General features: G+C 42.7%; 15 protein-coding genes across 19 annotated transcripts; 8 read left to right on the top strand and 7 right to left on the bottom strand.

The window, feature by feature from the left end:
• The first annotated feature begins 1,024 nt into the window (after positions 1-1,024).
• Positions 1,025-2,976, top strand: BCIN_07g02240 (hypothetical protein). The gene is made up of 3 exons (XM_024693914.1): positions 1,025-1,079; positions 1,136-1,949; positions 2,004-2,976. The coding sequence occupies exons 1-3, from the start codon at positions 1,037-1,039 to the stop codon at positions 2,773-2,775; spliced, it is 1,629 nt and encodes a 542-aa protein (XP_024549703.1). The 5' UTR covers positions 1,025-1,036; the 3' UTR covers positions 2,776-2,976.
• Positions 2,977-3,570: 594 nt separating this feature from the next.
• Positions 3,571-5,863, top strand: BCIN_07g02230 (hypothetical protein). 2 transcript variants are annotated; one of them, XM_024693912.1, is made up of 2 exons: positions 3,571-3,975; positions 4,128-5,863. In XM_024693912.1, the coding sequence occupies exon 2, from the start codon at positions 4,599-4,601 to the stop codon at positions 4,917-4,919; it is 321 nt and encodes a 106-aa protein (XP_024549701.1). In that variant the 5' UTR covers positions 3,571-3,975; positions 4,128-4,598; the 3' UTR covers positions 4,920-5,863. Both variants share the same exon structure in this region, with proteins under 2 accessions (XP_024549701.1, XP_024549702.1).
• A 442-nt stretch (positions 5,864-6,305) lies between these two features.
• On the bottom strand, positions 6,306-12,039 carry Bmr3. The gene is made up of 8 exons (XM_024693911.1): positions 11,083-12,039; positions 10,702-11,027; positions 10,283-10,650; positions 10,038-10,228; positions 9,268-9,973; positions 7,767-9,214; positions 6,972-7,717; positions 6,306-6,917 (listed from the first exon to the last, which is right to left on the bottom strand). The coding sequence occupies exons 1-8, from the start codon at positions 11,484-11,486 to the stop codon at positions 6,529-6,531; spliced, it is 4,578 nt and encodes a 1,525-aa protein (XP_024549700.1). The 5' UTR covers positions 11,487-12,039; the 3' UTR covers positions 6,306-6,528.
• Positions 12,040-13,972: 1,933 nt separating this feature from the next.
• Positions 13,973-15,955, top strand: BCIN_07g02210 (hypothetical protein). The gene is made up of 4 exons (XM_024693910.1): positions 13,973-14,741; positions 14,792-14,893; positions 14,970-15,108; positions 15,170-15,955. The coding sequence occupies exons 1-4, from the start codon at positions 14,202-14,204 to the stop codon at positions 15,835-15,837; spliced, it is 1,449 nt and encodes a 482-aa protein (XP_024549699.1). The 5' UTR covers positions 13,973-14,201; the 3' UTR covers positions 15,838-15,955.
• A 1,361-nt stretch (positions 15,956-17,316) lies between these two features.
• On the bottom strand, positions 17,317-17,994 carry BCIN_07g02200 (hypothetical protein). The gene has a single exon (XM_001558681.2). It carries the CDS (start codon positions 17,970-17,972, stop codon positions 17,373-17,375), a length of 600 nt encoding a protein of 199 aa, XP_001558731.1. The 5' UTR covers positions 17,973-17,994; the 3' UTR covers positions 17,317-17,372.
• A 2,902-nt stretch (positions 17,995-20,896) lies between these two features.
• BCIN_07g02190 (hypothetical protein) lies at positions 20,897-22,129 on the top strand. 2 transcript variants are annotated; one of them, XM_024693909.1, is made up of 2 exons: positions 20,897-21,108; positions 21,160-22,129. In XM_024693909.1, the coding sequence occupies exon 2, from the start codon at positions 21,205-21,207 to the stop codon at positions 21,730-21,732; it is 528 nt and encodes a 175-aa protein (XP_024549698.1). In that variant the 5' UTR covers positions 20,897-21,108; positions 21,160-21,204; the 3' UTR covers positions 21,733-22,129. The 2 variants fall into 2 exon arrangements, with proteins under 2 accessions (XP_024549698.1, XP_024549697.1); XM_024693908.1 differs by having other exon boundaries at positions 20,897-22,129.
• A 549-nt stretch (positions 22,130-22,678) lies between these two features.
• On the top strand, positions 22,679-24,830 carry Bctpo1. The gene is made up of 2 exons (XM_001558684.2): positions 22,679-23,272; positions 23,330-24,830. Exons 1-2 carry the CDS (start codon positions 22,933-22,935, stop codon positions 24,601-24,603), a joined length of 1,614 nt encoding a protein of 537 aa, XP_001558734.2. The 5' UTR covers positions 22,679-22,932; the 3' UTR covers positions 24,604-24,830.
• A 360-nt stretch (positions 24,831-25,190) lies between these two features.
• BCIN_07g02170 (hypothetical protein) lies at positions 25,191-27,231 on the top strand. Its single transcript, XM_024693907.1, has 6 exons — positions 25,191-25,451; positions 25,505-25,701; positions 25,759-26,117; positions 26,164-26,289; positions 26,348-26,843; positions 26,891-27,231. Exons 1-6 carry the CDS (start codon positions 25,223-25,225, stop codon positions 27,008-27,010), a joined length of 1,527 nt encoding a protein of 508 aa, XP_024549696.1. The 5' UTR covers positions 25,191-25,222; the 3' UTR covers positions 27,011-27,231.
• Positions 27,232-27,423: 192 nt separating this feature from the next.
• BCIN_07g02160 (hypothetical protein) lies at positions 27,424-28,888 on the top strand. The gene has a single exon (XM_024693906.1). It carries the CDS (start codon positions 27,627-27,629, stop codon positions 28,770-28,772), a length of 1,146 nt encoding a protein of 381 aa, XP_024549695.1. The 5' UTR covers positions 27,424-27,626; the 3' UTR covers positions 28,773-28,888.
• An 835-nt stretch (positions 28,889-29,723) lies between these two features.
• On the top strand, positions 29,724-31,590 carry Bchtz1. Of its 2 annotated transcripts, XM_024693905.1 has the most exons (4): positions 29,724-29,821; positions 29,999-30,409; positions 30,812-30,943; positions 31,000-31,590. In XM_024693905.1, exons 2-4 carry the CDS (start codon positions 30,299-30,301, stop codon positions 31,186-31,188), a joined length of 432 nt encoding a protein of 143 aa, XP_024549694.1. In that variant the 5' UTR covers positions 29,724-29,821; positions 29,999-30,298; the 3' UTR covers positions 31,189-31,590. The 2 variants fall into 2 exon arrangements, with proteins under 2 accessions (XP_024549694.1, XP_001558737.1); XM_001558687.2 differs by having other exon boundaries at positions 29,724-30,409.
• A 20-nt stretch (positions 31,591-31,610) lies between these two features.
• On the bottom strand, positions 31,611-33,583 carry BCIN_07g02140 (hypothetical protein). Its single transcript, XM_024693904.1, has 2 exons — positions 32,824-33,583; positions 31,611-32,767 (listed from the first exon to the last, which is right to left on the bottom strand). Exons 1-2 carry the CDS (start codon positions 33,068-33,070, stop codon positions 31,653-31,655), a joined length of 1,362 nt encoding a protein of 453 aa, XP_024549693.1. The 5' UTR covers positions 33,071-33,583; the 3' UTR covers positions 31,611-31,652.
• Positions 33,584-35,728: 2,145 nt separating this feature from the next.
• On the bottom strand, positions 35,729-38,432 carry BCIN_07g02130 (hypothetical protein). The gene is made up of 3 exons (XM_024693903.1): positions 37,993-38,432; positions 37,244-37,796; positions 35,729-37,175 (listed from the first exon to the last, which is right to left on the bottom strand). The coding sequence occupies exons 1-3, from the start codon at positions 38,088-38,090 to the stop codon at positions 36,018-36,020; spliced, it is 1,809 nt and encodes a 602-aa protein (XP_024549692.1). The 5' UTR covers positions 38,091-38,432; the 3' UTR covers positions 35,729-36,017.
• Positions 38,433-42,936: 4,504 nt separating this feature from the next.
• On the bottom strand, positions 42,937-47,411 carry BCIN_07g02120 (hypothetical protein). The gene is made up of 2 exons (XM_001558698.2): positions 45,697-47,411; positions 42,937-45,632 (listed from the first exon to the last, which is right to left on the bottom strand). The coding sequence occupies exons 1-2, from the start codon at positions 46,206-46,208 to the stop codon at positions 43,889-43,891; spliced, it is 2,256 nt and encodes a 751-aa protein (XP_001558748.2). The 5' UTR covers positions 46,209-47,411; the 3' UTR covers positions 42,937-43,888.
• A 629-nt stretch (positions 47,412-48,040) lies between these two features.
• Positions 48,041-50,313, bottom strand: BCIN_07g02110 (hypothetical protein). The gene has a single exon (XM_024693902.1). It carries the CDS (start codon positions 50,203-50,205, stop codon positions 48,571-48,573), a length of 1,635 nt encoding a protein of 544 aa, XP_024549691.1. The 5' UTR covers positions 50,206-50,313; the 3' UTR covers positions 48,041-48,570.
• Positions 50,314-50,749: 436 nt separating this feature from the next.
• On the bottom strand, positions 50,750-54,931 carry Bcpin4. 2 transcript variants are annotated; one of them, XM_024693900.1, is made up of 5 exons: positions 54,614-54,931; positions 53,507-54,546; positions 52,833-53,433; positions 51,888-52,784; positions 50,750-51,838 (listed from the first exon to the last, which is right to left on the bottom strand). In XM_024693900.1, exons 2-5 carry the CDS (start codon positions 53,852-53,854, stop codon positions 51,792-51,794), a joined length of 1,893 nt encoding a protein of 630 aa, XP_024549690.1. In that variant the 5' UTR covers positions 53,855-54,546; positions 54,614-54,931; the 3' UTR covers positions 50,750-51,791. The 2 variants fall into 2 exon arrangements, with proteins under 2 accessions (XP_024549690.1, XP_024549689.1); XM_024693901.1 differs by having other exon boundaries at positions 53,507-54,931.
• Between the last annotated feature and the right edge of the window lie 5,771 nt (positions 54,932-60,702).

Genomic DNA, 60,702 nt, shown 5'->3' with positions numbered 1-60,702 from the left:
AATAATGCAGGCTTTCATGCATAAAATCAACATTAGATAGTATTGATCCGATTCTCTAGATTTCTCAATTAGATCTTCTATCAGGTGAATGTATAGTTCTTATTCAACATATAGACATGCATGTTTGTTGATTGCTTCTTGGTTTAAGTGCTTGTTTCCCAATGAACACAGCTGATTGAACGTCTAAGCATCTGAGCATTTGAGTGATTGACTAAAAGTTTACCATGAACTCATCGAGATTTAATTGTACGTATCACAATTGGTATGAAGGTCTTCCCAATCTTTTCAGTTCGCTTACCTATAGCTAGACATTAGACGATAGCACAGCATTTTGTTTTTTAACCGAAGATATAGTGTATCACGTGATTATTACATATAAATCGCGGACACCAAGACGGAGACTTAATTCAACATGAACTAATGGACATTCTGCATGTCTCATTACGGCATACGAACCGTTTCTGGTGGCTTTGATTAGATCTTACGGCTCGTATACCTAGTGTTCGTCCATATTCATGTATCATTTCTTGGCAGAGAACTACGGTCACAGCTATCTCTTTCGAGAATTAGAAGAACCGTACTGAATTTGCTTTTGCTTTGTTGATGCAACTGAATCATTGCACTAGAATTAATCACTAGGATATTTTCTAAGATCGTTATCTTGTGATAAGCCATGAACGATGATGTAATCAACTTCGGGCAATATGTGACTGCTGTTGTCGTACTAGAGACTTTGGGACGTGACCGTACAAGTTGGTGCGGTCTATGGAAACTTTGAGGTCATTAGAGTTCTTATGATGATTACCAACTTCATTACGGTGTACGGCAACTTCTGTGAGCATGGCATCCACAACACAACTAATATATAAGTCTTTTCCTCGACTGAACTCTCCCTCCCTTTCTAATTCACAGAAATAACATTAAAAGTAAACTCTTCTCATTCTCAAATAGAGAATAAACATTCAAAATCAACTTCAAAGTCACTCATACACAAACAAGTACACTTCCTATTCAAGAATTTCGAGGAAATTTCAAAATGACTTCTTCGGACTCAGAGATTGAAATGATTGGCATCAATGGTAAGATATCAGATTCTTTCCAATATCACCCTATTTACATACTAACTATATCTTAGAAAACCAAACAAAATCTCGACGAGGCACACGCTGGATTTCTCGAAGACAACCGAAAATCAAGACTGAATCCAGAAAATCTGCACTCGACAAGCTCCCGCTTGAAATTAGACGTATGATCTACAAGGAGCTCTTGACAAACCCAGTTTTAGGAACCATCGAAGCCATTGAAGCAGGCACAGAGTCTGGAGCCGAAGCCATCTATGGACTCAATCCCGCCATATTGCGCACATGCCGCCGTTTCTACGAAGAAGCTTCGGAGGTCTTGTACGACCAGACATTTATCATCAAGTGCGACTACAACTATCGTGGAGGAAGTTTGTTCCAAAGACTTGTTACGTCATGCCCTTGTCCCATATTGAGATACAGATATAACCTCGAACCTCCAATTACTCGACTTGAGATTCCTATCAAGTCTTCTGCTATGACACAAGCCCGTTCCTGGAAAGTTTTAGTCGATTCGTATACCGTGAAGATTAATCACCACCAACAGTTTTACGAATTCTGTAGAGCAGTTTGCGACGCTCGTCCTAAGAAGATTGAAATCGTCATGTTGAAGACAGGAACCGGTCCTTCTAGTATAATTGAAGGTAGGCGATTGGGATCATGCCGCTTGTGGAAACCATGGCAAACACTAGCACCACTCACCATGTTACGAAATGTCGGCAAGTTGACCATCAGAAACGAACACGCGCCCTATCTTCATGAAACTGACGGCGACATTCCGGATACAGTTGTTTGGAATTCACATGAGCCTGGGAAAGTATTGACTCGTATGCTGAAGAATCTAGCACAAAGCGATAGACCAGTCGAGAGGTAAGAGTTCTCAATCCTTGTTTGACGTAAATCATTGGCTAACCAAGTAAACAGAATATTCCCGATGAGAGCCAAGCTTGTGAAACTCGCGCAGAGCTTTGAGCGATATCTTCCATTTAAGATTGACATGAATTTCCGCACTCCATTAATTACGAATTCGAACGATGGTCTCCGTGCTCATTCAGAGGACACGCATGATCTTATTAAGCGCGGCTACAAGAGATGCCTAGAGTATGATGTCCTAAACCCAAATCGCAACAAAGACTTCAACAACGACCTAGAACAATCTCTAGCTATAGCCAGAGACAACGATTTGACCATGCAAAATTTGGAATTCAAGAAGAATAGGGAAGACGTCGTCAATGAATTGCAACTCCAGTACAAGAGATTGGTGATTGCTTCCAATGATCTAAAATCCTTCAAATCTGGACGAGAGGAACTTTTGGAAAGACGAGACTCCGCATTCGCTTACTGGTTAGTATTAATCGAAGCATATGCCGCAGAGTTTGAGCGCCAGAAGAACCTTCAAACAAAAGCAGAATTCCGAAGACAGAAGCGTAGATTTGATAACCTCCGCGCAACCTGGCCGAGAGAGATCATGCTCGCTAAGCTGGATCGAATGGTGGAGGATCAGGAATTTGGTGAATTTGCCAAGGTTGCCCAGGAAGTCGAGAATGATATGGACAAACAACTTGCAGGAATTACAGCTGCATGGAGAGATCTGTTCAAAGCAGACGTGTACCATGAGAGATTTTGTCAGTACAAATTCGATGTTGGAGCACTCAAGAGAAAGAGAGATTTTCGGGATGAGGACGAGGAACAATGAGAGCGGCTGCGGTAAAAGGGAATGTCTCGGGTTTATATCACTTCCCTTATGATTTCTTTGGTGAGGATAGACGAAGTCTGTATGGCTGGTTGATCAGGTCAACAGTATCATATCTTGACCTAACGGTCCTATCTTAGTTATATTCTAGCGACTAAGATGCTATTAAAAGAGATCACACATCACCAAATAAATGTGATACCAAGTGACTTTTACAATGTGATTGCTAACTATTTGAATGCCTGAGCAATATGAATAATCTAGTAGATACACGAACTAAATATCTACATTTGACATGCGACAATTGCTCTGACTTTCGTTTCCCATAGGTTCCGCTCTAAATCATGGACAGAAGCTATGAATCGCATGATGACCATAAAGCTTTCGGCTTGAGCAACCTAGTTCAGAAACACAGAATAATATCAGCTTCCTAGTTCAACATAGAAGTATACAAAAAGACATATGTATGCCAGCTTCATGTGATCTCAGTAATACACTCAAGCTATTTAAGTCAATGATCAGACATAGTGCACTGCTACAATTTGTGAGACCCATAGAAAAGATGTACTTCAGTAAACAATGGCTAAAAACATTGCTTTCACGCTTGAAGCTCTAGATTCACACCATAAAATATCTGTATTCTTGCTTTTTAATGGGACATTTAAAAGGGAAGCTACGGACAACTCAATTGATAAAAGGTCATGAATCGGTGGTTGCCTATTGAAACATATGGTCTTTCCTATTTTGATAATTGAATGAATTTGATGAATCGCATTGGTAGCTAGCTAATTCACTATCGAAATTAACCCCTAATTTGATCGAAATCGACGTCTGACTCATTTCTCGATAGACATTTTCAGCGTCCAGATTACCAGCCCAAAGTATTCCTGATAAGTCTACGGGGTTCAATACAAGTTCACAATCCTATTGTCTGATTTCTTGTCATCCACGTAAATAGTGATCCAAAGATCTAGTAATATCTTTCTCATTCTCAAATATTTCAGATATTCACTGATATTCGTCATTTTCTATTATATTTGTACCTGCCTTTCCTGGCATCTTCCTCAGATATCCGAATATTATCCCCGCCATGGCTCTCGGCAGTATCCCTTGCGACTGCTGGTCCAAGTCGTTCAAATACTCGTCTGCGGACCTGATAAGAATTAGCATTTGTTAGATGGAGTTTGCGTGCTGGATATATATGTAAGCTCTCACCTCATCATTTCCCCCCACAGGTGCAGGGTCTTTGATTCCGGATCTCTGTACATGGAACTTCTTTCTAGGAATATATTTCTTAGATAATTCATCCTCTTCAATATCTTCGTCATATAAACTATTCTAATCATTTAGCTCAGGATAGCTCTCTTCTCGACGAGTCTTCGAATGGTCGGATAGTTTTGTGCAAGGAATAAGTTCCGGTTGATATTCAGTACTTCCCTCTGTTCTTTTTGTACTGCGCAGAAAAAGCCAGAGGCTCGAATCGATAATCAGAATTCTCATCTCGTCTGTTCGGACTTGGAAAAGAACTCATTGGCGGGAATTGAGATCCAAAATTTGCTTCATGTCTACGGTCCGGGTAGGAATTCAAAGGTTCAAATTGATAACCAGAATTTTCATATCGTCCGCTCCAATTTAGAAAAGAGCCTGGGGACTGGAATTCATATTCAGCATCTACCTGTCCTCTGTTTTGTGATAGAGAACTCATTGTCTCAAGTCGGTATCCAGGATTTGCTTTTCTTCTGCGTTATGCCGAATCTTTAATCATTTTTTCAGGCTCATTATTCCTATCTTCTGTTTCAGAATCTTCCCATCCTGTTCGGCATTGTATGGAATATGAAGATAATTTGGTTCGGAATGAAGCTTCTCTTCTTTGTTATCGGCTGTGGAATCAGACAATCGAGTACGGGTTATGGGAGAGGTTGGAAGTTGGTCTCCTTCAAGTCCAGAGTTTCCCTCTCTTTGACTTTCCGGGAAAAGTGCAATTCCATTATCAGTTGTTGAGTCAGCTTCAGATTCAATTTTTAGTCTCCTTTGTGGGGAATTTTCAGATGACAGGTCTCCAGTTGTTTGAGGCCGGCTCTTCTCTGTTTTCTGCCCTACTCTATCTCTTCGGTTTTGTGTGGGATTTTCATCGTCAGAGGAGGTAACAATCACTTCGGGAAAGTCAGGATGAATCTGCTTAGATTATAGAAGGCCACTACAGAACCCGTTATGCGGACAAGGCTTTATCGTCCTGTTCCGTGCTTCGGGCTTATGCCGATCTCGTCTTTGGCGTACCGATAAATTATCAGAAGCCTTGTTCAGAGTTGCGGAGTTGGGTTTGTGACTAAGATCTTGATTCTCGATTTGATGATATGCCGACTGTTTAGATGAATGCTGTCGAGCTATAGAATCCGGCTAGTGTTCAGAGCTTCCTTTGTCTCTCTTTCGTTGGTGCTTTGTTGAACGATTGTAGGGTCCATTCCGAGATTTGGACTTGGGTTGATACTCAGGCTAGAGTAATGAATCGAACAGTTTTCAAGCCTGATGAGGGAGTTCTTGCCGCAGGAGAAATCGGATCAGAAGGAGCGTGTTCCGATGGAGGATATCAGGCTATAGAAGATGATAGCAAAGATCTAGGAGATCAGGGCAAAGAAGAAAAGAATATGGATAAAGGAATCCATATTGAAGGAGTGGTCTCTGCGGAAGGAGGGAGTATCTCGGCTGAAGAAGAGGTCTTTGTAGAAGGAGAATTATCTGCGGAAAGACTGGTAAATTCCGAAGAGAGAGAGGGGTAGAAGAAGACACTAGCGACGAAGAAGAGGGCGGAGTTTATCTGATCAAGCCTGGGCAAAAAGCTCCGACTGAGATGATCCAGGATCAAGGAACCATGACTGGCAGCGAAGAGAGTGAGAGTTGAAGGAGAAAATGTATTGAGCGTTAATACCAAGAAGGAGGTTGAAATTCTAAAAAGAGACACGGAATCTCTGCCCAGAAAATTGAATTTATTAGAAGAGCAGAAGAGAGAAGTCGACAGAACTTTGTTGGTTGCGAAAGAATTGAGGGATTACAAGATGAATCAACTAGAGAAGATTAGTTTAATGGGGGAGCACTAAGAATTACTTTTTTTTTAAAAAAAAAAGGAACAGATGTTCACAACTACTTGAATATTCTGCGAGACATGTCTTTTTATGAATATTTCTCTTTTTTGTGTGGTTAGGAGAAAAAAAGTCAAAAAACTTCTTCAATTGACTCGAGTAAAATCATTTAGTAAACCCAACTCTAATATTGCTCCTTGGTGAAATCGAAGACGTGTAGTAGTAGAATTTGTTCCTCAAATCGTGTTAAGATAAGATGATGATTATCTGTGTGCTTATTATTGGGTAATTACCGTCCGTCAATGGATCGGTCATATACCGAGACTCAAATTGGCACGGTTCAGCTATTCATATCCTCCCTTTCCTTGGGAGATATCTAGAAAGTTTTAGCTGACTGTACTGAAACTTCGATCTAATCTTTCAAGATTGGCAGGCTATGTGAATATAATAGGTAGTTCAAATCAAGTATATACCATTAAGTTTATCAAGAATGTACAAAATATTGCAACAGCAATGACAAGAAAGGAAAACCTCGACCATCTGGGGGCAAGCCCCCTTTCAATAAACCACAATCCGCCATCTATAAATAATTACATATTAGCTGCCCACACCCCAATTACTAATGGCCATTGGCTTGCGGGGCCTCCATCTTCTATTTGGTCGTCTTTGTATTATCACCCTAATTCTTCTTAAAAAGTGCTCCCAAAGCTCCAAACTTTTCCTTGAGACTCTTCCCACTGCTCTTCCTAACTCTAATCAAATAGTACAACAAAACCGCCATAAAAATATTGAAAAAAATGTATACGAAAACAATGCCATAATCCCTCCATCGAGTAGTGTAGCTAATAGCTACAGAAGAGAGGAATTGATCTGCATTGGATGAGGAACAATATTGACAATCTGCCATAGCTTCAGGGTTATAGATCGAGCCTCCAGCTGCTGTGGCATATGACTGGAGGTAGCTACCACAAGTATCGCCAGCGGGTGGTTGCATAACTGCGAGTTCGTTATCGGAACAGATTACTTGACGACCGGAGAGACCAGTAGATGCGATAGCTGAAACAAGATCTGAATTTGTGTTAGAATTTATATTCAACGATAAGGGCCAGAAAAAGAACTTACAAGTTAAAGGCGAAACACGATACATGAAGATCCAAAATCCAGGAAGAGCTTGTGGGGGTTGAAAGACTCCATTGAAGGTAAGGGTAAGTGAGAACATCAGTGTTGCAATGTTACCAGCAGTTTCAGCATCCGGGAGAGCGGAAATAAGCATATGTGCGAATGTGCTAGCAAAGACAAAGAATTGAATAAGGAGGAGGAGAATAAGTCCTTGGCGACCCGAGGGTGGAATACCATTTTTGGTATAAATCGGATAAAAGTAGGACGCAAATACCATGATACCAAGGATAATTTGATATGGAATTTCAACGGCGATATTAGCGATAATGAAAGCTTTCCAACTGTATGCTTTTGATGGTCTTTCTCGAACCTCATAAAGATCTCTTTGTAGAATGAATCTTGGCATGATCTGTTGTACGAGGGTGGTAAAGATAGTTGTTATCATGAATATGGAAAAGATAACATCTTGAAGACCTTGTTGAGATGCATCGGCGTGGAAGAAAGAAAATCCAATGAAGAGAGCGGATGCCACACCAAGAACAAGTTTTGAGTATACATAACCCGGAGTACGCCAGTATTGTTGGAATACACGCTTCATGACCTCAAGAAGTTGAACGGTGAACGGCATAGCGAACTCGCCATGGGAATTACTATCATCTTGAGATGGCTGATGGCCCATTTCTTGTTGAATGCGTGAAATTTCTGTTTGGATACCTTTGGCTTCATCACTTGCTTTCCATACTTCATGCCTATATTGAATTAGTCTCAATGATATAATGGAACGAGGTTTAGTCTTACCAATCTTGAGTAGATTTTCCTTGTGCACCAGCACCAACCATTGTCAGCATATATTCTGCTGGATTCTCATCCTCCCCACATTTGGCAGCACCATGAGATTCAAAATAATTGAGTAAAGTCTCCGAGTTATGACCGATATCTCCAAAATAAACAGTTCTTCCTCCTTTTGCTAAGAATAGTAATCGATCGAATTCTTGAAATAGAATAGCACTAGGTTGATGGATAGTAGCCAAGACCGCCTGACCATTGTCGGCTAACTTTCTCAAAAAAGAAACAATTGCCCATGAAGATTGTGAATCCAGACCGGAAGTAGGCTCGTCCAAGAAGAGCAAGAGTGCAGGTTTAGCAGCCAATTCGACACCAATAGTCAATAACTTTCGTTGTTCCACATTCAATCCCTCACCTGGAACACCAACCACTGCTTCCGAGAATTCTTCCATGTTTAACATCTTGATAACCTCTTCCACAAAATCATACTTTTCTTTCTTGGAAACGGTTTTTGGTTGACGTAGCATGGCGGAAAATCGAAGAGCTTCTCTAACAGTTGTAGTTTCAAGATGTAAATCTTGTTGTTGAACGTATCCGGTCTTTCGTTGAAAGGATGCGTCGAGGGGTTTGCCGCTAACCAACATATCACCTGTGATTACACCCATGGAGACTCTTTGGGCAAGGACGTCAAGTAAAGTTGTTTTTCCTGCACCAGAAACACCCATCAAAGCGGTTAGAGTACCAGGCTTGACCCATCCGGACACATTATCAAGAAGCCTGCGAGGCTCATTCTTGATCTTAATGTCATAACAAACATCTTTCCATGTGAAAATGTCCGTTTGAGGGGCTAATGCTTGAACTTCATCTCCTTGTTTGTCCGAGTTGCCTTCCTTGACAGCAGAACCATTCCCGGCATGTGCTTCTTCGTCGTTCTTTGCAGCTTTCTCGGCGGCCAACAAGTTCGTTGGTACATGCCCACGACGAAAGACTAACACTTCGGCCTTGCTGTCTGTGGATGCATTGAACTCTGTCGCAAGGAGGTAAAAAGCTAAAAAGAAAATCATGAATGCAAACAAGAATCCCAAATTACGCCAGATGTGGGAGTAAGAGTATTGAAATTGTGCTTGCAAATAATCATCACCACTGACAGTAGTTGCGCCAACAACAGAGCCTGCGACAGCGCAAACAAAGTTATTGCCGGCTTGAACATAGCCAGGACCTGTTGGTACTAAAGTCGAACAAACAAACTCTTTGCCGTGAAGTTCATTGACGAATAAAGCTTCGAATGCATACGCAACTGGATTGATCCATGAAATCCATTTGAACCAAGGATGCATTAGTGGTCTAGGAATGACGAAACCTGTGTAGATGACAATCGCAAGTGTGGCCACACCAGCTATGGCTAATGCTTGGGATATAGTTTTCGTTGCTGCTGCAATACTGCGGTATATTTGACTCATCTATAATGTTTATTAGTATTGTGAAATGACTTATACGTGAAAGGGATGCTTACCGTCAAAATTGCAACAAAATTAAAGAGAAAAAAGACAAAGAATGCACCTGCTTCCCTTTTCAGGCCAGAGAGAAAGTATAGAATAATGTTGAAACACGTAGCGATGGCGAATTTTACCGGTATATCAACGACAACACCAGCCAAAGCTTCAGTGAAAGGATGATAAAATGCGTAAGATGCCTGTTTCTCTACAATTGGTCGTTGAGAGTATAGAGTATTAATTTCTGAAATGGCGATGAGGGCATTGAGCAATACCGCGAAGAAAAGTACACCTCCTTTCTGAAAGAAACTTGCTGTGTTGCTCGGGGTATTGTAAAAAATGGATCCGATGATCAAAGCCATGGCAATCTGTCCTACTATCGTGGTAATGGTGGATGTTTTGTCGTTCCATAAACGTTGAACTGCTCTCCTTGCACAAAGTTTTGTCTGCATGACAATGCTGACTGTGTATGGTGACTCTGGCCTTAGATGGTCTGCTTGCATACCCTTTCGGCTTGCTTTGAATTGTTCTAATGTTTTACCACCCATTGGGAATTCCTCTTCGTGTGATTTCATTTCGCTCATCATTCTCTGAAAGATCTTCGAATCTTTGAAATATTTCTCAAATTCTTCAGGAGTTCTAGGAACCTTGTTCTCATAGCCGGGTCTTGCTTTTCGTTCCGAAGGGTTTGTGATCGAAGTCAAAAAGTCACCAGTGGTTTGACGGCTATAACTAAGTCAGTATTGTTCCGAGAATTGCATAAAATCATGGCATTTTTTGATGCACTTACCTTGGGCACTCCCAGCCCATATCCTCGAAATACTGCTTGGCTTGGTCACAAGGACCATAATAGATCTGACGACCTTCATAAAGCACAATAGCTTTATCAAATTGATCATAAATCTGTTGACTAGCTTGATAAATGGCAACTAAATGACATGAACCACTCAGATTGGCTGTCATTCGCAATGATTTTGTAAACTATTTCTTGTGTCAGTGGTGTTCTAGTGATCGCTACGGTGACAGTTTACTTACCTCCAGAGCAGTTGCAGCATCCAGACCACGTGTAGCATTGTCCCATGAAGCAATTGGCGAACCAGCCAAGGCCATCTCAGCAATACTAACACGTTTCCTCTCACCTCCAGATACACCTCGTACAAAATCATTACCGACTTTGGTGTTGTACGTGTGGGATAATCCATAGATAGCCATGACGACCTTAGTCATGTGCTTTGCCCAAGCTGAACGAGTTGTTCCCTCAACAAGTCTTTGTTGCGGCGTTCGTACACTAGCAGCGAATTCTAAAGTTTCTCCAACAGTCAAATGAGGGAAATGCTTGTCAACTTCTTGATTGTATACGATTTCACCTCGAAATTGTTTGAGCATTTGCTTCTGCGTGATACCTGTAGCTGTTAGCATTATCACTACTCAATGAGTGTGTGAGTATAACAAACCATTATAATGAATTTCCGATTGTGCCTTCATGTCCAATCCGTAAAGTTCCCCCATTAAAGATTTAAGAAACGTTGAACAACCAGAACCAGGTCGTCCAAGAACAATTAACATCTCTCCTGATTTCAGAACGCCATTAAAATCATTGAGAATAGTCTTCTCGGGGCCTTTCCCGATGAACTCTTTGAATCGTAAAGGTGCCATTAATAGAGAGCCGACATTCTTTTGTACGTTGATTGCTGATCCCGAACCACACACTTTGAGATTCTTGAATACAATTCCAGCACGTCTTTGAATTACTCCATTCTCATCAACCAGCCTCATCATCCTACATGTACAATTAGTCTGTGTCCAAATAAATACTTGGACATGCCAAAACTTACATTTTAGCCCATTTATATACGTCAAAATCTGGGGAGTTGGGGTCCAATGTTGAGTCCCCCAACTTAACCCCATACAGGGTGTCTTGTTTCTCCAACTCATGTGTTCCAGCCGTTGCATTGGTAAGGGATCTCCCCAGCTGAGAACCCCCAAACCCTGAAGCTATTTTCTGTAATTGTTCTCGATCTCCTGCCCTGATTGGTTCGAATTGTGGTTCTCGAGCAGTTTCGTTGGTTAGAACAGGCTCCAACGTGGTATCTGGATCCAGAGAGTCGTCGCTGCTTGATGATTCTGGTCTCTCGACATCCTGCTGGTGATTTGATATAGATTGAGGTTGAGGATCCAGAATATTCTCCGATCTTTCCAGGAAATAATCATGATGGTCATGATCCGAAGCAGAAGCCATGATCAATTGGCACGCTCGCACTGTGCTTCACGCTTGATTGTCGAGTGTGGGGTAAGGTTATGGTGAATGTCGTCACTGATAAGAATAGGAATACGGGATAATTACAATAAAAGTATTGATGGATGAATGGGGGGCATAAAAAAAAAGTAAGACAAAGAAACGGGAGATCAAATGTTCCTTTGGACTTCCAGAAATCTGCTGAAGTGGTAAGATGAATTATGCAGTGGAAACTAATTCAGATCAAATCCTCTCTTCAACCGATATGAGAGGGGAGCTACATCTTTTGTATAAATATCAAGGCAAGCATTCAGCTACCGTTAAACCGGTAAGTGGCTTACTCAATTGGTCCACTGGTGTTCCCGATATGACGGAGAACTCATAAAGGGACTCTCAAAGGATGTGATACCGGATTGTAATTGATGTCCAATCTCCGTTCACCAACGAAAGTTTTATCCATCATACAGATGCAAAACAGAATGTCGACCCGAGATACGAGATACGAGATACCAGCACCTGTTACTTACTACCTACCCAGGCATTGGCAGGGAGATTCTAAAGTAGTGGGGCGCTTCGCCCAAATAATGGAGCTTCGGATGGTGGAAGAGCAAGTGCTGGCCGTCGATCTTACTAGCTATTTCCTGTCAGAAAGTTCTTGACATGTATAGGGGACCGGAAAGACATTTGAGTAATCCGTATATGGATTTACTTTGATGATGACGAGGACAGCCAGAAGATGTAAAGTCGAATGCAGGAATCTTGCAAATTCGAGGAAAGCAAAGAAAACTTGGACAGGAAAAAAAGTATCTAGATAGCTGCTTCACCAATACATTTCTTTCTTTACAAGTACAAGTACTATGCTAACCTTACATGGGTAGCATGTCCCCCCCCCCCAAAAGCATATGGAATTATTTACTTTCAATTATGGAGAATTCTTCCATCGTTCCCAGTTTATTCAGCTCACCGTAAAGACTCTAGGGGAACAACACTTGACAATACCTCCTTGACGGAACGGTGATCAATGATTTTAACTCCGCATCAGATGGATTTGAACCGTGCGTGTAAGAGCTAAAAGGGAAAGGGGTCAAGTTTTCCGAATTCAAGTCCACCGCCGTCCTGGCGGGAGACTGAATAGAAGAGATGATGAAGATAATCGTAAACAATCGCAATCACATATCCACATACCCCTACATTATTGATGATCACGGATAGTTGCTGTATTTATGGTTGGGTCCCTTATGTACGAAATGTAAAATATGAAAAGCAAAAAGAAAAAAAGAAAAGCTGTTGTACCGGTATGTCAATAAATAAACAGCCATGCCATGCCATGCCACACCTACCCCTTCATGGAATCTCGTTTGTTTCCGTGCCTCAATTGATCTGCACATGGGTTACTAATGAATGACCGGCAGTCAATACTACTGGATAACTGGCTAATAACCATCGTAGAGACAAAACGATGTACGTACCCTACCTATGCAGCCAACATTATTATGATTATGACGAAAAGTCTAAACTTTATCTTTGTAATTCTTCATAATTCTCCACAATCATAACGCTTTTCATAAAATCAGTTCGTTCCTCCGCATTTATGTCCGATTCTCCGTCTTCTCACATCCATCTTACATTTGCTGGTATCGGATGTGAATGCATTTTTTCTATCCGGACCACTTTAAATGGAGCCCCTTGGTCCAGAACCCAGACGCCTTGGGCTCTTTGCATCCTACACATCCATCTATACATCATCCAGCATAACACTTTATGCACGACGTTGCCGTACTCGGGTAATGTTGAAGGAACTCAATAGGGCTGACTGCAACATCACACCAGTTACACAATTGCGCGTTGATGAAGCCAAGGGTGTGCTCAATAGCCCATCAGCCAATGAAAGCGAAGCTTCCATTCGTTCGTGCCGGAAGGAAAGTCTCGCTCCGCGCCGAGCCTTCAGACAGGTCGAGATTATTTTTCTATTTAACAATGATCAGCCACTTACATCCGCCCAGACGCTGTCAGTGTAGAAATACAAACCACTTCGTTCGATCAATTCTCACTTCAAAGCTCCCTCGTTGCAGTCTCTTCTTCTTCATGCTCTTTGACAACGCTTGGTCAATTGAGCTTTGAGGCGTTTGTTACCGATCCAAGTTCATTCATGGACGATCTCAGCCAAATCAGTTGAGTCCGGTAAGGTACACATGACGGACGTTGAGATACCCGAGAAGATTTTTTTTTCATGGGATGGCACTGCCGTATCTTTACCTATGTTCCAATGATCATTCTTTGCTTCGTTAGTTGCGGGCGGTGCGGTCACGTGACCATAATGTCATCTGACTCGTGCACCTTCCCGTCACTTGACTTTAGCACTTGAGAGAACCTTGGTAAGATGACTTCTCCCGTCTATAACACAGTGGAGTATAAGGGAGATGATGATCAGAATAAAAAGTAAAGAAACGGGTCAGCATATTCGCAATTTCAATGCTACAATTGCTTTTGAAATGAGAATTTCTTTGCATTGTGTTTCGAAGCAAGGATTCCCCTTTCAAACATGAGCGCCGTGTTCACTATGCATCATGTGCTTGTACAACAGCATGAAACTGCATTTTATTTATTCTGTATCAAAATCAAACATATTCAAAGCAAAGTGTTACATTCTTCCTTTCTCGAACGTTTTTGCTTCTTTTCCATATTTCTATCTCTGTCGAGTGAACTGAGATTCAAAAGATGGCCAACCACATGTATTATGAACTCCCAGCGGATCCCATAGAAAGTACCCCCAGACCTCTTACTTCATCACAAACACAACAACAACAACAACAACAACAACCGCCGCCTCCGCCACCGTTATTGCCTCCCCGGAATCCTTTGGCTTCATCACCTGACGATAATGAGGAATCAACAATTCGAGGTGTTCCTGGAGATGACCCATCGGCTATACCTCTACCACTATTTACTCGTCGATCGAATTCAAATCTTTTAAGTCAAACTTCGGCAAACTCTACCCACAATACTACACCAACGCCTTCAAACCGACCTCCTGCACCCACAGTTGAATCATACGAAACCAACTCTTCCGATAACCCATCACCTCTCCCGCGTCACAGATCAGATTCAAATACCCACACCGGTCCAGCTCTTCCACCCCGAAGAATCTCTCAACACAATCCAAATGAAGTTTACTATACCCGAGATTCCCATAGAGTGATCGCATATCTCATACCTCTTCCTAAACCAATCGATGTTTCCGATGCAGACTTTCCTCAGGTTCAAAACTCTTACCATTTTACATTGGGATTTCACTAATAGTCAATCAGCGCTATTTGATATATACACCACCCGCTGCTCATCTCCTTAAACCAGCTGAAGGCATTAAAGAGGGTAAACGTCATAAGGGAAAGAGAGTCTGGCAGCGCGAGGTATTTTGTTTTTTTTTTCTTTAGGAATTGTAGAACTTAGTCACATGATTCATAGCTGACCATTCTTTCATTATAGGTCAAGAAAGCCAAAACTTATGATGGCAAAACGATGAGTCTTAAAGGACTTCATAGTAAAACTACCAGAGGAGTCGTCTGGGGAATCAATTCCATCAAAAACACAGACATAACATTTCTCAACCGAGTGCCACGAAAAGGTATTTCTGCCCCTTACCCATTTCTCGCCAAACTTAAACTAATACCCTACCCTTTCCTTAGAAATCGAAGAACTCCACCTGATATACCCACCTACTATTTCTTACTCACCAATCGACCTTCGCAACCAATTTCTTTCTCAACTAACCCGCACCAAAGCCCGTGCTAAGAAGCACGCTGCAATATCTTCTCTTCTTCTTCTCCCCACCCTTTTAATTGACACATTCGCTGCCGTTATCTGGCCTTTCGGTGGTCTCTTCGAAGTAGATGCCGTATGGACTTTCACCTCTGTTCGCGGCTATCTTGTATCTCGCTCCGTGACTAAAAGATTATCCTCCCAAGACACAATTCACGACCACGAACAAATGCGCATCCAAGACAGGGAATTGTACCTCCGCTTCCATAAATCCGAGCAATTGAAGATCTTGGAAAGATATGTGAAAGAATTATGTCATAAGCAGAACCCAAAGAGGTTTGCTAGTGCGGGGGTGCCACCGACGGAAACGGAGGTTTTGAAAGCGATGGGATGGGAACCGGATATGAGGGGGAGAGTTAAGAGTGGAGAGAGGGGTGGAATGCCTGAAGGTGGGATGAGGGATTGGGATGATGAGAGGTGGCAAGAAAGAGAGGTTAAAGATGATCTCCTGGGAGTTTTGGGGAAAGGTGCAAAAAGCTGGGATGGCTGGTGTAAGAAGTGGGAGAAAAATCCAAAGAAGGCGGAGAAGAAGTGAAGTTAGTTGAGGGTTGTAACTGACCTGTATGGCTTTAGAATAATGTAATGTATGAAGTTACGTAATTTTACGATTATATGATAGACGTTGTTGAATATGCGATTATCGAAATCGTTGAGATCTTCTTCTGTGAGTTCTCGAGATTGTGTTCTCGCTTCTGTAAGCAGGCGGTAGCGAACTATGGAGACGAGGCAATTTCGTTTCGTGAATCCAAAGTCGGGAGATGGTGTGAAGGATTGGGTAGATTCTGAATTCCTGGGGGTTTTTGGGTGGGGGGAAGGGGGGAAGGGGGGAGGGCGACGATGTTGAAAATGCATGTGGTTGGGATGGATTGACATTGGGATAGCGGCAAGGATTCAGGAGCGTTGATTAAATTATTGATTCGAGGTGTTTTGTTTGGATATTGATTCTTTTTTTCTTCTTTTTTTTGATCTTTGATAGGAGGGAGATGGCAAGGCTAGTCTAGCAGTTGTGGTTGCGGTTGTGGTTGCGGTTGTGGTCGAGGGAGAAGGTTAAATTCCGTGCCTTCTCAATTTGTACCCGTCGCATGTCAATTGGTGATATTCAATGTTTGATTTTCTATGCTCGATTAGAGGTTAATTCTTCTATTTAAGGGAATATAAAGAATTTTGGAAGCCCTGATGAGAGAGAAAGAGAAGGATTCATTGAGCTACTTGAACAATGTCAACCCAAAGTATCTCACGCACTTATTGGAAACATTATAACCATATGTACCGGCTTCGCGCTGCAAAAGCTCTCAGAGATATTGGAAACAAAATCAGCGTCTCGATGGACTCATTGAGTCACCATCCAACTTTTTCGGTTATGGTTGAAGTAATGTGATTGATGAAAGACGAAACTAAACTCTACACCCATGCTCCAGCAAAAGCTCCGAGACCATCATATGAAAGCCAACTCAACTCGACTTATAGATCCAAAATAAATAAAGAAAAACACGATACAATCCGGTTTCATCTTATAGTGTATAGAAACCACATGCCGAAATCAGTTTCTAGGCCATAAAGGGTCCGGAAAATCGGCCTCCGCAAATGCGGTTGACTTTAGCCACAAGCCGGAGTCTGAACTCGGGTCTAGCGTGACTCCTCATCCTTCCTGAGTAGATCATGCGCGTCGTGAATTGATGTTGCGGGAACCCAGTGTCGTTATGGCTAACAATAGGAAAGAGATGTTTCTGCATCAGTACCAAATACAGCAGCCCTCTTCTCCTCCCAAAAGCCGCTCCCCTACCCCAAGGTAAGTTTTGGTATGCGACAATGCTCCAAGCAGCGGAGGCTTAGCGTAAACAGAAACAAGAAAATAGTAAACGTATGGGTATTTTAATGGAATGCTATGTATCACCACCTGACCTATGTTAAAAAAAATCAAATGGATGCTGGGACAAGACTTTCCTGCACCATTCTTTACCATACACAGTGGACACTACTTCCCATATAAGAGAGAGAATAAGGATTATTGAGTTGCCAAAAAAGACCCAGTCATTTGGGAATGAGTAACAAGTGGTTTCAAAATCAAAATCAACGGGAGCGTATAACATCTATAAAAGTCTTTGGATCGATAAACTTGTTGGCCTGCTCAGAGGAGAATAGAAATATCTCATCCTCCTTCAGTTTTTCACGGTCATTCAGACACCCATTAAGTTGTGACATCATTAACTTCCATAAAGCATCAGCTTTGTGACTCTTTCTCTGTCCATTCTCGCCATCAAGATTGGGTCTGAAATGTAAATCAGGATCGAATTTGACATCATGTCGCAGCTTGAGATTTTGGATGGTCTGATTGAAATTAGGCCAGTTTGAGTTGGAGTAGTTGCTTATCTTGCTTATGTTGGACTCTGTCCTAGTACGAGTGACGGTTTTAGCTGTGTTAGAATGTCCAGTTCCAGAAGTGGTTGGTGTTGATTTGTTTATGGTACTTTCAGCTGCCCGAAACTGTTCTTTCGCATAGGACTCGTTTGGTTTCGTGGGTTTTCTGAAAGAATTCCATGACGAACCCGGGCCGAACCATGCTTCGCGTCTGGGCTGGCGCTTAGCTTTACTAAGAAACTGTGAAACTATAGTAAACTTGGCATCGGAGATTTCTTCAGAGTCACTAGATGTGCCCTTGTTGGTACCCATAGAGGTTGGAGACTTGCCCTTCTCAGCCAAACGTTTAATAACACCACAACACGAATGAGACTGTAACACAAAGATCTAGATCACAACCAAACACCAGCTAATTAATTGCGTATAACCTAATTATGCAATACTCAATTGAGGGCGGCTAAATGTTATTTAAGGTACAATAGACGCATCTCAAACCACCAGAATGTCCAAGCGTCATCCAACAATACGTACATTTGACATCGTGCGAATCCTCCACATTGGTACTGCTGACCACAAATCTGACCTCGCTTCTAGAACCCTGGAATTTTGATCATATCCCCTTCCAACATGCTTTCCCCGCACTCTATAGCCATATGTTCTAACTGTAAATGTAACGACCCTTGCTTCTGTTACCCTTCTTGACTTGTGGCGCCGGAACTTATGTAAAATGAAGGGCCGCAGTCTAGATCCGGCCAAGGATCGTTTGATACTGCCGCGATCAAGGTCATGCTCGTTCGTGTGCCACCATTTGGTTGCTCGCTTGGCTCACCAAATGGCACTTCTATTTCTTTTCCACAATGTTGGTACCAAAATATGGTTTTACATTCTCCGTGTGCAGAGGGAAAGCTTATCCCATATCCTGTGCATTAAACTCCTTTCTGTAAAATGAACTCTCCAGCAAATGGATCTGGTGTAAATCCTAAAATCCCAAGAGAAATTGGATTCATCTAATGCAGCTCTGTGTGTGGTAACTCATTAGAGAGCGATTCGTGGGCACCAGAAACAGGATAGCTGACGGTATTAGAAAGTGGCATTGGCAATGCGATTGTGGGTGCTGAAAGGACGAAGAGAGCAATGGCAAAGACAATTCTGAGGGAGTTGGAAGTAGTGCTTAGGAATTGCATTTTGAATGAGTTGATTGTGGGTATAAAACCTGGTTCTCGATTAGCACCGAGTGTTATGAGAGGGGAATTGGCGTACTCTTTGATATTGGAATTGAATAGTAGGACTATGTGCTTTCTTTACGGATTATTGTTGTAGGTTTCAAATGACCACACAAAATCGAGATTATAGTTCTTGTTTTCTCTTCTTGTTATTGGAAACCGACGAGTACTTATGTACTTAGTTCTAGAACCTCTGACCTCTTCGGCATAGGCTTGATGTTGGGTTTGGGCGGTTATGAGCAATATCAATCTTGACATAAGATCCCCCCACTTGAATATGTCTGGCCTCCAGAAATCCTTCTTTAATTAGATATCAGTGGTTATGAAGGGGGCGATTCGATGTGTTACGAAAGATATCAACTAAAATTCTTGTTGAAGACCGAAGAGAAGAAACAGAGGATGACTTCCAAGTTCTGGAACGAGAAACATTGAGCAATATTTACTCCTTTTTTAAGGCCTGGCACCTATCAACGCGTTCTTCCCTGCATTCCATCGATCTTTGTTGTGAATTGTTTCACGCGTTTTGATGGTGGGTCTATTGAGGAATGTAATACTTTGGATATTTGCTTGGCATGTACCTTGAATAATGTGTTCTGCCTCGGAGTCACTTAACCCTCACACGTAGTATCAGTAAAAGATATGTAACGCCGTTATCCTAGACTCCACTCTCACTTCAAGTTGATTCAGCGAGATATGATGAATAACCGACAAAACGACCTAATCAAGAATTAATAACTATTCGATAAAAAGGAGGGATTGTCTCCTCTCATTACACATTAGAAGATTCTGGATATCATAAAAATCACTCAAAAGCAGACAGTAGAAACTTTCGACGCCGCATGCACCCTTATTCACCAAAAAAACGAGCATAATGTTGATTCTAAAATACTGCTTGGCAGCTGAGGTTGGCGAAACACAAACTGTTACCTTTTGCAATTGTGGCCCAATTGAAAATACAGAGACTGCTAGATGTGATGCATGAGAGCTTGAGACCGAGGGCGAGACCGATAAATGCAGGCAGAGATATGTTGGTTAAGGCCCGTTCGGATCGATTTCATCAGTCTTACCAAGAGTGCTACGAAAAAGGTCTTGGCATCTGATAGTGAATATATCAAAAGTAAATTTGAGACGACTGCCAAGTCTGTTCATCCAATTTCCTACTGGGAATAGAGATGTTTAGTTCTTTTGAGAGAATTTCGTGCTTCTAAGCACCAGATCTAATAAGCCTCGAAACGAGAGGCTTTCCAGTAGGTACGCCGTCATATAGAGCCATTCGGATGTCCAAGTAAGCGGAAAGCAAGGCTAGGGCAAAGGATAGGCATAAAGACTTCGTAGGTGGGCGAAGTGGGAATTGCTCAAATAAGAATCAGTATGGGTTGAAGGATAGAGTTCCCCGGCTTTAGACACGTTAGTGAGACTACCGACATACAGCCCTCTTGTTGACCGAAGGTATGGGACCACAGATACGAGGTAAAATCATTGAATGACACAGTGGAGTTCAGGTCTATATTGTGTACATTCAAGGGCTAAGAAGGCAGACTTTCAGAGCCCATATTCATCCTGTCATTGTAAGGCAAAGTATTTGAATACAACTTGGTGGTATTGGAAGAGTAGCGGAGATTCAGATGTGCTGAAGCAAATCCTTGATTTGTGGTTAACAGGCTACTCGGGGTCAGTATATCTCAAATTGAACCCAATATATGGTGTATATCGGTGACTGCATTTTTACCTTTGTAAATTAAGATAGTCTACTGACCTAATAATACGGCTTTCCTTCTTTTCTAACTTGTCAAAATTCTCTCGACTACATGACTGACATATATGAATTTGTAGGCGATGCGAATTTTTGATATTCACTTGAACCAATTTCTTCGAGTTTCTTTATGAATATGAATACCTCACTAGAGAGAAGCTCATCAAAGTGCCGTTCATTTGGAATGAAATTAACTTTTCGAAATGAAAGGCGCAGCTATTTCTTTGAAGCCGTGTTGGCTTAAACAATGCTATACTTTAGAGATATTTGGCGCAGTATTCTCATGAAAGATTCACCAGTACGGTACAGCCTGGTATCTCAAGCTCTTTAACCAACATAAAAGGATGGGCTCTCTCCCGCATACAATTTTACTTTCTACCAACACAACATCAGAACAAACACCCAGATTCTCAACGCAAGCAAGCACCACGCCTCTCTGTCTCTTTTTACCTCGATACATCCCCCATCTACAGTAGGTGAAAAGAAACTTCTTTTAAGGAGCAAAGAACTGACACTACTTCAGCTCAAATCAAAACCAAAACTCCGACACCTACTATCCAACTTCAACATGCTCTTCCTTAATACAAGCAGAATCATGCTAATGATAGTTGGACTTCTCTCACTCCTATTGGTCACTGCCCCAATCGTCAACGCAACCCCAATTGTCTCCAAGGCAGTTGATATCAAGGCTCTTGACGGAACGATCGAGGCTCGTGATGGAGGAATCGTTGAGACTCGTGATGGAACACTCGCTCGTCGAGGAGATCTTTGCCATCATGCTGACGATGGCTATTGCACCATAGCCGTCACAGTCACACGTGCAGCTCTTAATGCGGGAATTGAGAATGATATGGTTTACCTTTTCGATAATTCTTGCCGTCCAATTGGAGGCATGTTTTCGGGCCAAAACATTAATATGGCCAGTCAGCTTCCATACAAGATTATCGGTCACATGGCATTTGAGAACAAACGTCTTACTGCCTTCCCCGATTTTTGCTATGCGGGTAGATGTACCACTGCGTACAATGGTTGCTGGATTCATGCCGATATTGGCGATTTCCAATGGGTCAATCGTTGTCAGTTCCGCTGCAATTAACCACAACTCTGTTCGCCGAATACACGAATGATTCAGCAATGGTGAGGGGAACGTAGGAAAACTGTATCAATCGAGGTGGGTGATCAACTGATCAGAAAAGCTGATCAATCAGCATCGCTGGCAGATTGGCATAGGAATTGCTTTTTGTATGGGGTTGATAGCTTATTCTGATTTCGGGTGTTTCTTTTCTTATCTGATGGCAGGTCTGACATCTTAGAAAGTTTGGCGTCTGGTATCAATGATTGATTTGGTTTCGCATTTTGAGGAGCTCAAGCTTTTTAGCGTCGGAGCTTAGATGTAGCGGATCGGCTGATGAGCGGATAGGCGCTTCTCAAGGTGAAAACCTATCTAGACTCGAAGGAGCTACGAACAGATCAATGATAAAGATAATACGTCAAAAATAGTCTGCCTACAACATGTGAGATTCTTCATGCAATGCAATATGTGTTAACTTTTTTTTGCTTTTGATTTGAAATCCAAAAAAATGAAAATGTAGAACCAAATTACGTGTACAATGAATGTACCTAGGTACAATGTAGGGAAAACGAGAGATTTGCCCCTAAATGCACCATGTATTGATAGTTGTACCTCGGTTCATTTTTGGTGATGCGTCGAATTTTCCCAAATAACTTGAGTCAACCACACACCGAAAGAACTTTCTTCCGTTTCGGTCCTACTGATCCCATTGAAAAATCCTTTAAAACAAATTTGTAAATAAAGTTTTTATCTTGGCACGGCGTATATCCTATAGTGAGCCATGGTTGTTATACTAGAAACACATAATTACCAGTGCCTCATTCCGTGCGTCACAGGCGTTGTCGATCTAGAACAGCCGTGGAATGATCTTGAGCCTTCAAAATCACAAATTTTCCTCCCATTTGTTTGGTTGTCTGGCGGTAAACTTTTGAATGTATGAGAAAACGGTAGAAAACCCTTCAAACTTGCCGAGGTTAACTGATCATTTCTTGATGATACGGCCGCAGTGGGTCATTAGTTCTGTGGATCTTATGTGGATTTACCTCATACTAATCGCTAGAACTTCCATCCTACCCGGAGATTATTCAGTAGTGAAGGGTGCCAAATAATAACATAATAAGGAGGATCTCTCGCATCATGGATATCTTTTTTCATCCATCTCAAAGATTGTGATCGTCTCTCAGTTCGAATTCTCCATCAGATTTTGTATCTTTTGCGTGCAATATGTTCGACCTAGCACCCCGCCCCGATGAACCTATCGTTATCTCAACGACCCATAAATCATATCGATTGGGAAAAGATAGAGGATTGCCACCCCACCTTGTTGGCGAACAGAGCAATTATCTCGTCGAACTTACCGATGAAAATGATCCTGCCAATGCGAAGTCATGGACTTTCAAAAGGAAGATGAGAACTGCTGCAGTTCTTGGATTTGATACTCTTATCGCATCTTGGGGTTCATCTGTATACTCGGCAGCTGTGGCACCAGTTGCGTATGAATTTGGTGTCAGTGAGGTCGTGTCTATTCTTGGTTTAACTTTGTATATCTGTGGTTTTGCAACTGGTATGTTGATTCTTTTGATATGTACATTGAACATCATGGCTAATGAACATCTTACAGGTCCCTTGTTCTTTGGTCCAATATCTGAACTCTATGGTCGAAAGAAACCTGTCACTTTAGCATGCTTTGTTTTCACCTGCTTTATGTTTGCTGCGGCAACGGCCAAGGACTTCCAAACATTGATGTTATGTCGATTCTTCGCAGGTGTCTTCGCTTCTTGTCCTCTGGCTGTCGTCGGTGGCGCTTTTGCTGATATGTTTGGAAACGAGACTCGAGGTATTGCTATTGCTGCTTTCTCAGCGTTGGTATTCATCGGTCCCTTCATCTCGCCTATTGTTGGAGCATTTATTACCACGTCTCACCTTGGTTGGAGATGGACCGAATACATCACTGGTATCATGGGTGCTCTCGCTTTCATTCTCGACATCTTGTTCCTCGAGGAAACATATGCCAAGACACTTCTCCAAAGCCGAGCAGGAAAGATTCGAAAGGAGACTGGCAACTTCGCCATTCACCACATCAGTGAAGAGGAGATCATCAGCTTTGATGATCTTGTCAGAAAGCACTTGTTCCTTCCATTCAAGCTTCTCTTTGGAGAGCCAATTGTTTTCCTCATCACTATCTATACTGCTTTCATTTATGGTATCTTGTATCTTTTCTTGGAAGCCTACCCTATTGTGTTCGCCGAATATCGTGGAATCGATCCAGCAGTTGCAACACTGCCATATCTGGGAATGATCATTGGTGTTCTCTTCGGTTGTGGTATCGTCATTGCCTTCGAGCCAAGATATAATCGCAAACTCAGGGAGAACAATGGTATTCCAGTTCCAGAGGAGAGACTTGTTCCCATGATGGTTGGTGCTTGTCTATTTCCATGTGGTTTATTCTGGTTTGCATGGACAGGAAACTATCCATCTATCAACTGGGCCGCTCCAACTGTCAGTGGTATATTGACTGGAGCTGGTATTATGACTATCTTCCTACAAGCTTTGAATTATCTTATCGATTCATATCTTTTCGTAGCAGCCAGTGCCATCGCTGCCAACACATTTCTCCGATCTTTCTTCGGTGCTGGATTCCCATTGTTTGCCACAGCAATGTTCCACAATCTTGGTGTACAATGGGCTGGTAGTTTGTTGGGCTTCTTGGCTATCGCATTTTTACCGATTCCTTTCTTGTTCTACAAGTATGGTGAAAGATTGAGGAAAATGTCTCGTCATGCTCCAACCGATTTTGGTGTACCTAAGAATCAGCCAGTCGACGAGGAGACTGGTACTGCAGTTACCACTGCAGCACCTTCTATTGAGGAGGAGAAGCCAGAACCGGTGGTGTAATGTAATGTATTGTGATGATGGATACACTGATATGTTGGATGGGATGACTGATATGAAGTATACTTGTCTATGATTAATTTTCATGAGATGATTTCGCATCGTTGCATTTTGATGGCGTCGTTGGTATCAATACCCTGGTAGAAGCGTTGCATTTTTAAATAGAATAGAACTTATATACCTTAATTTATACATTATATATTAGAAACAAATCACAGTTGTTGGATTCATATGTGATGTATCAGATTGTGAGGTGAGCGAGCAGAGAATGATCAAGCAAACAGATCCGACTCCCATCACGTGACCAACAAGAGGTTGCCTTGGTATTTTGAGCTATTCTTATCTTCACCACCATGTATTACTACCCCGCTCAGGTGTTCAATTCGACTTTATACCAAGGGGCGACAGGCATATATATCGGTAAACTCATGCATTATGCACGTTAGAATCGATCTGGTTGGGGCATTGCATAGAGTGCATGCTGCTTATTTAGCGGAAGTCTTGGAGGGTGGAGATTCTAACCTTATTGATGACCGCGTCTGACATTCTGTTGTGGCTATATATTCTCACGATTCTTCCAAAAAAAAAATGAATACTCCGTTGTTGAAGCCTCGTGGCAAAAATGCCTTACTATATTTTGAATCTTGGGTTTTTACCCGACCGAACATCGTTTTACGGGATCATAATACCATTTCTCACAATAGCACTCATGGTCAATCGATATCTCGTATGGTCTCGCCTTCGCCATATTCCTGGGCCAAGATTCGCACCATTCTCAAATTTGTGGAAGCTAAAATCAGTATTATCTGGCAGAATGCCAGAGGTATTGAATGATGTGTCCGAAACATATGGTTAGTCTGCCTCGATTTGACTCGAAATTCACCATGCTTATTGGGTCTGCTAGGCTCATTGGCACGTATTGGGCCAAATGATCTTATTTGTAGCGACCCTGATGTCATTCGACGTATGGGTACTGCAAAGTTAGGATATCGTCGATCGAGATTTTATCAGTCTTTCGCTTTCAATCCTGACCGGGATTCCATGTTATCGACTACAGATGAGAAAATTCATGCTGACCTGAAAATGAAGACTGCTGCAGGTGTAGGTTGCCCGTTTTCAAGAGCCTAGTCATGGGGTAGTATTGATTTCCTTGATTAGTATTCGGGCAAAGAAGTTGAAAACCTTGAGCAATCAATTGACAGGCAACTCAATGCATTCATTGACTTGATTGAGCGAAAATATCTTTCAACAGCGACTGATTTCCGACCTTTTGACTTTGCCAAGAAGATTCAATACTTCGCGTTGGATGCAATTACAGATGTGGCTTTTGGTACATCATTCGGATGTCTAGCTCAAGATCATGATATGTATGATTACATCAAGACTGTTGAACAATTGCTACCGGCTGCTGTGGTTGCAGGAGTCTTGCCATGGTTGTTAACTCTATCACGAAGTTTTGTTCTCAAACCATTCCTGCCAACAGAAAAAGATAAATTGGGTTTTGGAAAAATGATTCAGTATAGATATTACATCCATATGAGGAGAAAAGGCTAACAAGAACAGAGTTGCTAAAGACATTGTTGCGAAGCGATTTGGAGAATCAAAAGAGGTCCAGAATGATATGCTTGGTTCTTTCGTCGCCCACGGCCTCACTCAAGAAGAAGCTAATTCTGAGACATTACTTCAAGTGTTTGTTTCAACTATTCTCTTCTCATTTTTTGGGCTTGGAAAGCTAATACAGGGACAGAATTGCTGGTACGGACACGACTGCCACGGCTATCCGAGCAATGTTACTTCACATTGCAGCATCTCCAACTTGCTACGCGGCCTTGCAAGCTGCTATCGATGAAGGCGTCGAAAATGGCAAAATATCTTCCCCGGTAACTGATACTGAAACAAGAGCCCTTCCCTATTTGCAAGCAATTATCAAGGAAGGTCTCCGGAAGTTTCCTGTAATCGCTGGACTTCTACCAAAAACGGTACCTGAAGGCGGCGATATTATTAATGGTTTTGTTGTCCCAGGTGGAACCGACGTTTCACTCAGTCTGATTACTATTACGCATTCGAAAGCCACGTTTGGACCAGATGCACATATTTTCAGACCAGAAAGGTGGCTCGAAGGTGACGACAACAATAAGTTAAGAAAAATGAATCTCGCAGTCGATTTAGCATTTGGATCTGGGAAATGGTCTTGTTCCGGGAAGAATATAGCCATGATGGAGATGGGAAAGGTTCTTGTGGAAGTAAGTTTCATTGCCAGTAGGGAATTTAACAAACTGACACCAAAAAGTTATTTAGAAGATTTGATATATCCTTGGTAAATCCAACCAATCCATGGAAATCATTTAGTGCTGGGGCATATATACAATCCGATCTTTTCGTTCGATTTGCGAAAAGATCACATCAATAAACGAGGCTAAAAACTTTACGGATACTCCATCGAGATTTCGACCAAAGGTGTCATCGCAAATCTGACAAACTTCACTTGGAAGTAATTATATATGATAGGTATAGATCTATTTCTAGTAAGAAGTCTTCACATATTCATTCACTTATGAAATATGACTGAGGCACCTGCTGTGGCTCATGCTTGAGATTATAAAGTCAAATTTCATTCTATTTATTATTCTATTGTTGACCGTACGAAGGTTGAGTCTTTCGAATCATCACATGACTAGCATTTTCATGTCACCTCCATTCTACATGTGTTGAATGCTTTAACAATCCGAGTGACTAAGATGCCACTCCTATGATTCACATGATGTGAATATACAAGAGTGATTTATCATAGTCCATCAGTTAATCTATTGTGTTAGTCACTTTGATACAAAGCGGAACTGAATTTTTCCATCTACAACCATACAAAGTAAGCCATCGAAGCTCCTGGATAGATTTTTACCACACCGAGTCTATCCCTTCTTCTAGTACCGTACAGATTTTGCAATACAAGTCGCTTTCTGCTCTTCGTTTTTCAATAGCAGCGTGTAATTTCTCAGTACGCATGAACAGCGCTCATTCTTTTCACCATGCAACAGCCTCCTAAATTCCCAAACGAATCCCTACTTAATCAAAATAGCACCTTATCCTTCCACTCCCTCCTGAATCTCGCATCTCTAAGTCCTTTACGCACTTTCCTAGCCCGCGCTCCCATATCATCGAATAGTTCATCTGCCTCCTCAACCAGCACACCAGCCCCTCGTATTCCTCAAATCCACCCAGGCGAATATGAGACCTACAAATCAGTCAATAAACTCCTTTCAACATTCAACTCCCGCTCTATTGCCAAAGCCCGTCGGGCAAGTGCCAAAGCCAAAGCCCAGCTTCCTCAGAATGAAGAGGAAGATACATATCGTAGCATTCACTGCGGCGATCAAAATTGTTGTTTTTCCTCCCCATATTCATTTTATCGCACACGTTCAAGCTTGTCCTCATCCACTACGCGATCTAAAAATATCCGATCACAATCTCGATCTCGATCCATTTCGAATCCAAATCTACGACTCGCGAGTTTGAAAGGAGACGAGAAATCTTTATCCCCGCCTGTTTCCTCGTCGTCCCTACATCCTTTTCGCAGATCCCTTACTATCACTGGAAGCTCGAAACGGTCAAATTCGCTTTTTTCGGGCAGTCCACCGCCACCGGGAAAAACGCTACGGCCTTTGTATGAATACCCTGAGCCGGTTGGACCGAGAAGCTCCAGTTGGTTGAATGGAAAGCTAGGTATGAAGGTAGAGAGATCGAAAAGCGTGAGTTGGGCTCGAGACATACCGGACAATTGTCAAAGAAGCGACAGTCAGCATTATCGACCAAGTAGCTTATCTCTACTCTCATGGACGGCAGAGGATATTGAATTAGGCTTAATGAAAGAAAACAGACTAGTGAAAGAGAAATTAGGAAGCGAAATTGCTTATGAATGGGATGGAGCTTTTGGATGGACACAAGCTTGTAAGGAATGTGGAAGAGAAAGGTGTGTCAAATGCTCAGGAATTGTGTTTGAACAGGTTGTTGAGGAGGGAGATACGGTGACTAGGAAGGAAGGGATGTTTAATATTTGTACGCCGTGTGTACATGGATTCTGTCCTGGGACAAAAATGTGGTTGATAATTAGATGTAAGAGGTGCGGAGAAGTAGAATGTCCGAGGGGTAGCGAGGTGTGTACTATGGAGGGGTAGGGTGGTGGGAACATATCAAGAACGAACCTGGAAATGATTGGACCTGACTGTACCGAATCAATAGTATTCGATAATCATAATATATTGCAACCCTTAATTTGTTGCTATTGTAACCAGACACTACTATAGTTCCATTGTGTATCCTTTAGGTCTGTAGACATGGAGCCTAGTATAATTTAAAACTTTTTTGATGTGAAAGCTTGTGAATATTTGACGCAAGCTCAAAGAATCAGTAAATCGACCATTCGAAGCAACTCAAACGTTGAAATCACCAACTGTGGCCAGACAGTGAGATGTTCTATCCCGAACAGGGCTAAGCTGGACTTTAAATGCTTTGGAAAACACTCGTTTGTCCAGCGAATAGTGTGTTGATATAACAGAGCCACCATGCCGATGACCTTCTACTACCATCTTCTCTGTATCTTTTCGTGGGCTCTGTCCTGATCAATAATCTCTGGACGTGGGAAGAACCGGCTTCAAAATCGTTCATGATGGAATTTTTCAGATACCCACACCAGGGGGCGAAAGCAAGAACTGAATGCACATAAGAGCAGCTGTAATAACAGTTCAATGACAAAGTGCGTACATGTCAGATTTCTTGCTTAGACAAGCTATGTAGATTGCAGTGTTCATTGTATTGCACAGGATGACGTACAGATGATGCTTGTTCTACATGTTGTATGCATACTAGATACAATACAAGCTCAAAGCTGTACATGGCAATGTGGAAAATGATTATCAGACAATTCAACCGTGAGGGACAATGTGAGTGCAGTTATGATAAAAGTGGCACAATTTGTCAAGGCCAGCACGTACAGGCCAAGAATATGCGAGTAATAATTAAGGATGTCATCGGATTAATCCCCAGGTCAAATCCCCAAAATGATCCGTGCGTCAATTGGCACGTGATCCAATCCTCAGGTTCATAGATTCCCCCTCCAGATCGTTGTTGAATCAACGACAAACATCAAACCATGGCAGCTTTATGAATACTTAACAACTCTCCTTGATCTCTGCGTCTATTTCGTCTGCATCTTACGGCTCCACAGGTAAGTCTCTCATCGTTAACGTGGGGCTGCCATGAAAGTAGCCACCGTATGGCGAAATCATGGTTCCTCGTGGTAGTGAGAGTTCCTACATAATCTCCATATATCTCTTTCACCACCATCTCCATCTATCATGTATACATCTACATATGATAACTATCGCATGCTCTATCCTTCTAGTAAGTTCAAAAGCTACTCAGCCAAGTATTGCTGTCGCTTTTCCACTTCTTCTCTCCTCTTGGAACTCTCATCTTTCCAGATTCACACAAGCCTCGCTTCGGCTACCAGTCATCATCAAGGATTCCAATCGAGCAAAGAACGGCTACATACCTTATATCTTATTACTGTCACTTCTCAAATCAACGCGCCTTCTTCCTGTCAAACATCAACATAGAGACTCATAATTCAAAAAACATCAAAACTTACATCTCATACATCAACCTCCACCTTAATATTTAGGTTTATTCTCAATATTTTACAATGGCCGGCGGAAAAGGAAAATCTTCTGGTGGAAAGTCATCTGCTGGAGGCAAGGTTGGCGCAGATGGAAACAAGAAGCAACAGAGTCATTCAAGCAAAGCCGGTCTTCAGGTTAGTATTGCGCAAACTTTGCAATTTATTTTTTCGTTCCCACTGTGAAATGTTGTGCTTCGATCCGGAGAGAGACGGAAACTACGATTTTTACAATAGCTACACCCCACCAAGTCGCGTCAACTTTCGATCTGCGAACAATCCCTTGGAACATTTACCAACAGTCGCGATGCACATCAATCTCGATGACTACGGATTCCTATCCATGACCCAACTGTCTTTTCAAAGCTCCGTCGAGGAGGTCTTTTCGACGCGCACCGAATATCAACAAGACATGCATACGCATACGCGAGATAAATTTTCTCATCCTTGGAAAACCTCGATTTCGAAATACTTCTCTCTTTGTTCTGAATTGCGCATTAATTGTTAAACTTGTAATATGCTGACAAGCTTGGGATATAGTTTCCTTGCGGTCGTGTCAAGCGTTTCTTGAAGAACAACACCCAAAATAAGATGCGCGTGGGAGCAAAGGCTGCAGTCTATGTTACAGCGGTCCTAGAATACCTAACTGCTGAGGTACTTGAGCTCGCAGGAGTAAGCTTCATCCATATCCAACAACTGCGTAAAAAAGCATCCACTGATCAATTTAGAACGCTGCCAAGGATCTCAAAGTCAAGCGCATCACACCCCGCCATCTACAACTTGCCATTCGCGGTGACGAAGAACTCGATACCCTCATTCGCGCAACTATCGCCTTCGGAGGTGTGCTACCACACATAAACCGCGCTTTACTTTTGAAGGTAGAACAGAAGAAGAAGAAGACTATCGAGTCCGCATGATTATCGCAAACAAACACGTCTACGATATATTTACGCACTCCTTTTTTTTTGCGCTATTTCCTTCTTCTCTTTCTAAGGGTTCAGAGTTTGATGGTGTCTTGGGGATATCTACTTTTTGCTTGGTTTCATAATGGAATTGATTACTTATCATGGATCGGACTACGAGATAGGATTATAAAGGGCTACATGCGTTGATCCATGAATGAGGCACAATTCGGTACGACTTCTCTCTGGATTGTTGTGGAATCACTTCAGGCCGATGTACTATTATCGATTTTGAATGAGATCGGATATTACTTCAACTTTACAACAGTAAATGTGATGTTAAAAATAATTATGCGGTACTCTGGATACCAACCCAATGCTAGATGTTATACATTCTGGCAATTCGCAACATACACATTCTCAAAGGACCTCCCAGTTGCAGGTCCACAAAGTTACTCGAATTAAACAAATGTGGACCATTATCGAATATGCTTCCTCCTATGTTCATCCCAAGGGGTGACCTCATCAAGATCATCCTCATCATCACTATCCTCTACTGTATAAAAAATCTTCAACGGACTGCTGGGTGGACTTTCAATCTCTACACTAGCTCGCCGACTTATGCTTCCCTCTCCCTCTCCCACCATCGATCCCTCCGAATCTCCATCCACCACCTCTCCTACCATTTTTCCATACTGTACTTCTGATAACCTCAATCCCGTGAGCTGTTCAATCTTCGCAATACTTTTCCGTTTCTTCACCCGTATGAATTCTCTCACATATCCCTGTTCATTCTCTTCTGTTTCTTCTTCTCCTGCTAGATCATCTAGCTCAGGAGGATACGAGACTCCCAAACCATCTTTCGCTTCCTGTCTTTCATTTTCACGCTCTTTTCCTTTCGGACTCGTAGATCCACTACCGCTATAATTTATATCCCCAAAGGCGGTATGGCTTGTTAGAGGACTGACAATAAATTGTGCCTCGTGCTCTAATCCGCGTTTCTCCGCTTCCAAACTCTTGCGTCGTTCGCGCTCAACGAGCATACTTAAATCGGGAGACAAGATATCGGGCATGAGATTTGCGGAATTGTGGAATTCGCCATGAGCACGAGTAGCTGGGGGTGTAGTAGCTGCTATATCAAATATCAACTGTTGATCTTCTCGTTCATCATCTATGCGTTGACGTTCCTCGGCACTGATGGGAGAAATGGGGAAAATTAACTCCGGCTCGCTTTTTTGTCGCGTTTTGGGGGTTACTGCCGGTCGTAAGTGTAGGGTTTGACATTCCGAGGGGAAATCGCAGTCGCGGTAACAATCTTTGCCTATCTTTAATGGAGGGATGAAGTGTGGGTTGTGCAGGGAACGAGATTCGGTTTTCAGGAGAGAGATGTCCCGTCGCCAGTGGTTGTAATGTTCCCAGCCTGTGTAGTCAAATTCGGCGCGGCAGCCACGGGGTTGGCGACGGCGCTTCTTTTTCCTTTTGGGGGGAATCAGGGAAGAAAGGGAGCTAGTGGAGGGAGATGGGGATACGGGAGAGGCAGTCTGTGGGGATGGGGGTGGAGTGGGCATGGAACAGAAGTAATGGCCATCTTCGACTATAGAGTACACGATTAGTAGGTGAAGTGCATGAGGGGAAATGAGTAAATCTTACGGCAGCGACGGGTGACTCCAAGACGATAAACGGAGTGACATATGTGACAGCGCCAAATCCATGGGTAAGGTATTGGAGGTGAGGGTTTGTGAAGATGTGGCGAGATGGGTGGGCTGGGTAGCAGGCTGCGTTGATGGAGTCGTCGAGGTGGAGTTAGGGGGGAAAGAGGCGAGGGGTGGGATGTTCCATGTTTGAGAAGAGAGGGATAGCTGGGTACAGTTATATATGGTGGTCGGCGATCCATCATACCTTATTATGATATCCTCGTTGAAGTTGTCGATCAATGATGAATTATTGATGCGCGGACCTGTGGAGAAACGAGATAGAATGGATATTGATGTCCGACCGAATATTTCTTTGTTCGTTACTGGGAAGCTATTTCAACAATGTATTCGTTCCTGCGTACTGGAGAAACTCATTCAACGCCAGCGGGGTCGATGGTGAAGCTCTAAGGGTTCCAAGTATAACTTCGGTGTTCTTCTCGGGAAACTTTCCAGGTCTTCAGTCACACATTCCGTCACCGTAGCAGCAATTCTTCGAAACGAGAGCCGTGTTAGAATACCCTGAGGCTCCGACCACAATGTCAATAGCAAGATTCAAAAAGGCCAATCAATTCAAATGGTAATCCTTATTTGCTAATCAAAAAGGTGAGATAGAATGACAGGAAACTAGAGGAAAAACAAGCAATTGAAAGAGAAATGAGAACCTCTATAGATGAGCAATTGAAGATACGCTTTTCAAAATCCCCTCATTTTCAACCATTTGGTCAGGTTTCCCATTTGCTGTTGAGCCGTCTTTGTTTGTGAGGCGTGATTTCTTTCAGATAACTATTCCCTCTAACTAGATTAGAGATGTGTGTAGTTTACCAATGTTAGATGGGCAACAAAGAAATAAATAATGTTGGAATGAGAAGGATTCAAAATGACGTTTCAAAAGCGATACGAAAGTTATTGGTTGGATGGTGGGCTAACGTAGGCCAGTAAGCATCATACAAGTTGGTATGTTATCGATATTCCTGCTCGTAATGAGTTTCTAGATAACTTATTGGGACATTCGACTAACAACCCATCGGATGTAACATAACATATGAGATAATTCAAGCGTTGCCAAGTCCGATGGTATGTAGGTTAAACCAAACTGCCCGATCAACTGTGCTCTGAACTATAATTCTGGTGGCTCAATATTCAGATCAACATATCTGAACATCGGTGTTGAGTTTCCAACATTCGAAGTCACTAGACACAAAGCGAAGTTGGGCTCCCTCATGTTTTTGGTTTCAAAGCTCTGCGATCCTGTTGGGTCGCTTTCTGGTTGTTGGTGGTCCACCGCCCGGTCTCGGGTGGTCGATTGTTTTTAACCAGCACCGTAACGTAACAGCGAGTGCTGAGCAATCACGTATCCCAAGAAGACAGTATCAGGGTTGAAATGGCTTTGACATGGTCTTGACGTCGATATCTTCAATATATAGGTGCTTTATGACTATGGTCGGCATGTCAGTACGAGTTCTTAAACCCTGCGTTCAATATACCATGTGCTGTAGATTCTTCAGTGTCGGTGATTTCGAAGGTATAAGCTGTGTGATGTATGATAGGAGAGGTTGCGTGTTTCTGTACGTTCTTTCTTAGTCTATGAATAGACTGTCTCTGTATAGGATAGGTGATATGCTGTAGTGTTTGCGATAGATGAAACCGAGAAGTATGATGGTCCCGAAAGTCCAATTTCTCCAGTGCTGCAAAATCCAGTTTCTAGAAACCCAACAGAAGTTCCAGAGTATGGGAATCGCTGCATAGCCATGCTGCTTTATTCATTTGGGTATTTAAGACACCAGGATTCGATAGCCAAGAATCAATTTGAGGCATACAGCAAGCATTCTCAAAGTATCTCGTGCTTGAAAGCCGTTGCGTAGGTTATGAATGGACATGCGAGTCAAGAAAATAGCAACCCCGATATGCAGAGGTATCTATCATGTGACAGATGGGAGTTAGATACAAGATTTCGAAGTTCAATACAAATGCTTGGAAGTCGGATAGTTGAGGCTGAGCAATCTCTGAAATGACATTGTGGTTGACAAAAACAGCTCCCAAACTTCTTCAAGGCACGAACTATTCGTGAAGCACTTTCAAAAATGATCCAAATCTAGAATCAACACCATTCTGTTTGCATAACCAATAATTCGGATGCTTGGATCATCAAGATCATGTAGTTCAGAGAGTTGAAACTTTCGGTGAAATTGAATTATGAAGCGAAGCATACAGGAAAGGAATGCTGGAAAACAGTAGAGGATAATGTATAATAAGAGAGGTGATTAGGTTACATAATATCACCACGTGACGCGTAGCGATAATCCGACTGTGATGCTTGATGTCTCTTGACGTCGGTACACTACCCGGGCCATTGTCGTTATCATTCATCAATTGTCAACCGAGTCCAACAATCTTGAATATCGGATTGGAACAGTCTCCAGAATCTCACATTCCAATATCCACTCAGATTCGGAGACACCACCTCATCTGCTGGGCAAAATCAAAAGAAACTGAGTGGTCTAGAACAATGACGGCATTCTGATGGTGTTCGAAGAATCGAGCAGTAATATCTGTATCCGATGGCCCTATAATGATATATTGAAACTTCTTGCGAGCAGCAATTATGCGGCTTATTGTCCACCCTTGTTACATATACGTACGTACGTGCCCCCTTGCTTGTCAGAGTAGCATTGATTGAGACGTCTGTAATTAGCGTTTACTGATAGCTCATATTTGCAAGGTAAATGATTGCTTCGATGAAACCATACACAGTAAATAGGCATCGATCAATCTGTAAGCCATCACACTCCTTTGCGGCCCTGCATTTGAATGTCACCGTGATTCGGATCCACCACGTCTGCCAATAACTCTCAGTGCGGGGGTGGGTTCTGGTGTGGAATTTGGATGCAAGCCACCCCATTGTTAAAGCAACTTGGAGATCTAGTTTCTGGTACCTTCATACTGAGTATGTTAGGATATGCTGGATTGACTTGGTCTTGTCTTCACATAGTTCCACCTTTCTGAGGTCAATGGATATACATTGGAAGTGGTGATTTCTTGTATGCATTTTCTGGATACATTGTCTAGTTCATTATTCTATTCGAATATCCATTCCTGCCGTATGAACACGATCGATATTGAGATATTACCAGCTCCAATTCTGCGCCAGATTTAAAACGATTCTGATTTGATACTGACTCTCCATGCTGATTCGAAGGAGTGTTCCCTGCTTCTTTCAATTCTTTGAATATCATGAACCTGAAAAGACGAATCTCCCGACCCACTCGGTGTTTTGAACGTCTCAGACGGGGTGTTGCGTTCATGAATTTGGATCCATTCTCCGCTCTCGTACGCAGAGAAAGTCCTATATCCAAGCCAAGCTCTTCTTCCATTATAACCTTCAAATTCAAACTTCATATCGATATTTCGTAGGCGATTTGATTCTGGAACTATTGCTACCATCTCGCCCAATCCACTCTCTTCAATCTCTCGGATCCTCTCGGCCACTTTTGCAGTTAACAGACTGTTCCATAGACCTTCCTGCCTATCAGCCTGGTTTAGTAACAGGATAGCTTTGTTTCTTATGCGTCTATGTCGACATTTCGTGGCTATCAAGAACAAGGGCTGTAGTATTTCGCTGTCTAGTGTGAAACTTGCGGCTTTACGACCTCCTATCTGGATATCTGATGGCGTACGGATGATCTCGGATGCCCAATTTACCATCGCCTCGAATTCCAACTGAAAATCGTCCCAAAGTAGCTCACTCGATTCGTTAAACCTCGCAGAATGTGTTGTGGATGTCGTGACCAATATTTGAGTCATGGTTTTGTGTAGGCGGAGAAGGTCTCTTGCCCTCATTTCCATTGGGCTGACTATCTCAACATTACCTCTTTCGGTTGACATGCATGAAAATGACTCAAACGCTCGGTTCCAATTCTCGAGATGAGCCAACAATTGAAATTTGGTTTCCTGGCTGGTAGGGAGAGGAAGGGGAACGCCATTATACATGGAACAAGATAGAAGATTCCTTGCGCTATATGTCCAAATTGATTCCATTGCCTCGCGCGCTTGTTCAATATTCAAAAATCTGTCTGGAATAGAGTTTGGTGAAGACCCAGATTCGCCATCAATTATGCGTGCCCTCGAAGTTAAAACCGAGGCTTGTGTATCTAATCTGCCGAATAACATACGGAATATTGAGACGGGAATATGATCTTCAGGCAGATCATGTGAAATAGGAGCTGAGTGTCCGGAGACCTGTAGCTCTGAAAATATCTTCACTCCGCCGTCGATATGCGCCAGAGCAGAGTTGTGGTGCCCTCTTAAAGTCTTCAGATGCATCATAAGTTGGGATTCGAAAATTCAAACAAATCAGTGGAAGTTATGAAGACACTTACCTCGAAGCATATGAATAGTATGCAGGTTGTTAACGCGATATTTGCCGACTTACATGTATGCTTGGACATGTTCGGTTGCACTAGACAATTTATTGCCTTCACATATTGACGTACGGCAAAGGAATTTTCCTCAGTATCGTACCTTACCTTGGAGATAAATCTATCTTCCAACTCAAACCTCTCATGTAAAGACCCGAGCGCAATAGCTGCATGTCGTACAGCCGGCTCACGATGTGAAGCTTGTAGAACGAAATAATCCCAGAACTTTGAGCCAAAGCAACCGCTAAGCTGAGGCGCAGTTTGTGTGTGGAAAAAGTGGAACGAATGTTGTTCCTGGTCACTGACAGCTAGCGACGGGGACAAAAAGTCGGGAACTATTGTAGGTAGTTGATGTGTAGCACGGCTGGAAGATTTCGGGACGATTGAAGACGAAAGCGCACTGGGTTTGGGGTTTGGACTAGGCGTGCAATGAGCATAGCCGTCACATTGACGACCTGTTGCAGCACATTTCCTACATCCAGGTCTCCCTTCGTCGCATTTTACATGGCGAACCCTACAAGAAAGATGTCAGTTGATGGGTTCGTGCACAAAGTCTGGGTTTGACGGTGTTTTCTAGAAGAAACTTAGAGAATGGGTGGCTCTAATATTGATGATGTATCATCAAATGAGATCCCAGCTACCAAAAGAGTATTTTGGCCTATTCGGAACTGATCGAAATCAAGAAAGCAAGATGTGAAATGTGGACTCACTTGCAAGTTTTGCAGCCCGTCTTAGCTCTTGTGCTGAATGCCCGAGAGCGTTTAGGAAGCTCCTTCTTTATAACCTGTTTTGTCGAAACTTCAACCATTTTGAAAGATGATAGCGAATGTTGATGACTACTCAATCGAGATGGCTCTCCATACACTTTCACAATTCTCACACATTCATGTGTTACGGTCAAGGATTTATGATCAGCTAACCAGTCCTGATAGTTGCTTGATATAAAGATTTCGATGATAGTGTGCTGGCTGGACAGGCTTATGAGCAAAATGGGAGATGGATTTTCTCGCAGATAATTAATTCAGCGATTCATATACTATTTACTTTATGTTCAAGTATGGCCAGGTTAAGCTACAAATGATCCACTCGATTAATTTACTGACCGGTCGCCTTATATGACCATGAACGGATGGCGAAGTATCCATTAGCCAAATTCTTTGGAATTTAACATCATGGTATTGGACTCCACACTGCGCTGGTCTTGGAGATACCGGGATTGCCGTTCCAAATGGGAACTATGGGCGCATATGGAACAGGCATTCTCGACAGGCATAGCAGGGTCCACCACCCCTTGACGTTTTCGTGGAAGATGAACGAGCTAGCCAATCATATTTACAGCGAGCTATCCCAAGAACCAAACTTTGGGTTTAAGGCTATAACCATATTTGGAGAAGCTTAGGATCTTGAGATACAATGAGAATTGAACATCGTAAGATATCAACGGACCGTTTAGTGAACGGAACTTCCCTCTCTCATTCGAACTCCCGGCTAACAGAGTAGCGAGACTCTTCAAATGTTCCCTTTCTCGCAGTTGTGTATTTATTATTACCCTACCGAACTTCTACTCAATGTAGAAACCTATCCGAGATGCAGGGCAGCACGCATACAATAATCAGATTGTATTTGTCTCCATTTTTCCGGGCTGTACTATCACGTTTTTTCTCTAGCCCCTTAAATCCGCCAATCAATTTACCACGTCTGTTCAAAAACCAATGAAGTGCTTCATACACATGGAGTATTGTTATGCCGTATTACAATCCATTTTTGGTTGACCTAAGAATGGATGTATTCACAGCGAGATGACCACTTTACTTTATATTGATATTGCTATCCTCCTCCTCCCCGCAACTCATTGGTTGTGTCAGCCACAAGATAACGGCTCGGATCATTTTGCGAACGTTAAATCGCCTCCTGGAGTTTACTCCAAGCACGATGTCCACAGAGTTATCCGTCTGTTCCAAAGATAGACGAACTTTGAACTCGGATTTTGGCACCCCTCTATCTGTCTGGCTGGTGGCCAAGCCTCAGATCTGCAAAGCTCACATAACTCGTGCCAGAACCTTTTTATCTTATCGATAGGCGCCCCATCAAAATTGAGAACTAGCTCGAATTGATAACCGCGATGATATCGACACTTTAGGAGTTTATTAGCGGTAGTAATAAGCTTAATTGGAATAAATGCACAATGCAGTAAGCAATAGTCACAATTCGCTAAAAATATACAAGAAAGTATCGGGTGTAACCAACCATCACTTTATATATCGTCCGAAATACTTTTCTCGCTTCACATTACTGGTATGAGCTTCATTTGCCTTGCTCCTCCTTATGTTAATAAATTCGGCACAGGAAAGATCAACTCAAGGTCCATGGATATTCCGAGGTCCAGCACGACACATGATTTACAGAAGTTCAGCTCAATTTTTTAAATCGCAAAGAAAACAAAGACAATGTCCTGGATGAGTATATGATTTCCGTTAAGAAGAGCTCTTGGTGGCAGTTACAATCTTACGAGAACTAGCAACTTGTTGTTTTGCCGTATCGACGAGCCCTTACTCTTTTCACTTCGTCCGCCGCTTACGCAGGATCGTCATAGGTTTCTGACGTCGCAAATTCATGGTAATGCAGTGCAAAATGTTTAGCCACACAGTAAGCACTGTATTGTCTGGGCGTGTGTATACGTTGACCGCCAAGAACTTTTCTTATGGGGCATACATGCCGCTGGTAATTTTCATTTTGAATCGTTTCAAGTACAATAATTAGGCATGACTAAATATTCGTCGCCATCGAAGCATTTATTAAACTCATGTTCATGCACCACAAGGCCAAATCCGTTTGGTATCCTGACATAATCTTTCTAAATTCGTTGCAAATGGTGTTGCAAATGGTGTTGTACAACATGCAAATGAAGACGATTCCCAATCGCCGTTGTCCCCCATGTTACATGATTAAATGCGGGGGAATTGATTAATCAACGTGAGATTGGTTTTTTGGTGTTCAGCCACCCGTGATGTTCTCCGGGAATCACATACCAGGCATGGGGTATTGAAGTTAACTATAAAGATTTGGTAATATGCTCGAATGGAGGATTTTCCTGAAGAACACCTTCTATTGTCCCTACCTTGTCAATCACCTTGCAGGAACCGAATTTATTCGAAGCATTCAAATCTTCATCAAAGTCATGGATCTTGAGATTGGAAACGGAACTTGCCATGTCAGACCAAGTCAGCAATATCAGGTTGTGGATCTACGGATGTACGAAAATATGACAGTGCGATGCTTGCAAGCTCGTAGGGACCCTGTGAACTATTTGTCCAAAATACGATATCCTAACTAGGAAAGCATGAGAATTCGCTTCAAACTAATAGAAGCTCATGGTGAAAGGACAACAAATTTCAATCCTCCATATTATCATCCTACGCCCCGTCCTCTAACTTTCCATGGGAATAAATCGAATGATCAGTCTGCAAAGTTATATATAATCCTGTCATCCAATTACTTTGATATTTAGTTATATTCCTTGACTCCGCAATGACTAAGAAGAGGTCCGCAGGTCTAAACTTGGATATCTTAAGTCGGTGCCTAATTCTTATGCATTCCAATTTCCAAAAGTCAACCTTTCAGTAAATGAGACTACGCAGAGCATGACGAAGGATGACGGAAATCTCATGTTTGCAATCCCACGCTCTTATCTAGTTGTCACCTTCAATCATCTGGATTCGAGTCCTTGCTCTAGCCACAACCTCACATCGGCGACTCTCGAAACCGCCTCTCGGAATACGATGAGCTAGATACAGAATAGTCATCTGCGAAACCTTCGCCGCATCGACTGGTACATCTAATCTCCTGGGTTGAGATGGCTATGGAAAGGCAGATTGGAGTAGATTGATGACGTGCTGATGTTCATTCGCGTACTCGCTCTTCTTTTGGAAGCACCTATTATACCAATCATATGGAGATATAAGCGAATATCTGATTGAAATCGGTATCTGTGTCTGCTTCTAGTATTGGACATATCCAAATGGTGATAGGTAGCATGAAAACCGTGGGATTGGAAATATGATGAGCGTAAATATCATCAGTGATGTATGGCGCTAGGATATCATACCGTCATTGCCAACACTAAGTGATGTTCAATTACTGTTCCATGTCCTAGTATCTATCAGTCAAAACCTCCATGGTCATCTGCGTCTTTATGATTAGAGACGAGAAGTCGAGAGAAAGCGACGAGAGGCCGATGGTCAAGTGAAATCACCAACCACACCCAGCTTCACCAGAAAAGGAGAAGCAGTGCACCTTTTCCAAAATTCACCTCATTGAGGGTCCAACCAATAGATTTCTATCGAACCTTCACGCATCTACCGATCTTGGCATTCCGATGCCTCGGATTACCGATTCTTAAAGATATCTCTCTACTCATCGTTTACAGGACTGATGAACCGTTGTGAGAATTCGATATGGTAGAATTACAACGTAAGAACCGCAACGATGTTTTACTATCTATGTAGGTCCTACTCTTAAAATTCATCGAACAACCACGCTACTCGGATAGATTTCAACGAAAAGCCTCCTTCAAAATCTCAAGAGTTTTATAGGTATAGATAACTTATTATCCATTTCAACGAAGAGCGAAATTCAGTCTCTGCTGGAGGAGGAGGAGGAGGAGGAGGGGAAGAAGAAGAAGAAGAAGAAGAAGAAGAAGAAGAAGAAGAAGAAGAAGAAGAAGAAGAAGAAGAAGAAGAAGAAGAAGAAGAAGAAGAAGAAGAAGAAGAAGAAGAAGAAGAAGAAGAAGAAGAAGAAGAAGAAGAAGAAGAAGAAGAAGAAGAAGAGGAAGCAATAAAGAATAATACTCTGCTTTCTTCCATCCATCCATCCATCCATCCATTCCATTCCATCCCCTAGAAAGATCAGCCTAACCTATTTCTCCATCGAAGATATCCCTCCCTCCTTCATCCCCTCAACCATTTTTCAAACGATGTTCAATAATGATAATTGGGTATGAACACCCATCCACATCCACATCCACATCCACAAATCTCAAATCTCAAATCTCAACCCGAATCACTCATTATCCATCATCTACTCCCATCCCCAAACAACCATCCCTCTATTCGAATCTCAAATCTCAAACCCTAAATCTCAAAGTACACACAGACATCTCCACCACCTCTTCATCTTCATCTCTACCTCCCCCCCCCCCTCCAATTCACCTCATATATACAAACCCCACAAATTAATACTTTTCACCAACATACACACATGTAAATATAAAAAATCATCTCATCATGTCATATCATACCATATCATATCTCATATAAATCCATCTAATTACCAGTTAGCTAGCTACCCAACCATGGATCAATATGTATATACAAATTTCTCCCTTCTGAATCCCTCTCCTCCCTTCTCCTTTCTCTCCCCTCCCCACCCCCCAAAAAGAGAACAAAGTGTAAAGATCAATCAATTTCATACTCATACATCATACTACATCACCATTACTATTTCATTATCCTTAATATTCCACTATCACAACACTTACACATACATCCACACATACATCACAAACATATCCAAAAAAAAAAAAAAAAAAAAATAAAAAAAAAAAAAAAAAAAAAAAATAAAATAAAATAAAATAAAATAATCCAAACATCAATACATCTTTTACACTACTCATATTCTTTCTATTCTTCATTCAATAGTGATCTGTTGATCTCTTAATATCATATCAATATATCTTTAATGCTAATCTTTAATACTAATCAACACTGATTGATATAAACCATCACACTCACTTACTTCTCAAGCAGGTTCTTACTTTCTTTCTTTCTTTCTTTCTTTCTCCCTTGTTTTGTTACTAGATAGGTAGGTAGGTAGGTATGTATGTAGCCAAGCAAGTAACCTCTACATAACAATTCCCTATTCCCCATTCCATCCATTCATGCGTCCATGCATCCATCCATCCCACCAATCAATCCCACCCCATCTTCCCTCACGACCGCAACAAAAACGAAAGAACGAAAGACAAGACAAGCAAAGCAAGAGATATGTGATCAATCAAACATCTTCAGATTTGATAAAAGTAAAACCCCAAGGTACAAAAGGTAAAACGCCATGCATGCATGCATGCAAGCTATGCCCGCATCTCTCCCTAAAGGAAAGGAAACTCCCATCCACCCCAAAATCCCCCTCACCACTACTACCGCTAGCAGCATACCATCTTCCCTTTGGCATTGTTCAAATTCAAATATCCACCCCCATCCCCAATAGTATGATATGAATATGAACATGAATTTTCTCCTTTCTCCCTTTTCCTTTTCCTCGCTTCTCTCTCATGCAATACCGTTCCATTCCATTTCACCTCGACAGAGAAATGGCCTGAACTAAAATAAGCATGTAGAGAACCCCACAAGCCAGAATCTAAAAAGGTAAAAATCGACCAACGCAATATCCGCCCGCAACTATCAATCCACTCAGAGTATCCACCCATCCATTCCACCTAAACCACTCCATTTCCATGGAAAAAACGCCCTATGACACCAGCCTTAACATCTTATCCCATCCATAATTTTCGCATTTCGCACTATCTCTCATCCACTCATTCTTCCATCCTCAAATCTTCCGCCTCCGCTTATTACTAGCGTTGTCATTCACATTACTATTTCCATTCGAATTTCCATTCCCATCTCCCATTGCATCTTCCGCTGGACTCGTCGACTCGCTACTCGCTACCGTCTCCACAATCCTACTCGCTCCATTCCCATTCGATCCGTTACCATTCACACTTCCATCATTCACACCATCCATACCAACATCAAAATGACTTTCTCCACCACCATACCCACTCCCATCGACCCCATTACCAAAATCATCAAAGTTAAAACTCGGATTTCCGGGACTACCTCCACTATAAAACGCCTGGGAGTCGAAAAATTTATCTAAATCCAGATGTGAATTATGAGGATCAATAGATTCAGCACCATTAAAATATGAGTCGCCTTGAACACCAGGAATAGAACCAGAAGGACTGAGAGGTGTAAGATTTGCAGAGAGACTTGCGATACGATCACTCTGCTGTTGTTGTAACCCCATCAAGTTTTCAATCTCAGCTTGAGTGTAGGCCATTTGTGCTAGATCCGGAGCTTGAGGTGCCGGGCTCACCAGTGCATTGTTGGAACCTGGAGCTGATGAAGTGCTAGCAATGATATTAAGCATGTTGCTGCGCTGTTCCGAGGTGAGCGGGGAATTGCCATTGGCGTTTTCGTAATGTGTGAGCATATCCGGAAAGTCCATGACATTATTCTCGGGTCGACTTTGTGAATTAGCGTTTTGAATAATGTTCAACATATCTCTTTGCGGTTCAGTCTTCGTTGTCGTACTATCACTGGGAGATTCGAAAAGCTCTTCAACTGTTCCGGAACGTGGAGTAGAATACTGATTCCTTGGACTAGAATTAGCGGTTGAAGCCTCGGTCACTCGACTACTTTCTCGTTCCGGTGGTCCTGCTGTCAATAACTTTTGAGTTTTACGAATGACCGGACTGACACTTCCAGCTGGTTGTTGCTGCTGAGGAGTTCCAAGATCACCGATATCCACAACATTGCCTTGTTGTTGATGTGGACCTTGTTGATTTAACCCAGTTTGAAACATCCGAGTAATATTTTCAGCTCCTTGTCCATCCAAACTTCTGTTGTAAACCGTAGCAAGAAATGTGAGAATAGCATTGATCGAACTCTCATGACGTTCATGAAGATTTTGAAACGCGATGGCTTGTTGATAGAGTTGATTATGATCCTTTCTCAGGCGTGCAATGGCTTGTGAAATGGTATTTTGTTGTTTTTGAATATCAGAGATTTGGCCCTGGACCACTGCAATCTCTCGTCGTTGTAATGGCCCAGATTCCGGCGCGGCTGATATTGCTCGATGTGTGGCGGCATTGTTGGTGTAATTACTCTGACCAAATTCTTCAATATCTCTTGCTTCATCATCACTATCCCCATCTCCCATCTCCTCAGCCTTTCCTCTTCTAGGCCCCTCCTTTCGAATCTTATTCGTTCCACCCTTCGGTTTATTAATGAGCCATAGAAGATTTGGATGTCCACGCTTGAAGTAAGGATTGTAATATTCACTCGGGCTCTTATTTTTCCTCTCACTCGCCTTCATCGAATTGTCGGAAAGTCCTACTCTCTTGTGGAAGCCATACATGTTAAGTTGTCGCACGAAAGAGGCATAATTATTGTGCTTAAACAATTCCGGAATCAACGTTTTCGCAAACTCATCTTCATCCAACACCACAAACGAATCACCTCGATCAGACCATCGTATAAGTTCCGTATTCTTCGATTCGTCAAGGAAGCTATCAAGGAAGAAAGTTAGCGCAAACAATCCCACGAGAAGCTCGCAAAAGATGAAGCGCTTACCTGCTTAGCTTCTGCACAAATGGTGGGATCTGTTTTCTCTTTGACTGAGCATCTCTTTTCGCAATCGCAGCCTTTTCCTCCAAAGCTTCAATATCATCGTTTTCCCCATTCACCCCATGCCCATTCTGTAAATCCATCATCGAATCGTCAAAAGGTCCCCAAGCATCAGCCGAACCGTCGTACGTCCGCGGCGCAACCAGTTGGCGATTGTTATTCACATTCGGACGGCGAGCCAATTGTGTAGAATGAGTTTGCGCGGCAATGGAATGGTCAAAGCCAGTGGTCGTTTGCGGTAGGCCGGCATTCGCTCCAAACATATTCATGTAATTGCTCGCGGTGGGATCTGCGAAATTCTGAGAATCAGAGTTTTGATTCCAGCGCAAGAATTCGGCACTAGGTAACTGGGTACCTGCATTATATGTTTGTTGCATCTGCGGTGTTTGAATAGTAGACGAGGCTCCCGGTGCAGCTCTTTTTCTGGGATTGGTGGAAGACATATGAGGAGAATACATTCGATGAGGCGTGTGTGCGGAATGGGCGTGGAAGTGATTTTACCGGATGTGTAGCTGTCGTTGTAGAAGTAGGTAGAAGGGCAGGTGAAGGTGGAGGAGTGAGCTGTTGAGTAGAAATGGAAATCGAGCAGCGGTATTGTGGTGCCGTAGCAAACGATTCACGGGTCCAAAGTCGAGGCTACCTGCAGCCTCCCTAGCGACTTCAAGCAGAGGATAGATGTGCGACGCCAAACTCGAAGATAAATGGACTGCTCTATGGTGGAAGTGGAAAATGTTTGCCTTTGAATTTTTTGCGATTGTCGCGGGAGATTCTGGTAGAGGCTCGGCACGATGGGTCGATGGAATTGTGCAGGAAGGATTGAAGGTATCTATAAATGACGATGGCGGATCAAAGGTATGGACGGAAGATGTGAGTCAATGGTAGATGTGTTGAGATGATTCTTAGAATAAGTGATTGTTTCAAAACAAAGGTTGAAGGGGGTGGAAATAGGTGGTGGGGTTATGTATGATGCAAGTTGATAAAGTTGATATTCCTCTCTTCGTTGTGTGTTTTGCTTGATTGTTCGGTTTGTGATTGATTTCTTCACCCTGGAGAGGACTAATTGTGGGAAGAGAACGATGGGAATCTCAGTTGCATGGGAAGTGAAGCCATTTTTATAAGTTTTATTAGATTAAAGTTCAGTTGTGTTGTGTAGTTTATTTTCCATATGGATTCCTCCTCTCTCTATCGAATCTGCGGTTGATGGATGTGTTTTTCATCGAGAGAGGAAAGATACCTAGGTCGAGGAGGTGAGTGGAGACTTCATATCTCTCTTTCTCGCTCCCTCTCTCCCTCTTGTATATACGCATAGTTGCTCTCTATTTATATACATATACATATACATATACATATACATATACATACACATACACATCTACTCTCGCCTGCGAATCCGAATCTCCGGAGCATGTATCTATCTAGCACGTACTCTCTCTCTCTCTCCCTCTCTCTCCCCAAGCCAATCAGTAAAATTCCGTCTTCAGTCTTCACTCACCCATCAGCCTTCAGAAATTTCACCCCCCAGCTTTCAATCGATGATGACAATGCTGACTAATACACAACAAGGCTGACCAATCAAACCATCCATCATCTGTCTTTTTCCCTTCTCCTCTCCCATCACCCATACATGCACACCCATACACACCCACACCACCTTCCACCTCACCCCAAGCACAAGTCCCATCCTCTGATCATGATCGATAAATCGCCAGGACATCACGGATTTTCACTCTTCAATTATATAATACTTATTCCTAGCCTAGCCTAGCTCGGTCGGTGGGTGGGTGAGCTAAGCGGGGAACAACTTAAGTGAGTGCACTAGCCTAACGGACAAGGAGATACAATACAACAATAAACAATCATAAATAATAAATAACAAATTTTAATAACCAAACATATATACATACAATTCAATACAACATAATACAATTCGTACAGTTCACATAGAAACAACTACCTCGATGCAAACACCTACTTGACCCAAGTTATTAAAATATCCATCTAGATCTAATCTCTATCCATCCAGATAACTCACAAATATATCACATATCTTCTGCCCAGAGTCAGAATAATAAAATGAATAATAATCAATCCATCACGCTCCCCTCCTGCATCACATAACATAACAAAAGGAGTCCGGAGTTCCTAATCCAAACTCATATCCAAATCCATATCCATATCAGTATCATAAACGGACTCTTACCTACCTACCTAGGCAATTCTCGGTACCATACTATTGGCACTTATCATTTCATCTTTTCCTATCATACGTGGATGGACACATTCTACGTTTGAGAACCTTTCGAGTAATAATTTTATCCAAAAAAAATAAAAATAAAATCTATATCCTCAAGATAAAATTAATTCCAACTTCATTTTCATTTTCATTCAACCTCCTCCTATCTATCTATATTCCAATTAATGGGGGCAAGCCCCCAAACCCCCATAGCTCGCTACGCTCGAAACTTTTCTTTGAAATCTGAAATATTGATCCAAATAGTTTGCTTGGAGAACTTTCTACTTCATGGTTATCCTTGTAAACTGTCACCACAGCCGTGGTCCCACGGACTGCCAAGAGATCCAGATCACCTCCATTCTCTCCTCTCTTTACCTCATCAATTCTTCTTCTTTCGACAAGTCGCCTATTTCATCATCTTCATTGTTCACCGTCGCATCATCTGCATCACTTCGGAGGAAACCACTGAAGCGTCAATTTGGCTTCCAGAATCACAACCAGAAAGATCTCTCTTTCAGCCATCTCAGACCTTTTCGTCATGTGAACCATTTTCAAACTTTCTCTCATCATCATTGCCATGCAGAGTCTTACTTAGCTCCTCTCCCAGCCAAAGCCGATCCTCTCGCTAATTTCTCGTTCCGCTTGATATCCCATTCTCTACCCGTCGAACCTCCAGCTTTCGCATCTCTTTTCGCCTTCATTTCCTCCCTCAGCGATTTAGCTTTCTCTCTAGGATCAATAACCACCAATTCTTCTTCGGCTTTCTTCCTATAACTGAGATCCTTGCCTAATTTGTCCTCCTTGAAACTCAACGCATGAGACATCCACCCTTTGTCATTGAAATCTTCTTCCTCTTCTTCTTCCCCTTGCGCTTCCCATGATTGACAAGACTGACAATTTGCAATAAAGTGTAAATCGCACAATGCAGCTTCTTCATCATCGTTTGTTCCATTTTCCTCGTGTTTAGATTCAGCTTCGTCATGTGATACAGGCTTAGCCACTTCCTTTTCAGGTGGTGCAGTCTCCAGTTTCTCTCGAAATGCTCGTAAGATATCTAGAGATGCTTGATCGTTACTAGCATTTGATTTTCCATTTGCATTGCGCTTTCGTCCACGAACAGATGTTGCTGGAATCATGGCTTCCAAAGCGGATTTCTTCTTCTCAGGCTCGGGAGCTGTTTGAACATTTCGCTTCATGGATGCTTTTAGTTCCGCTATTTGCGCATTTGTGCGATCTAGCAAAGAGGCAACCTTTTCAACTTGAGGCTCTGGAGAGGAAGAAATATCTCGTTCGAGTTTTGCGGCTCTATTGGGCAACGGTTTGGGAGGTGCTCTTGCTTCGGGTTCCGGTGACGATTGAGGAGATTCCGATGATCGTGCTTTGGGAGCCTTCTTTCTCGATGCGGATTTAGCCTTAGGTTCCGGTTCCGGTTCATTATCTGCAGTTCCATCGTCCATTACAACCCTCGTATCGAATTTCGCTTTTTTCTTGACAACTGGTTGTTCCACCCCTTCCTCCCCATCATCCCCAAAACTCAACAACTGTTTCCCAGCTTTCCTCTTCTTCTTCTTTTCTGGAGCCTTCTTCTCGGGAACCGCAATTTTTGCAACCCTCTCCCTCCTAACCATGTCTTTAAACGGATTCACCAAAATCTCCACCCCCGTAATCTTCGTAGGATACAACGGTCTCTCTCCCTCTCCACACTCTGCCTCCCCCATCCTCGCCAAATTATATATCGTCTCTCCCTCCACCCTCCCAAACAACGTATTCTTCCCCATCAACTCAGGCGTATCTCCAAGAGTCAAAAAGAACTGACTCCCATTCGTATCCTTCCCTTCATTTGCCATCCCCAACAATCCTCTCCGATTATATTTTATCCTGCTATGGAACTCGTCCTTGAATCCCACTCCTCTCGATCCCGCATTTTGACCTTTTCGCTCTTCCATCGGCCACACGCCATTTTCTTCGGAAAATGCGCCGCCATCGTAAATCGATTCTCCACCAGATCCAGTACCTGTAGGGTCACCACCTTGCAGAATGAAGCCCGGCACCAGTCGATGAAACACCGTATTATCGTAATAGCCATCGAGGCAATGCTGCAGGAAATTGCGCGATGCGAGGGGAATTTGTTGCGCCCAGAGCTCGAGAGAGATGTCGCCAGAGGTGGTGTGTAGAATGCATGATGCAGTAGGTTGAGGTTCGAGGTTGTAGAGTGATGACATATTGAGCTGTACAAAGGATCAAGTCCGACAAATTAATGAGGCCTTGTGAGATGTGTTGGATGCGATGGAAAAGATGTCAATCAATTATTTGACTTCTGACTGAATTTCAATGGAGCTAGGGTAAGCTCAAGCTTACATAATCCTCTTATTCAAAGCATAGGTAAGATTGGATAAGAAACCTCAACTGCCAATCAGCTCCAATAACCAATCAAGATTCACATTAGTAGTTCAACTGACTGTCCATCTATATCCCTTCAACTTTCATTCCAGATTCCTTTTGCCAATCTGATTCACGAAGCACATCTCATCACATCCAATCAACACACTATTGCTTCATCTAGGATATATTTCTCAAACGTTCGATGATACCAATTCCCATCTGTCACAGACAACATCCTTGAACCACATGGGAATGTTTCAACTTCTGCTGTTCAACATATGTATGTATGTCAAGCCAAGGGGCTCGGATGCAAAGTAACCTTCCGTACGGAACGGAAGTCCCAGCCCGAGTGATATCGAAACAGCGGTGAAGGACAGGAAACAATCGGGATCTATATTGTCAAGAGGATAGTCACAATGTGGTCGATAGAAAAATTTGAGATAGGAATGTATCGAGTCAAGAATAACAACTGGTCACAAAACATAAAACAACAAAATAGAGTAGGCGATGAGTGATTGTTTTCCTTATATCCTATTATTTCCCCACCGCCAGACGCCGTGATAACATGATAATATCAGTTGCAGCACAAATTCAAGCGCAAAGGGTGCATTGAAGTCCTACTCCGTTTTCCATCCAATAAGAGTCAGAACCTAACACACCCTGAAATCAAACATGCACATATGGCCTTCAAACCCCCCTTCTGAAGCTCTAATAGTCCCAGCAACAACAGTACAAGAATTTTCCAACTTCGATGACCTAGAGGAGCAGTAAACAAGTAAAGTACAATGATTTCGTATTCCTCAATCAGCCCTGTAAATTCAACTCGAGAACCAGCGAGTAAATATCGATGCTGGTTGGAGTCGATATATGGAATATCAGACCAAGGTAATTTTTATAATTTTATAGCATGACAAGACGTTACGGTCGTCAATCGTGGGTAGAAAAGGGGTGTGGCGAGCCCCGGTTATTATCGGATTCATCGTCCAAAGACGTTAAAATAATCCGGATCCTAGTTTTGATGGATACCGAAAGGAAGTCATAGTAGCGTTTATCGTCAAGGTTGCCCAGTCGATTTAATGGTATCCTAGTTGATTCGTTATATGTCGTCGTTCGCGGAAGCCAATCGGTGATAGTATTAAGCAAAATTTGTATATACCGCGAGCAAGAATAGGTCTAGAGCCCAAGGGCTCCCAATCGGGAGCTCAAGGTCACAAGTGTAATTACAGTAACAAGAGCCGAGCTTGACAAGCCTATTTTGAGGCAAATCAGAAGCTCTGAAAAGATCGCATGGAAGAGAACGTGTTTCCGCCGAGGGAAATGGGGTGACAACTAAACGCCGCTGCCCGTAGTTTGACGTTGTAATAGGTGGGAATAGATCGCGTCAATTGCTCTAATGTTCGTAACGTCGTAAATCTCTTGGGGAGTATTACATGAACCGAGATGCGGAGGTGAATCCATTTCGCTCAGAAGAATCTGACTTTCGGTTAGCTAGATATTTTCAGTATTGATTAACACAACTTACCATCACTACTTTTGCTACCATGACCATTTTGTCTGTTGCGAGAAAACCCTGATCCCCATTGATCACTAGTAGGGCCTCTCGGTTGTCTCTCTGGAACCGCGCTTGATCCATTTCTGGAGCTGCTATCTTCGAGGCTTCCATTAACTGGACGCTGGCTTCCAATGGGACCAGCATTCGATGTGTAGCTATCTCTTTCTTGGCCAATGCGTCCGGGCGCGTTCGAACGGGGTTGACGATCATATGCAAGTGACATGTTGCTCATGCCGTTGGCAAGGAATGCGTCATCTCTAAGACCCAAGGGTCCTGCAGAGGTAGGAGTCAAGTTAGGAGTTCCACCTGTAACTGATCCGAGACCATAATCGTTGCCTTGGAACCTAGCGATATTCTGGGTCATATTAGCTGGAAAGCTCGCCGAAGATGGTACAGGCGATGGCGTGTAAGAGCGCAAGTCCGCAAACGATTTGGCGGTTCGTAAATTACGATCACCACTGAGCAGGTCACGTACCCCTGGGGAACCTGGGATATCCAGAAGACCGGAACCTTGTCGGCCGAGCGTATGCATTTGGTAGGCAGCGTCGTTGGCTCGCTGCTCACTGAAATCGATCGTCGCAGCTCGGTTGAGCCCACGACGTTGGGATTCGTTGTAATATCCAGCTTGAATTTGGTTTAAAGGTGGGCTGGCAAGCTTGGGCTTGACAATTTGAACTTGACGGAGTTCCCCATGCCCTTGGGAGTGGTGATCCAATCCCATGTTGTGAGCCAAGGTGTGGATTATCCTTCGATCGGCAGGAGAAACTGTAGGCGCGAATGTTAAAACTTCTCTTTCGGCGTCTTGTTTGAAGAAGAGCAGCTCAGTGTAGTAGTTCAACGTGGTTGGATCATTTAAATCGTACTCTGCTGCAAGAATGTTAGTTTTGTGCGCGAGAGGGAGGAATGAGCACTAACCAGCCGTACCATTGGTGGCGGCAACATTTTGACGCATGTTTACAGGTGAAGGGGATGTCGTTCTCAGGCCGGAATTCATAGAAGTCATAGATCCTGCAGTATGAAGGGAGCCTGTGGAGATCACATTTGGTGCGCGATGTTGCTCTTCAAGTTGACCGCGTCTTTCTCTCTTGTCACGTTCGATTCGATCGCGCTCTGCAGCTGGAAGCATCTTCTTGTACTCGACTCGGAGCTTTCGTCCTTGCAAGTCCATGTGATTCAAGGCATCGATGACTTGTTGCGTTTCGCGAGCATCAGTAAAGTTGGCGAATGCCAAACCCCTGAAAACACCATTATCAAAGTGGTAATTAAAGGCATATGGCAATGGCAATCCCATATTCGACATCATTTCAGTCAGCTGTTCTTTCTTTACGGCAAAAGGAATATTTTTAATGACAATAGCGGTTGGGATCAGCTCCTCGTGGTCGCTTTGCTGATTTGGTGGTGGTGGTGAACGATGGGCATGCTGAGGTTGTTCAAACATGCCAGACAAGTTATGCTGTTGTAAGGAAGATTGGGTGATTGGACCGCCGAGGGATGGAGTACCTGGGTTCATCCAACCCTACGAAATTGTCAGCTCAAATCCGAGGGGGCGCGCAAAATTCGATTCGTAAATGATATAGGGGGTAACATACAGATGGAATTTCAGCTCTGCGAGCTTGTTGTTGTTGAGGTCTCATACGGCCTGCTGTGCCCATTGTACTCGCTCCATTCGCACCTCCATAGTTCCAAGTCTGACTTTCGTAGGCATAATTCACGTTGCTGGAAGGACCTCTATAGCCGGCTTGGTTTCCGTTGTACTGTGATGCGTCTTCAGAAGCGTAAAGTCCGGCTGCATTTTGGAGAGGTGCTTGATAATTGTCCATAAATTGTCGCGATGACTGGCGATTAAGCGTCATGTTGCCATAAGCTCCTCGACTGCTCGCTGGCGATCGGTTTGGAGGGTAATCCTGGAACATCTCGGAATACTGTTGACTCATCATGAGTGGCAGATATTCTTGAAATGTTAAGAAAGAGAAAAGAAAAGTTTGTTGTGATGCAAGGAGCCGGTGGGCACGCTTGTCAAAGCTTTAGTCCGAAGTGATCGCACAGTAGCACCCCCGAAGATTCTGAGAAAAAAAGAGCCTTCAGATGATAATTTCTCGCACCAAGTCGCGATGCGTGATTCTTTCGCGGGAGATGTGTGCGGTGTATCTGACTTTGGGTGGGCAAGATTCTCACGGACGGGTATGTTGGAGCAGTTTTTAAATTATTTTTGATGTGGGTGGTTGAATAATAATTCTGACGATAGGTATTTTGTACTGGGGGGGGGGGGGGGGGGGGCTGTATGTTCGCTCTCCTGACTGTGGGGAGATTGCGACCAGAAGTTAATTGGAAGATTGTGAAATTGGCCTGTGGCTACAGTAGAACGAGGGATAGATCAAGTGTCGCTCTGGACATTATATGGAAGAAAAGAGAAGCGACGCCGAACAGACAAGCTTGGGAAGATTTTAATCCTGGAGCACTGAGTACTGGCGGCGGGTTGGGAGGGAATCGAGGAAGAATGCAGAATGGAAGAGGAGAGGAGAGAGACTTTCTTCGAGGTGATGAAATGATGGAAGGGGAGAAATCTGCTTTAATGATTTTATTAAACCTGGGAAGAGAAGCCAGAAAGTAACTCCTTAATGGAGCTAATCTGGAACGAGGTTAGTTTAGATTACTAGGCCCTCAAACCATCGCCATCCACAATACCTAGCACCTACGACTGATTATAGTATAAAGTACAGACACACACAGATAGATGGAGATGTACAGATGTACGGTGCTATACACACATACATGCCTAGGCCGACTCGCTTCCAACGATCATAAAATTGAAGGGGGAGGGGAGGAGGAAGGGGAAGGGGAAGAGGAAAGGGGATGACGAGAAAAGTGTCGAATCGAGGTAGGAGATGTGATTGATTATCGATCAGGATCTAGATAGACACCGAGGGGAGCAGAGAGATAGATCGAGAGATAGCGAGCATGGCATGTTTTTGTTTATTAGTAATTCTAGTAAATTTGTTAATCTAAATGGGAGTCTGTTCGGAATCTCTTCTATTTGTTTATATTTATATGTAATGTATGTAATGTATGTAATATATGTAATATATGTAACTATACCTAGTTATATCTATAAAGTTAATATATACACACACATATATATACACAGTTTTGCAGGAGAACGTGGACTTCAACGTGAACACTGCTTCCACTGGAACCGAAGCAGTGATTTTATTAATCCAAAAGAAAAGATCGAATGAGCTGATTCAACAAGAATGAATATACTTTTCCGTTTCCTTTTTCTCCATTTCTCTACGCCGTCCGACCTATATCATAAATCATAATGCCGACTTGAGAAGTAGTGACTTTCGTCATTCGTTCGAGCTTCCGTCCATACAGCCATTGCAATTTCCCTCCTCGAGATGTTTAAATCCCTTTTACTTTTTTTCTATTTTAAACTTTCCTTGCCATTACTCATTCATGCGTCCCGTGACCCCCCCTCAGTTTGGGCGATATAGTTTCTCTGATATATATTATCTGCATCCAGTGCCCGATTGAGATAAGATGAACGGAACGAGGAAGATCCAAACGGACAGGACAGGACAGGACAGGAAAAAAGACTTTAGGGTGTTTCTCGGGGGTGTGCTCCCCCAAACCAAAGGGCAGGAACCGCAATCGATTTGCTGGGGATGTGAATGTCGGTAGGACATGGAAATTTGGGGTGGTTCCGATTATCGATCATGTTGGGTTCGGAATGGAATGTTGTGAAGCATGATATCTTGAACGACTGGGTGGGTGGGGAGGTGGGGAGGTGGATAGTTGATAGCAATCAAAACCTGAGCATGTATATATGCTTCTTGCACGAAACCTCGAGGATTATACATGCATTCATATATAGAGATGTAGCACTGGAAGAGCCAAAACATATTAATTGGCGCCCTCGAATATACTGCGTCCTCCACAACCGTCCATAAGTGGTGGCGGAAGGCTGTCCTGCGCACGCCGTACATTTCCATCTAAAACACCATCGCTATCAAAATAAAATAAAAATGGTCACAATTCTATCCAGCCATGCATCGTCAAGCGTTCATTGGCTTGCGTGGAACAGGTTTCTGCAATGATGGTGCGCTTCCTGCAGCTGGTTCATGTTGATCTCTGCAGATTCGTATCTCATACACATTGGAAGCCGTACGGACGGAGTGCATTCACATCATATCATTCGCTGCATTTGAGAGTGTGTGGCTGAGTGGAAAGGTTCGAGAATAGGCTTTTGTACGTATTCACTATACTTGTATGTGTGTACATATATTCCGAGCGTATAAATCCAGAGGGCATCCAGAGTATGTCCAGAGTAGATCCAGAAGAAATCCATCGACACAGCATGGTACCAGAGATATCATCTCGTCTCACATCGTATCTTTCTTCGCAGATGATGCATTTTCGTGATTCGGTAACGGCAATATCAAGTGGGCGTGCCGTATGGAGCTACCATATGGAGTACCGACCAGGTAGTATAGCAGTCGTCGTACAGACACCCAGAGTGTGCCCTTCCCTTCCTTCGAGATGCTCCTGAGATGAGATGCAAGTCATGGATGTGGATGAGAGACAATTACCGGGAAGTGGAGTTCGTGGATTCCACCACACAATACTCCCGTACCAAATTGCCCAAACTGGGTATTCAATCTTGATAGATTAATAAAAAGTATCCATACCCACTCCTCCATACATCTTTTGGGAGATTTCGTGGAAGCCGTAGAATGCGTGGACTTTGCACCACCCAGACTTTGCACCCAGACTTTGCACCCAGAATTCCTGCCCTTCTTTTCTTTTTCTTTTCCTTCTTCCTCCCCTCAAACCACCTCCGTATTTTCCACATGTGGCATAGGCTTAATCCAATAGCAATCTATTGAAGCAGGGGCGTCCGACGCCGACAACATACATAAAACATAAAAACTTATTTTCTCGCTACATTATTCAGTGCATGCACGCGTATCTGTAGAGACACATCAAAACAAATCAAGCCCGTTGAAGGCAATTGAATATCCCGAATCTCTACAGCAACGAGGATGGATTGCTGCTGGCCATGCAGTCGTCACGCATTGTTCATTCCTCATTGCCCATTGCTCGTTACTCCTTACTCCTTACTCCTTACTCCTTACTCCTTACTCACCACCCGTCACTCGATGTTTTCTCTTATATCACGTTTCCATCTATCAAAAACTACGCGACTAACGGCCCCAACCAACTAGTGTCTAGACGATACACAACTCTCTCCCATCACATCGATCACAACCACCCTCACCCTCACCCTCACCCTCTTTCCATCTACGCCTGCAACCTCCACCCTCATGTTCCCTCAAACCTAAACATCCATCTCACCGTCCAACGTCTTACAAATTACTACACAAGCTCAACATCCCCCCCTCCCCCCTCAAAATGTCACTTCTTAGCTCCTTACACAATCCACTCTGCCGGTTTTCTTTGCCTTCTAGAATACGAAGAACCGAAATGCTCATTTCGGAACAATTCATCTCGAATTCCAGTACCAAACAATTTCCCAATTCCAGAAAGAAATCATAATCCAAATCAAAAAAGATCCAAAATGTTCGAGGCCCACGCATATCCTTTTACATTGTGTCCCGAAACAAGGCCAATGAAACGTCGAAGAAGGAAATACCACGCCTCACCGCAATGATATGATTCGACCTGGATCACGAACCCCTTTTTCTAAAAGGATCCATCATACTCAATCCAGTTAATATCTGCTGCGGGGCGAACCGATATGATGATCAAACCTTCATATACTAAAGGGACATGATGTGGTCTGTTCGCAACGATACGATGTCTGCTTCTGGTCCCCTATTTTTCATTATTGAACCTTTCTGTGCTCTCCGCCCGGGAAATCATCGATTGCGAGGAAGCCACGAAACCATCCGATTTTCTTAAAGGACATGCTCATTTCCCTTCAGAAAATTGATTCGGGCTTCGTCGAATCACACCCATCGTTTCCAAGACATTGGTAGATCGGGACCGAAGACTCCCATTGTCTGGAGATGCTATTTATATTATTTCATTGGAAGCAAGCGTAATGCCACTTCAAAACATGTCAAAAAAGCAATATACTGTCCGGATGGGTTTCTTGGCTTCCAGACATGTCAATCCCGTCAAATGAGACTTTCAGAATGCTGACTTGAGTCAATCAAATCTTCCGATGACGGCAAATGGGCGTCGGTTCATCGTATTCTCAATACCCTTCAAGGTCCCAACCGGTCCAACCGGTCCAATAGTTGGATGTTCATCCTCCTCCTCACTCTGCCCAATCGGAATCGGAATCTCGAGATCCCGTTGTCAAAAGGCTGAAAAGATAAGAAGCCGCGACCAATATTGCTGACCGTCATGGATATAGGTACAAGAGAAGAAAATGTTCCGATAGGTAGGCAATCATGGTAGTGTTTCCAACTTTCGAAGATACCTTGCTCTCTTACATCACATATCCTTCCTCGCCGGTACCCATTTGGTCATGTGATGGGCTGAAGAATCTCGCGCTGGTTTGTAATTTCAAATGTGATGAGGATGACGAATCCGAGAACCTGAGAGATCTCATCACATGAATTAATAACGGCGACAATTAGAAAAACCGTCGACCTGCGTAGTCGCAATTTCGACTCGTCAAAATTCATAGTCGATGACCACTTTTCCCACCAGCCATGAAACAGGAAGAGTGGAGCACCCCTCATTAGATATCATCATCAACGACAAACCTCGACTGGGGAATTGATCATCGTGGGATACTCTCGAGCTCGCCGCGAGCCGTCAATCCAGCCTCTGGAACAGAAGATCCTTTGAGCGATCAGCGGCAGCTTGGAGAAAGTGGTGATCTGTGCGGTGAACGATGATGTCGTGTGCTCAAACTTGGAAATCTAGTTTGCGTCGCGTCTATGGATTGTGGCCACAGCCGCCTGGATCTTCATTTGCTGTTATTGGAAGTGGTATAGGTATCGCATTTCAATCTTTGTACCTCCCGTGAAAGTTTCTTGTTCGTAGGTTTACAATGGATTTTTATTCTGAAAACTATTCTTCTCGTCGTTTAGGTAGCCTTCCAGTCATCTAGATAGCACAGCACCTTTGATCGATTCCTCCCAGGGAATAGTTAGAAGAATTGTTTTCGCCCAGCTAGTTCATCACATCAGCTCTAGTAAGTAAGCAAAGGGGTCGTCTCATCTCTTCAAAACTCTTTGCACAAGCGTCTTCATCCATATATAAATTCAACATCGCATCTAGTGTGTATTGTCTAGAAAATCCATTATCCTTCATATTTAACTTCTATTTTAACAATGAGAATTTGAGGATTCTAGGAAAGTATTGCGCAAATGATAAGTGGTGGATAACGTCCTCTCTTTTGTATCAATCACATTTTAGATGCTCCTAGTGGAGAATATGACGCAGTGGTTATGGGCGTGATGGATATATATTGTTGTATATATCTGTAGGATTCGAGGCTGGTTGTATGGATGTGTGAGTGAGTATATAACTATAGAGAGAGAGAGAGAGAGAGAGAGAGAGAGAGAGAGAGAGAGAGATCATAATCATCAAATCGATATTATATATTCCATATCCCATATCCCATATCTCGATCATCACAATTATTACAAGTATATATATCCTCTATCTACAAAATACGAATAAGTAATTGTGCTTCTTGATCTGAGATGGTTCTTGAGGTGGCTTTGTGTATGCTGGAATTAGGGTTGTTATTATTGGTGGTGATGGTAGATTTGTTTGGTTTGGTTTGGGGATGGGGAGGTAAGGGGGAGGGAGATGTAGTTTGGGCTGGGCTGGGATTTTGTTCGGATTGGTTTTGTTGTGTGATAGGCTAGGGTGGAATGGGATGGGATGGGATGGGATGGGATGGGATGGGATAGTATGTAATTGATATTAGGGTTTGTAGTCTTATTTTATTAGAAGATACATAAATAAATAGTTTTATAAATAAAGATCGAATATTTATGAGCAAGATATGGATAGAGAGTAGGATGAACAAATAAAGTAGAGTGAAGAAGAGGAAAGGAAAGGAAAGGAAAGATATAAACGGAGGAGTGGATACTAAGGAAACAAATATTGTTTCTTGGGTAGACTAGTTAACTAATTAACTCATCATTTTATATACTTCTTGCTTGCTATTTGATCGGGCGAAAGGAGGTAGATCATGGGTTAGATTGTAGATGAGTAGGTATTGAGTCCTTGTGTGATGGTATGTAATATAATGTAATGATATCTTTTATACCATCGTGCCAGCATCTTAATTTCTCGATTTCCTAGAATCAAAATGTGGATGGATGGAGGTGGAAGAGATTTATTCGTTCGTCCTTTATTCTTCGTGTAGATAGATAGATAGATAGATAGATAGATAGATAGATAGATAGATAGATAGATAGATAGATAGATAGATAGATAGATGGGTGTGTTTTATACCACTAGAGATAGAGATGAGGATTTGCTTCTGTGGGGGGAAGGGGATTGGAGGGAGACAGTGTTTATATATATATATATATATATATATGTGTGTGTGTGTGTGTGTGTGTGTGTGTGTAAGATTATATATGGTGGTGTAGATTTATTCTTATCGTACGTGTCCAATGTATATTATACTTTATCTCACGGTTGAATGTTGAACACATCTTGGATAATGTAATCTTTGTCATTTATTTATTTGTTTATTTATTCATTTATGGAAGGAAGGAAGGAAGGAAGGGCTGGGATAATATCGTGTACTGTGTGTGAGTGTGTGTGTGTTACTATGTAAGAGAGG

The sequence above is a fragment of the Botrytis cinerea genome, chromosome 7 (assembly GCF_000143535.2).
Source record: "Botrytis cinerea B05.10 chromosome 7, complete sequence".
Classification (NCBI taxonomy): Eukaryota; Fungi; Ascomycota; class Leotiomycetes; order Helotiales; family Sclerotiniaceae; genus Botrytis; species Botrytis cinerea.
Note: the sequence above shows the minus strand (reverse complement) of the source record. Positions and strands in the feature narration are given on the sequence as shown.

Excerpts from the sequence above, each read along its gene's own strand:
- BCIN_07g02210 (XM_024693910.1), top strand. The coding sequence starts at position 14,202 with ATGGCCAACCACATGTATTATGAACTCCCAGCGGATCCCATAGAAAGT. Across the intron at positions 14,894-14,969 it reads AGAGAGTCTGGCAGCGCGAG|GTCAAGAAAGCCAAAACTTA; the intron begins GTATTTTGTTTT and ends CTTTCATTATAG. Across the intron at positions 15,109-15,169 it reads CAACCGAGTGCCACGAAAAG|AAATCGAAGAACTCCACCTG; the intron begins GTATTTCTGCCC and ends CCCTTTCCTTAG.
- Bcpin4 (XM_024693901.1), bottom strand. The coding sequence starts at position 53,854 with ATGATGAGTCAACAGTATTCCGAGATGTTCCAGGATTACCCTCCAAAC. Across the intron at positions 53,434-53,506 it reads GCAGAGCTGAAATTCCATCT|GGTTGGATGAACCCAGGTAC; the intron begins GTATGTTACCCC and ends ACAATTTCGTAG. Across the intron at positions 51,839-51,887 it reads TGGTAGCAAAAGTAGTGATG|ATTCTTCTGAGCGAAATGGA; the intron begins GTAAGTTGTGTT and ends ACCGAAAGTCAG.
- BCIN_07g02160 (XM_024693906.1), top strand. The coding sequence starts at position 27,627 with ATGCAACAGCCTCCTAAATTCCCAAACGAATCCCTACTTAATCAAAAT.
- BCIN_07g02190 (XM_024693909.1), top strand. The coding sequence starts at position 21,205 with ATGCTCTTCCTTAATACAAGCAGAATCATGCTAATGATAGTTGGACTT.
- BCIN_07g02140 (XM_024693904.1), bottom strand. The coding sequence starts at position 33,070 with ATGATGGATCGCCGACCACCATATATAACTGTACCCAGCTATCCCTCT. Across the intron at positions 32,768-32,823 it reads TGGAGTCACCCGTCGCTGCC|TCGAAGATGGCCATTACTTC; the intron begins GTAAGATTTACT and ends TGTACTCTATAG.
- BCIN_07g02230 (XM_024693912.1), top strand. The coding sequence starts at position 4,599 with ATGGAATATGAAGATAATTTGGTTCGGAATGAAGCTTCTCTTCTTTGT.
- Bmr3 (XM_024693911.1), bottom strand. The coding sequence starts at position 11,486 with ATGGCTTCTGCTTCGGATCATGACCATCATGATTATTTCCTGGAAAGA. Across the intron at positions 11,028-11,082 it reads GTATATAAATGGGCTAAAAT|GATGATGAGGCTGGTTGATG; the intron begins GTAAGTTTTGGC and ends TTGTACATGTAG. Across the intron at positions 10,651-10,701 it reads ATCGGAAATTCATTATAATG|GTATCACGCAGAAGCAAATG; the intron begins GTTTGTTATACT and ends TAACAGCTACAG.
- BCIN_07g02240 (XM_024693914.1), top strand. The coding sequence starts at position 1,037 with ATGACTTCTTCGGACTCAGAGATTGAAATGATTGGCATCAATG. Across the intron at positions 1,080-1,135 it reads TGAAATGATTGGCATCAATG|AAAACCAAACAAAATCTCGA; the intron begins GTAAGATATCAG and ends ACTATATCTTAG. Across the intron at positions 1,950-2,003 it reads AGCGATAGACCAGTCGAGAG|AATATTCCCGATGAGAGCCA; the intron begins GTAAGAGTTCTC and ends CCAAGTAAACAG.
- BCIN_07g02120 (XM_001558698.2), bottom strand. The coding sequence starts at position 46,208 with ATGTATTCTCCTCATATGTCTTCCACCAATCCCAGAAAAAGAGCTGCA. Across the intron at positions 45,633-45,696 it reads TTTGTGCAGAAGCTAAGCAG|CTTCCTTGACGAATCGAAGA; the intron begins GTAAGCGCTTCA and ends CTTCCTTGATAG.
- BCIN_07g02170 (XM_024693907.1), top strand. The coding sequence starts at position 25,223 with ATGCCTTACTATATTTTGAATCTTGGGTTTTTACCCGACCGAACATCG. Across the intron at positions 25,452-25,504 it reads TGATGTGTCCGAAACATATG|GCTCATTGGCACGTATTGGG; the intron begins GTTAGTCTGCCT and ends TGGGTCTGCTAG. Across the intron at positions 26,118-26,163 it reads GGTTTTGGAAAAATGATTCA|AGTTGCTAAAGACATTGTTG; the intron begins GTATAGATATTA and ends TAACAAGAACAG.
- Bchtz1 (XM_024693905.1), top strand. The coding sequence starts at position 30,299 with ATGGCCGGCGGAAAAGGAAAATCTTCTGGTGGAAAGTCATCTGCTGGA. Across the intron at positions 30,410-30,811 it reads CAAGCAAAGCCGGTCTTCAG|TTTCCTTGCGGTCGTGTCAA; the intron begins GTTAGTATTGCG and ends CTTGGGATATAG. Across the intron at positions 30,944-30,999 it reads AGGTACTTGAGCTCGCAGGA|AACGCTGCCAAGGATCTCAA; the intron begins GTAAGCTTCATC and ends TGATCAATTTAG.
- Bctpo1 (XM_001558684.2), top strand. The coding sequence starts at position 22,933 with ATGTTCGACCTAGCACCCCGCCCCGATGAACCTATCGTTATCTCAACG. Across the intron at positions 23,273-23,329 it reads TATCTGTGGTTTTGCAACTG|GTCCCTTGTTCTTTGGTCCA; the intron begins GTATGTTGATTC and ends AACATCTTACAG.
- BCIN_07g02200 (XM_001558681.2), bottom strand. The coding sequence starts at position 17,972 with ATGGGTACCAACAAGGGCACATCTAGTGACTCTGAAGAAATCTCCGAT.
- BCIN_07g02130 (XM_024693903.1), bottom strand. The coding sequence starts at position 38,090 with ATGGTTGAAGTTTCGACAAAACAGGTTATAAAGAAGGAGCTTCCTAAA. Across the intron at positions 37,797-37,992 it reads ACGGGCTGCAAAACTTGCAA|GGTTCGCCATGTAAAATGCG; the intron begins GTGAGTCCACAT and ends TCTTTCTTGTAG. Across the intron at positions 37,176-37,243 it reads TACTATTCATATGCTTCGAG|ACTTTAAGAGGGCACCACAA; the intron begins GTAAGTGTCTTC and ends ATGCATCTGAAG.
- BCIN_07g02110 (XM_024693902.1), bottom strand. The coding sequence starts at position 50,205 with ATGTCATCACTCTACAACCTCGAACCTCAACCTACTGCATCATGCATT.